This window comes from Pinus tabuliformis, chromosome 8, assembly GCF_031772625.1.
Source record: "Pinus tabuliformis cultivar Carrire ecotype Pingquan chromosome 8, CPIR1, whole genome shotgun sequence".
Lineage (NCBI taxonomy): Eukaryota > Viridiplantae > Streptophyta > Pinopsida > Pinales > Pinaceae > Pinus > Pinus tabuliformis.
In genome coordinates, this window is record NC_142294.1 from 1,900,936,677 (window position 1) to 1,901,008,765 (window position 72,089).

General features: G+C 36.4%; 2 protein-coding genes across 7 annotated transcripts; one reads left to right on the forward strand and one right to left on the reverse strand.

Moving 5' to 3' along the window:
* The first annotated feature begins 1,993 nt into the window (after positions 1 to 1,993).
* Positions 1,994 to 2,662, forward strand: LOC149244013 (putative inactive receptor kinase At1g27190). The gene has a single exon (XM_089371378.1). It carries the CDS (start codon positions 1,994 to 1,996, stop codon positions 2,660 to 2,662), a length of 669 nt encoding a protein of 222 aa, XP_089227504.1.
* Positions 2,663 to 8,749: 6,087 nt separating this feature from the next.
* On the reverse strand, positions 8,750 to 26,143 carry LOC149244014 (putative indole-3-pyruvate monooxygenase YUCCA9). Of its 6 annotated transcripts, none has more exons than XM_089374704.1 (7): positions 25,867 to 26,143; positions 25,624 to 25,671; positions 25,422 to 25,544; positions 11,367 to 12,151; positions 9,378 to 9,626; positions 9,185 to 9,307; positions 8,750 to 9,101 (listed from the first exon to the last, which is right to left on the reverse strand). In XM_089374704.1, exons 4-7 carry the CDS (start codon positions 12,048 to 12,050, stop codon positions 8,925 to 8,927), a joined length of 1,233 nt encoding a protein of 410 aa, XP_089230830.1. In that variant the 5' UTR covers positions 12,051 to 12,151; positions 25,422 to 25,544; positions 25,624 to 25,671; positions 25,867 to 26,143; the 3' UTR covers positions 8,750 to 8,924. The 6 variants fall into 6 exon arrangements, with proteins under 6 accessions (XP_089230830.1, XP_089230832.1, XP_089230833.1 ...); XM_089374706.1 differs by having other exon boundaries at positions 25,422 to 25,559; XM_089374707.1 differs by lacking the exon at positions 25,624 to 25,671 and having other exon boundaries at positions 25,422 to 25,559.
* Between the last annotated feature and the right edge of the window lie 45,946 nt (positions 26,144 to 72,089).

The following is a 72,089-nucleotide window of genomic DNA, read 5'->3' on the forward strand; positions in this document are numbered from 1 at the left end:
GGCTCCAACGCGGCTAATCCACAAATGGAAGACGTGGAAGTCAATGGAATGAGATTTCAAGAGCTTTCCGAATCAATTACAGAACTCGAAATGGAGGTCAGCGGTAATTTGATTGGCTTATCGTTGAAATCTATGCGGCATTCAGCAGGCACTCTCTCAAACAAGGTGGGAGAGGAGAAACGTGAAGGCCTCCGGGCAGCCGGTTGGCAGGTTCGAGAAATCCGCAGGATTCGCAACCCCAGAGCGGAGAAAGATTCTTACAACGAATGGAATTACAGCAAATTCAGGCTATGGCAGCTCACTGACTATGACAAGATCGTTTTCATCGATTCGGATCTTCTCATTCTCCGCAACTTGGATTTCCTGTTCGATCTCCCCGAGATCTCGGCAACGTGTAACAGCAGGTTCGTTTTCAACTCGGGAATGATGGTGATCGAGCCCTCCAATCGCACCTTCAGGTTCCTGCTGCGTCACAGGAGGGACATAATTTCCTACAATGGCGGAGACCAGGGGTACCTGAACGAGGTCTTCACATGGTGGCACAGGATCCCGAGGCGCATGAAATATCTGAAGCATTTCTGGTCCAACGATACCGAGGAATACGAGATGAAAACCAGCTTTTTCGGCGCAGACCCTCCGGAGCTCTACGTTCTGCATTACTTGGGAATCAAGCCATGGCTCTGTCAGGCCGCGGATTTGCGACACCTGGAAGAAAACATGCTGAGCAGAAGTTTCGATTCCTGCGAGATCGACTCGGGGTGAAGGACACGACTGCCTAGCAGTTGTCTTTTCTCTACTTTTGCATTATATTTTGAGGGGGGGTTTTCTTCCCACTGGGTTTTCCCTCTTTCCTCCTTTTTATGCATTGTATATGGGTACCTAAAATGGTCGTGTTGCCGGGACCCATTCATTATTGCATCACACTCACCTAAGTTATGCTTAAGGGGGGGTGTTGGTGTACATGCACTTAGACTAGCTGTAGACTAGCTGTGTTGGTGTACATGCACCTAGATTAGCTCCAGTTAACTTATTGCTTGCATGCATGTGGCACATGTACACATTAGCATAAGATAAAGCACACTTAGCTTTAGTTAGCTTTAGTTATTGCATGCACAACTAAGCTTAACTTAGTTGCTTTTGTGTATTTATTCTAAACCTCATATTGTAAAATTCACTTTCATTATTTTCTCAATTCTTGCTCGCTTCCTTCCTTCTATTGCAAGCTTGTTATTGTTTTGCAGATCTAGATCTATCTGTGTTTCTCAAAATCTTACAGAATCTCAATGACGACATTATCCGCGTGAGAATCAGAATTAATATTACCCATAATATCTAACTGAGGCCCAAGTGCCTGTTCTTCTGCACGGTTAATCTCCACTGAATTCTGAGGCTTTTCGGTCGATGGGTGTTGATCAACATTAATAATTTCAACACTGCCTCTGCAAATGGGGCAAGCGATTCATGCTTGCACTTGGATACCAGCAATCCTGTTTGAGCTGGGTGAGCAGCGGCCATTTGTTGAGATTAGGCAGGTACAGGATTGTGTTTGAAACGACAGGAGAGCACTGATTAAGCCATGACAATTTTTGGGTGTTTGGGCTTGCTACGGTTCATGCTACTCATTCTCCAACTCATATGCCTCAGTTCGTCCAAGACCATTTCTCCAGGAAACGATGTACAGTGTCTTTAGACTACTTACAAGGAATTGAAGGACCCTCAAGGGAACCTCCGCACCTGGAACTTCCAGAACACTAACAATGGGTTTATTTGCAATTTTCTGGGAATTACTTGTTGGCATGATGATGATAACAAAGTGAAGTCAATTTCGCTTCAAGAGTTGGGGCTTTAAGGTGAGTTTCCATCTGGAGTACAGAACTGCAAGAGTATGATGAGCTTGGATCTCTCTCAAAACAGTCTTACGGGTACCATTCCCAAGGAGCTCTGCTAATGGCTTCCTTTTTTGGTAACCATTGATCTCTCCCAGAACAAGTTTATGGAACCTATTCCTGCTGAGGTTCATAATTGCACATACCTCAATATCCTCCGCCTGAATGGAAATCAACTTACAGGGGAAATTCCCTGGCAATTGACACGGATCGACCGTCTCAAGGACTTCAATGTAGCAAACAACAAGCTTACTGGAAATATACCTTCATTCACTCACAACTTTTCTGCCTCTAATTTTCAGGGTAACCCTGGGCTATGTGGGCCTCCCCATTCAAAGACGTGCACAGCACCGAACAATCCCATGGTTGTTGCGGCTTTTCTTCTATTTGTCATAGTGTTAATTGTCTGGATTTTACTTGGTCTTCATTGGATGATTTCTGAAGCAAAAAGCAGAAGATCTGTCAAAATCCCACTGCCAAGTACCAATGAGCCCAACGATTGGCAGAAATATGTCCGAGCTCGGAGATCTGTTAAAGTTTGCTTGTTCGAGATGCCCATCAGGAAGATGAGATTGGCTGATCTTGTGGCGGTCACTGGCAACTTCAGCGAAGACAATATTGTTTTGCAGGGAAGGAAAGGTATAATCTACAAAGGCAAACTGCCAGATCAATCTTTGCTGGCAGTTAAAAGACTCCGGCCATGTTCAGCACAGACTGAAAAAGATTTCAAGTGCGAGATGAACGCATTGGCCCACATGGGTGTTGATCAACATTAATAATTTCAACACTGCCTCTGCAAATGGGGCATATGGAGCGCTGGGAGAGCCAAACATCTGCACAAGGAACATGGAAACAATGGCTACATTTTGGTAACACAAGGCATTTATCACCATCCTTGAATTGATCAAGACAAACCATGCATTCAAGATCGATGTTGATGCAAAAATTTTCGACATCATTCTTCTTATCATTGCTGCTCTGTTCGGCGTTGGTGGTGCAAAAGGAAATAGGCAATTTCTGGAAATCAGACTCAGAAAGACCAGTTCTTAGGGTGAACGGCGAGGGCGAAAATTCAAATTCATGAACCTTTTCAGTTTCATGAACCGTTTTAATTTTTAATCAACGATCAAGTTTTGTTTGATCGTCTTAACACCACAAATCTACGGTGAATAATAGGACACCGCGACGGCTAGGGTAATTCATTTCAAATGGAGACGCCTTACGACGTAATCATCAATAAAAGAATATATAAATTTTATTTAATTATTTTTTAATTATATATATATAATTTTATTTACGATTATTATATTATATTATATTATATTATGATAAATGTTGAATTTCTAGAAAATCCGTTTATGAACATAAACGGAATGCGCTCCTTACCTTGGGAAAAACAAATTCATGATAAAAAAAGAAACAACTGAAATGTGCACCTTGAATTAATTAATTACTTTATGTAGATCCCCTCAAAATGAATTTGTAAGTTTCATAATAAGGTAAAACCGTACACGACCGCTTAACAAATCTGCAACTGTGCACGTCGATTTAGAGATCTGGATTGTGTAGCAATTACAACAACCATTCCGTTAAAATATAATTCCGTTATTTTTGAGATATTGGGTAAGGAAATAATACCAAGAACCATATAATAATATGTTCAGGCTTACACAACTACGGTACTGGAAGATGAAAGTTATTTCTTAAGATTACAATTTTAAAATAAATTCGCTTATCAAATTGGATGGTTTTTATACATTTTCAAAAGAGGATCTCCACAATTTTGTATTTTTTTGAATTATACTTAATGTAACAAAACATTTACCCTCCAAGTTCCATCCCTGCTGCCCAGCCTTCTAACTTCAAAACAAGAAACACCAATTAATTGATTACGGAATTCTTTGAACCTTGAAAGCTGCTCTGCAATCTCAACTGCTAGATCACAATTGCAAACAGTGGATTGAATCGTAGCCTGTAGGATGATAGCAACAGTTAATACTTTTTATTTAGAAAAAAGAATATCACAATGACAAATAGCGGATTGAATCGTAGGATGGCAGCAACGGTTAATAGCTTTTATTTAAAAAAAAATGGAGAGGAGTACATTTCTTTTCGGAGATAAAAAACAACAAGCGTTATATTAAAAATATATGCTGTTACATTTTCCAGAAATCCACAGAACTGCCTCGATGTCTGATAGGGATAAAAAATAAATCACAGAAACACCTGTAGCGAAAAAAACAAAGCAATCCCTCTGCGAGAGTGGGGAGATCTCCAAACAGCTCGAAATAAGCCTGTGGACGAATGACAGGGATCGGAGATAAGGTCCAGCAACGCCTCCCAGGAAAATTGATCAAGGGAACATCATGCAAAGGGGAAAGCTCCTGAACCTATTATAGCACCCTTCTCCAGGCACTCAAAATGTATCAGCCCAGGCAGAGCAGAAACTCCACGATTAGAGAGCCAATTATATGGGGTATTATGTTCCCGATATACATAGTTGAAAGAAACAAAGTGGAAACAATCCTTCATGCAGGGGATCTGAGAATCACCAAACAGCGCACTCAGGGAGAACTTCCCCATCGCCTAATCAATAATCACCTTCGAATCACTTGAGACGACAATCTCATCCACTGCCAGCCACGAGGCACATCTGAGGGCGAAAACTCATGAACCGTTTCAGTTTCATGAACCGTTTTAATTTTTGATCAACGATCAAGTTTTGTTTGATCGTCTAACACCACAAATCTACGGTGAATAATAGGACACCGCGACGGCTAGGGTAATTCATTTCAAATGGAGACGCCTTACGGCGTAACTAGGGTAATTCATTTCAAATGGAGACGCCTTACGGCGTAATTAAGGTTAGCTTTTAATTTATTTTTATTTTTTTGGGATGAAAAGTACACTTTCTTTATTCATGGTTGTAATTTTATTCTTTTCGATGAGGAGTACACTTTCTTTCTGGCGGAAGCTGCGAACAAATTAAACAACAGGAAGCCGACGGAAAGAATCAGCAGGCCATCTCTGCTGAAGAGTAATTAAAAATGTCGATGTCGGCTACAAACAAAATGGAGCAAGCAAAAGATTCTTACGCGACAGAGCGCGGAAAAAGCCTCACAAGACACACACAGAGGCTCATCCCGCAAAATAAACCGTCAAACAGCTTCTTCTCCAAATACCGGAATACCACCATTCACGCACTCATCTCCACTCACACGCACACGTGGCACAATCGACTCCGTCGGATCCGGCGATGATGGGTTATGTATGTATGCGTGCCAGCTGTATATTGGTGAGAGAGAATGGGGATGGGATGCATGCTTGCCATGGCTCTCTGTCTGCAGGGCGGCACCAAATACCAAAATACCGCCATCACGCACCCATCTCCACTCACATAGACACGTGGCACAATCGAGTCCGTCCGATCCAGTGATGATTGGGTTATGTCTGTATGCGTGCCAGCTCTATATTGGTGAGAGAACATGGGGATGGGATGCATGCTTGCCATGGCTCTCTGTCTGGAAGGACGGCACGCATGTGGGCGTTTTCCCATTGGCTTTTTCTCATTTTATTTTTAGATGTTTTCTTCACGGCCTGAGTGATTGCATGCTTTTTCTAACTGTTATGCCAACTCGGCTTTTTGTAACTGGTTGGTGTGTTCCCAACTTGGGACGATGTCAAACTATCCGCGAGTATTGTCGATTTAGCGGAATTTATCGGTGTGAGTCGGATAGATGGTCTTAAAGGGAATTAGAAATTAAATTTATTTATTTATTTCATTCTTTTCGGTTATAAATCAGTTTTTTTAAATTATATATATATATATATATATATATATATATATATATATATATATATTTATTCAAAATTAAATTAAAGTTATTTTAAATTGTGATTTTTTGAAAAAATTTGATTTAAATTTTGAATCTGTGAAAAATTAATTTAAACAACACAAATCAAGATTTCATTCCAAATTTTTTCATAAATTAATAACAATCACCATAATACATTAATGGTTAAAGTCATTCTCATACTAAAAACAAATTATAATAAAAGTCCTCTCCCAACGCCCTCAAACCTGTTGTGATAAAGTATCCTATGATTTTCATAAACTAATAACAATCACCCTAGTGCGTTAATGGTTAAAGTCATTCCACACACTAAAAACAAATTATAACACTAAATTAATAACAATCACCCTAGTGTGTTAATGGTTAAAGTCATTCCTCACACTAAAAACAAATTATAATAAAGGTCCTCTCCCAAGGTCCTCAAACTCGTTGTGGTAAAGTATTATACGATACATTAAAGGAACATATAAAATTGCAAAGATTTTGGGGAAGAAAGACATATTCACTTTAAAACATTAGGACACAGGTGTCTCAACAATAATATGGATCAACAACAGGTTAAGGGAGTTTATAAAATTGATTGTTTTTGTGGCAAGAGTAAAGTGCTCGCTAAAGAAAACACTGTCAAAAGAGGAAAATCAAAAACACTCGGATCAACAACAGGTTAAGGGAGTTTATAAAATTGATTGTTCTTGTGGCAAGAGTAAAGTGCTCGCTAAAGAAAACACCGTCAAAAGAGGAAAATCAAAAACACTCTTGAAATTATGAAGCATCCACATAATCTCAATAGGGATAGGAGAGCCAAATGAATGGAAATTGACTTCTTCTAACTAAACATACTAGTCCTTCCAATTATAGTTCTCTCATATGTTTTACCCATTATACTACCTTGAGTATAATTTTCTATCCTGATCCTTATCTTAGATTTCTTATAAACTTAATTTAATTTCATTACACTAAAATTAAATTAAATTAAATTAAATTAATATTAAATAATATTTATAATTATTATATTTTTTACATTTCATCATTAACATTAATATTTTTTTTTTAAACTTTAGAATCTAAATAAATGAGTTAATTATTAATAATAATGATTTATTTGTAATAATAATGATTTATTTATGATAAATGAATAAATAATTATAAATTATTTATTTATTTATGATAAATGAATAAATAATTATAAATTATTTATTTATTTATTATTAACCATTAATTATTTATGTATTACATAGGAATGAATAATTAGTTATTATTAAATTAATTAATTATTTACAAATAATTGTTTTTTAATAATAATAATTTATTTATTACATTGAATAAATAAATAATTATTAATAAATAAATAAAATAAAGAGTTTTAATAATTAAAAATTATTTATTTTGAATGCATTTTGGCGAGGAACGGTGTCTATTTATGGAAAAAATGCATATCAAAGGATACTTAAAACTCTCTTTGTACTCAAGAAAGGAAGAGAGAAAATAATTATTTAGTTATAATAATTAATAATTATTTAGTTTTAATAATTAATAATTATTTAATTATTAATAGTGAGCTTGGGAGGCTTCTCTCCAAGCTTTTTGAGTATAGGAATAAAATCTTAAATCAAACTAAATAATTTGTTTCTTTAGGTCCGATAGACCAAAATTTGGTCTCATCGACGTTAACCATCATCATCATCATCATCATCATCGATAAGTTGTTGAATTGAGCCTTCTGTGATCCATATCAAGCTTATGAGAGATTTTAATCACATGATATTTCATTTGTTGACGTGTTTCGAACCAACCAGTGTGGTTTATCGAACCATCCAGTGTGGTTCATCGTCAAGATAAGTTGAAGAATTAGATTGCATGTTAAATAGTCAAAGCATTTTTGACCAGGCAACAACAATGTAGACTAACTAATGGCTAAATTTGATTAGGAAATGGCTAGTTGGACCAGACCAGGGAAAAGGTGGCATAACTATATTTAATTAAAAATTAAAAATTAAAATAAGTTAAAGTTTTGGATTTAAATAATTATTAAATTAATAGTTAGCTATACCATTATTAAATTAAAAGTTTGTAGGACATGTATTAACTATTTTATATTTATTTTAATTTTTATTCTAAATATATATATATATGTGTGTGTGTATTATATAGTAAGAATAAATCTTTCATATATTTTTAAATTTATTTAATTGTTAAACTTTATTTAATTATAAATTAATAAAAACATATTATCATAGATCCATTTCAATATTAAAGTCTTTTTTTTCTTTTATTAATTAAGTTAAAATTCTTAGCATAAACTAAATGCTATTAAATATCTCATACTACAAAGACAAACCATCAAAGAAAAAGGCAGAGAGAAGGTTACGGGATAAGAAAACTAGAACAAGTTATAAAAAGAGGGAGGGGAGGAAAAGAATAAAACGATTAGGAAGTGACGGACCAGCAACAACTACTGATCTTCCAGCCGTCCTCTCTATTGAGAGTGCTTGGCCTTTTTCAATTTCAAGGGCTTCCCTAAATTTACGGTGATGAAACTACAAAACTCTAGCAATAACACTGATCTCCTTGATGCAAACATGATTTGATTTTCTCTGCATGCTCTGCTAAAGCAGAAAATCTCTCATAAACTTTATAATAAATTATTTATTTTTATATCTCTCATAAACTTTATAATAAATTATTTATTTTTGTATATTTATTTATTTTTATAAATTTAATTTAAGTTTAAATTTTTATTTCAAAACTTTTAGTTAACTTTCTTTAAAAAAAGTCATTTATTATTTACTCACTCACTACCCTCATAACGGATTCCCTTTGGTATTAGAAATGTAGACAACGTTCATCTAATACAATGAAAAATCCGAACCAACTTTCTCTGAACAAATCAGAACCATCTCACCAAAAAAAACCTACAGGCATTTAAACCCTAACGAATTATAATAAAATTTATAAACTTCATTTTCTCTATCAAATTCATTTTGGACCAATAACATGATACGAACCATATAAAACATAAATATTAATTTAATAATAGTGTTTCAAATAATTGAAAATAGTTTACATCCATTTTATTTTATTTATCAAAGAAAAACCTCTACAAATCCCATTTAACATGTGGCTAAATCCAAACACGACAAAACCTCCCCCTCTCAGATTTCTCCGAATGGCGTAAGTTGCAGGATCATGATGCATTCTTGAGGGACTGAAATATATCCTGCGCGATCCGCTGAGCATCCTCCGAAACTCCGAACAGACCTCTTTTTCCGAAGCCAGCTACATACAGACCGTCGCTTCCCTTCCAGGCGCTGGGAGGCCGATTACCTGGACGTCCGTCCTCCGGGAAAAGCTCTCTGCCATTCTGCAAATTAAATGCCAATTTTCAGAACCAGACATATCCGGACAAACACAGTTCGAACTCAGAAAATCACTGTTCAGACATACCTTGAGCCAGCGCCGTACTTCATTCTTGTAACCAGTCGCAAAGATTAGGGCGTCGAAATCCTCTTCGACGCCATCTTCGAACACGACACCAGTAGGCGTTACGCGGATGAAATTTGGGACGACCTGCGAATAAGAATGTAATGAAGAACTTGAATTGACTTCGATTTCTGAGCGAAGAATTGAGTGTATTTACCTTAATCTTGCGTTGCCTTATTTTGTCAACAGTGCCGTTGTCAATCACCAGGGTTTTGCCGGTCTTAAATTTGAACTCTAAAGGCCCTTCCACGGGCCGTGGTAGGCCGTAAGAAGCAGTGTTGCCTAGGACTAGATAACTATGCATCAGAAGTAATTTGTCCACGATTCGGAGAGGCAGCAGTTTAAGCAGCTGCAATGCAAGAGAAATTGGGGATCTTCCGAAAAACTCTCGCGGCAGGACATGATTCTTACATGCAAATTAAAAACACGGACCAAATTATCGTTTGGACAAAATATACAAGAATTAATAATAGGCTAGAAACCGTGAAATTTCAAAGAACGAGTTTATTGGGACGAATTAGTTACCTGGATGCCGGTTAAGCAAAACATGAAAACACCAGAGAAAATTTATCAAAATATTTTATTTTATTTTCAAATTTTTATTTTTGTTATTTAAAATGGGTAAATATATATATATTTTATTTTTTGTGATTTAAAATATGTTTTTGATTACCTATATAATTTCATAGTTTTGAAAATGGAATTTTTTATAAAATATTAATGATAAATAGTTCACGATTCAATTCTAGCAAATTTCTATCCAATTACGTGATTCTGAATAATTTTAACCAGAAAATATGTCATAAACTCTCAAAAAAATCTAAGAAATATCTACTAGAAAAGTTTTCTCAACGGTTGAGGCCTCATGAAAATAAAAAGAATATTATGTCCCTTCCAAGCTTAAGAAGACCGTGAATCTGGTTCCTTTAGTGCGGCTGGATCACACAGGACGGTTTCTTTTTTTTTGGTGGGGTTTGTGCTGAACTTCTGGTCGTGCCCGATGAGTTCTGTATCCCTCCACAGATCAATTTTACAAGGGAAAATTAGGAGTTGGCTCTGGAACCAATACAGAAGCTGGACTTCTTGCTTAATGAAAGTTGCTCGCTTCACAGGCAGAAAAGTTTGCGTAATGAAAGTTGCTCTCTTCACAGGCAGAAAAGTGTGTATATTTTTGGGATTGAAAAGTGATTTTGGAATGGTTTTATTGTAGATTTAAGGTCAAGGTTCTTCGGCTGAAATCTTGGCACAACAAGATCAGGGCTTTTCAGGACGCTTTCCACCCAGGTCCAGCATGTTTTCCGAGAACACAACACTGTAGCTGATCTTCTATCTTAAAAGACGCCGATTCTTGAAGCAGGTTTATGTATTGTGATTGAATCTGGCCCTGACGATTTAAACTCTGTTTATACCTTCAAGGCTTTTTTTAGTTATAGCAGCTGTGTCTTTTCAGACTGTCAGCTCTCCTTTGGGGACTTTTTATTCATATTTTAGCAGTGTGTATTCTGTGTGTCTGTTGTAACGTTTTTTTTCACTTTCAGCTGAAGGTCAGTAGTTCTTAGGCACTCTTTTTGGTTTAAAACTGTATATGCTAGTGCTGTTTTTATTTCAGTGTGGTGAGGCTTCTTGGACTCTGCTCATTACATTCTTGGACTTGGAAAAATAATGAGTCGAAGAAAAGACATTATGAAAGTAAATTGGGACAGAAATAGCTTTCGGCCTCGAGTTTCCATCGCTGACAGGAAACTTGAAAGACAAAAAAATTCACCACGGCTTTGCAGAAAATCCCGATTTCCGACAAAAACCATCACAGTATAACGATTCCCGCATAATTATGTCAAAGATCCATAAATTGCTGTACGCAGATATAACTTCTTTCTTCTTTTTTTTTTCCCTGGATCCGGTTCCTGTCTGCATACTCACAGCTTTGCAGAATTTTTTTTATTTCCGAGGGAGATTTCGTGATTCAGGCATAAAGATTCATAAATCGCTTCATGCAATTGTAAACATTCTCTTCTAAAACGAATTTAATGTTCAATTTTGCATTTCTTTAAATTTTCCAGCGGTAGATGCAAAAGATGTAAACCCTAGCGAAAAAATTGAAATGGCTGTACAGAAGGAAGATTTAGGGGTTTTGACATATGATTACCGGACTACGAACTACGATAGACGGCCTCGGCCCTGCGTCGTTATTTAAAAGCTCCAGCGCTATGTCCATGCCAGAATTTCCCCATCCCACGACAAGAACCCTCTTGCCTTCGAAATCTTTTTCATTTTTGTAATCAATCGAATGGATAACAGTTCCTCGAAAGCGGTCCAGCCCGGGAACATCTGGAATGAACTTTTCATTGAATTCGCCTGTCGCCACAACTAGAAACCTTCCGTGGTACTCCCTCTCAGAATTATCCGAAGAACACCTTGCAATGACATGCCATCTTCCCGTCTCTTGACTGAAGCTCGCAGACTCCACGGACTGGCAGAACTGCGGCTGAATATTAAATCTTCTAGCGTATTTTTCCAAGTAGGCAACAAAATGATCCTTGGGGAGGAACATAGGGTATTCATCAGGAACGGGCATGAGAGGAAGGTGGGCGTGTTGCTTGCTGCCCTGCAGCGTCACCCGATCGTACGTCCGGTTTTTCCACAGGGACCCCACGCAAAAATCTCTCTCCAGGACGAGACTGGAAATTCCGAGGTCTGCAAGGCATGCAGCGACAGCCAAGCCAGACGCCCCAGCGCCGACTATTATAACATCTTCGTCCCTATTTTCATCGAATGATTTGTCGTGTTCCTTTTTCCCAATCTGTTCCGATGGTCGCGAAAAGTTTGGCATTCGGTGAACTTTGCACAATACTGCTTAAAAGACCAGCTTGCAGATCTTGTCACACACCAAAGACGAAAAGGCAGGCTATCCTGGTATTACTGATTTGGCATCTGTAACCAAAAAAAAAAATTCTATAATGTTTTGGAATATCATAAATGAGAAGAGCGTTTCCACAATATTAATGTAATTGTAAGCTATAAACAGAGAGGAAAAAGGTGAAAACTGTGTTGAAAAATGACACATTACATTATCACGATTATAATGGGCTTAGAGAATAACTCCCGTGGGAGCTAATTTAGTTTGAAGTCAACAACCTCGTAAAACAATGCGATAGCCGTGTTTACCTCACACAGTTATATGTGTATTTTTTATTTTGATAATAATTTTTATGAATAAATTTATATAACTAAATATTTTCAACCTTTTATTTATTCAGAAAAAAAGATATACATCTGATGTTTTCCAAAAAAAAAATGACCAAAGTCTCTAGAAGATGGCAAAAATACAAAAAAATACTAGTAGCAATGTCCACAAATGAGAGGGCCATAAACTCCAATAAGCATATAAAACATAAAGAAAAATAGAGGACCTACTAATGGTCTGAGGTGATAGAAGCTGGGTTATCTGGAGCATTTCCTAGAGGAGGCAGAGGCCGGAAGTTGCAATGAAAGTGTGCTTCGAAGTGTGTCATCCAGGTCTCCATCTTTTCCGCTTTCTCCGCTAGATGGTTTTGTCCCTGCCAGACTACCACCATTCGCTCCCTAACTTGGCATTGGAAGTAATGCATGTGTTCCAGAGTTGCCATTAGCTCCTCATGCTTTTCTCGATTAACTCGTTCTACCACATCTATCTGGTCCATCAAGGATTGAATTAGGCCACAACAATTTTCCAAGCAGCAATGCTGGAATCCCTATGGGTAAGGGGCTTCATCGCGTTCATCGCTTTGAACAACTTGATCTCTCCTACGCCCACCACCCTCCTGAGAGCGCAATATCCGAAATTTGTTTCACAAACAGGATGTCTTTGTGCCACCACTGCTACCACGCTAATTCACATGTCCTCGACCTCCGCCTCCTCCTTGAACAGTCAGACATTGACCTCCACGAGTTCCACTACCTCGCCCTCCACGCACTCTAGAACCTGCACCCTGAGCCTTGCCCACAAGATTGCTCTCGTTTCCATCCATCATGGTTGCCAATGCGAGGGCCTCATCCCTCCTCGCCCCTGGCTCCACCAGGAGGATAGCCCGCACGTGTCATGGAATGGGGCACAACTGTCATCGACCAAGTGCTCCCACAACAGTCGAGAGTGTGACCCCGTCCACTGGCCTGAATTGCTCCCCTCCTGTCCACCAGATCGACCTCCCAGAGCCCAACCTGCTCCAACACTCGTCGGAGGCATCTTCACTCCACTCGTTAGTCCACCCGAAAGCTAGGGTCGCGCGCTTGAAGCAAAGGGAGTCAGCACGATCGCCTTTGCTAGCACCACCTTCGTTATCCCCACCACACCAATCACTCCATTGTACAGAGCCGTCTATCAGGAAGACAACAGTTTGCCATAAGCTTGGCGCCTCCTGATCATCTCCCTCTCCATGGCATTGCCATCTTTTACAAAGACATTCCTTGCCCCAAAAAAACTAGAAATAACATTTATTTCCCCCTAGCACTTTCCAGCCCAGTCTTGCCCTACAAGGCCCGAGAAAAACAAGAAGTTGGAATCTGTGATATGCATCAAACCATAATTCCCCAAAGAAAATCCATAAACCACCAATTATATCGTGCCTCTAACATCGCTTCCGTCATCAAGCAGAAAACCAAGTGTAGCTCCACCACCAGACCTGAGCATCAAAACAAATTCTCAACTCCTCCCTCATCTCGCCTATCAATTCATCAACACTTCCCCTTCCCGAGGCGCCTTGATTACTCACACACTCCAGATTGAATGTCCATGTACGCCATTCCCTCCACCATATATGAAGAGGTGATCGAGAGGTACAACGCTCTCCCGCGACACATTTGTCACTCTTCATGAGGCTCGATGATCACGTTATTCTCAATATTCACCACCATCAGGGAAGCGGCCTCCTCCTCCACTATGGTTTGTAGCTCTTCCAGATAGTTATCTCCGTAGGAGAAAGGCCATTCTTGCTGAATTTCCTAGTCCTGTATCTCACAACCCTGATTTTCTAGGAGATCTGCTGCCTTGCTACCTTGCCGGTCAACATGCTCCGTGATCACATAATAAAAAAATGAGAGGTGGGATTGGATGCGTTCCCCTAACAATTCTAGGTGACAACTTTTAATTACCTTGTCCGGGGGTGAGCCATTGATAAGGCATTAAAGCATAGAGATGGCAATTTGCAAGTCCCTAGTGACCTATAGCTTTATGATTCTGAGATCTTTGGTCATCTGTAATACTCTATCCAGGGCCAGATACTCTACCACGTTGTTTGTTGTGTGTCCACGCATAGCTTCATATATTCTAATCGCCTTCCCTTTGTCACTCCGGATTATTCCCCCCAAGCTCGCTTTCCCAAGGTTTCCCTTAGATGCTCCATCGAAGCTCACTTTGTGGAATCCTTGTGGGGGGCATTTGAACCTGTTGGAGGACATCTGCTTTGCATGTAGGTGTCAGGTAGGAGGCGAGATAGAGGACTTTTGAGAAATATCTAATGCCAAGAGGATGGTGCACTCCTGTCCTTCTTCTTTCCAATCTTCGTCCTTCCACTAACCAATGGTGAGGGTTTCTTGGATGTTACGTATTACAATTTCTAGGCCATAAGGGGATGAAAGGGTTTCGAATGGAAGATTACTCTATTCCTTGCTTTCCAGATGTTCCATAGTACTAAGCCCTGTGAGAGGTACCAAGCTCTTTTGACAACAAGGTTTTTGAATAGGGACCATCTCCATGTTTCTATAGTTTCCCCAAGGCTATTATTTGATCTATCTGAGGCCTCAAAGAGCTCTAATGGATGCCCCAAGAATTCCAATGCTTGTGGGCATGAGATTGAGAGATGGTCTATTGTTTCCTCCTCCTTGTGACATAGAGGGTAGCATGATGACCCACTTAAGCCTTTCTTTCATATTTTGTCCCATGTTAGTAGTTTAACCAATCTTGCTAACCACAGGAAGAATGTTACTTTAAGCCATAGGCGAGAATACCATATTCGTTTCCATATGGAGTCTAGCTCCATATTTCCTTTTGTCGATAAAAGGGAGTAGGCTTCCTTCAAGTTGAACATTATGTGGGGTCTATATCCCCAACGCAGCTTATCTAGTTCCCGATTATTGAGGATGGGTCGTTGCCGAAGAGTTTCAAGGAAGACCTCCCATACCCTGTGGGGAACCTGTGGGGGCTAGTCCTTAGAAGTCTTCCATTCCCTTCATTTTGATTCTTGAATGGAGTCCTTTATAGAAGTCCTTGACGAATTCTTCTCTTAACTAAGAGGGAGAGTCCCTAGCCACTAAGAAGGCATGTTCTTGATCTAGTTTTGGATTATGCATCCAACGTTCACTCCAAAATATGGTTCTTCCACCATTCTTGGTTTCCCAAAATCAGTGTGTTCAGATGAAGGCTTGTTAGGTTTTAGCCTGGTTCCAGATCGAGAATCCGTTAGTGAGGTGCATATGATCTTGTAGGGGCTACAATCCACCCTCGATCCCATATTTTCCATTCCACAATTGTTTCCATATCTTGTGTCCCCCTTGTATCCACCAACACCACACCTTGGCACTCAGAGCGTGGAATATGATCTCTGGGTCTTTTAGGCCTAGGCCACCCTGGGATTTTGGTTTACACAGCTTGTTCCATGCCACCAATGCCCATTTTCATCCGATCAGAGTCCCAGATTAGAGAAATTTCCATAATTTTTCTGTCATTTCTCTGTAGATACTTTTGGGTGCCGGAAATGTCGAAAGCTGGTGTATTGGGATTGCCATCTAGATAGTTTCTTGTTGATACGAGACATCACCTCTTTCTAGATTGTAAGCTTGAGGGAATTGGATACTAGAGGAACCCCTATATAAGTGTTGGGAAGCTCTCCCACTCTAAATCCCAGGGTTCTAGCCAAGAGGTTTTGGACCCTTGGGTGAGTATTAAAGAAGAATACATATGACTTTTCTCCATTTATCTAAGTGCCTGAAACTTGTTGGAACGTCTTTGGAATCACATTGGTTTTCTTCAACTCTCTTAGTGATGGCTTCCCAAACAACATGTTGTCATCTACAAATCGTTGATGAGTTGTCGGTGGGGTTCCATGGGATATATTAAGGCCCATAAGGTTCTCAGAGACAACTTCAACTTTAATTAGGTGGCACAGGCCTTCCACAGCAATGATGAAGAGGAAAGGGGATAAAGGACCCCCTTGCTGAAGCCCTCACGATCCTTGAAAGGGTCAGGAGGGCGCCCCATTCACCAAGATTGAGAAGAATGGTGTTGCTATTAATGCCTTGACCCATCTGATCCATGTCGGGGAGAAGCCAAACCCAACAAGGATCGATAAAAATTCCTAATTTAATCTATCATTTGATTTAGAGAGATCTAGCTTTATGAGCATACCTAGAGTTCATGTTAATGATAAGGTATGGACTACCTCATGAGCCATGATGATTCCATCCAATATATTCCTGCCTTCCACAAAGTTCGTTTTCTCCAGTCCTATGATAGTCTTAAACGAGGGTTTGAGTCTTCTAACTAGGATCCTCGAAAGAATCTTGTAGATGACGTTGCAGAGAGAAATCGGGCAAAACCTGCTCGAATCTAGGGCTTCACCCTTCTTAGGGATAGGGGCAAGAAATGTGGCATGCAGGCCCGCCCATAACCACTGGTATCGACGAGAGTATTCCAAAATCTCCAGGATTTTGTTCCCTAAGAATTTCCATCCCACTTTGAAGAACTCAATTGTGAACCCATCTGGGCTTAGAGCCTTATTTGTCAGGAGGGCCTTGACCACCTCCTTGACTTCTTCGAGGGAGATTTCTAGCATAAGGGATTCATTTTGGTCTTTCGAGATGAGGGAGGGAATGTGATGTTGAATTTGCTGAATTGCTTCTTGTCTCTCTACTTTCAGTTCTGTGAAAAGGGTCTGGAAATGTAAGATCAGTTCTTCAGTAATCTCCTCATGGTGGACCAAGCAACACCACTCCTAGTTCTTAAGGGAGAATATGCGATTAAAGTGCTTATGCTTGATCACAGTTTGGTGGAAGAATTTCGTGTTGCGTTCCCCTTCTTGTAGCCATTTCACTCTCGGTTTTTTTTCCACAAAATCTCCTCTTGCTTCCTCCTCTATTCTAAAGTATTGAGGATTTCCCCCTCTTGAGCTATGTGGTCCTTTGTCTTGCCTTCCAATATTATCTGTCGTTGGAGGGATCACATGGCTTCCTCTAGATGGCGCTTCTCCCCGTGGATGTTCCCAAAGTCTGTCTTGTTCCAGACTTTGACTTTTCTTTTGAGCTCTTTGAGTTTTAATTGTAAAGTTTCCATCGGTATTTTCCCTCTTACCCTTGAGGCGTCCCACCAATCTTTCATTTTGGGTAAGAGGTCTGATTTGTCCAGCCAAAAGGATTCGAAGCTAAACGACCTATTCGGAGGGGGCATTTGCAAGTCGATATCAAGGGATATAGACAAGTGATCAGATCCCATACACTAGAGGATCTCAGGTTAAAAGAACAGATCCTAAAATAAAATGTTGTCAGAAAGGAGAAAGCGATCCAGTTTTGAGACTATTTATCTTTAATATTTTTTTTTTTGAGATTTTTATTACTTTCTAGTTTACTATAAGATTTTGAAAATGTTTGTATATTACAATTTTTCTTTTCTAGTATGATTTACTATTTGTATGGCATACAATTAGTATAAAGTTTTAACTTCCATATAAAAGAACTATTGTGACTACTTATATAATAATAATATTCCTTCATCTATACAGTCTATTCAACTTCTTGACAAACTCTTTCTAAATGTGTAAACAATTTCCAAAAACTTAACTATTGCAATTGGAGAACCTTGCTCTCTATTGAAATCTATTCCTTAAATCTTACATGATCTGATTTTGACACACTTTTTTCAAAATCACCACAGAGTCTACGTCCAAAAATGGCTCACCCAACAATGTTAACAACTCCTTATAGTGGTGAAAAACCTCCTGCTCAACGAAGCTCAGCAATGAACATCAAACATTTACACAATGAGACATAAACATTGTTAAATGTTGAATCATAACCAAACTATACATGTGTGATTATATATGGTTTACTACATTAAATTATGTAAATGTTAAACCTTGCCCCAAATACCATAGAGCCATCATATTTTCATTTGTTGATTTATTGTATTCCTTGAAATCATGCATATATTAGTTATCTCCATTTTTGTTGTCTCTAATATATAATATTTGGTGTGCCAAATTCAATATGGATGAATCATTACAATGTGAGGTTATCTGATTAAATGTTACTTCTCATCATACATCACTCCTAAGAGTTACAGAGCTTTGACCCTACTTTAAGCACTTCCCCTTACACTGTTTTTAACTACAATTTAGTCAAAACACATATAATAAGACATTGTACATTGTCCCTTCCTTAGCTGTATGTACTTCCCCTTACACTCTTTTTACCTACAATTTAGTCAAAACACATATAATAATACATTGTACATTGTCCCTTCCTTAGTTGATTTTCTATGGTTGAAATAAGCACGATCACATCATGCTCTATGAAAATTGTCTATCTTGCATGTGACCAACCACAACACAAAATAAACTTTCACTATAATATGGCTCTATTTTTTATAAGCTCTAAGTTACCTCATTCCATAAAATTGGTAAACTTTGACCTTAAGTGGAATCATGATGCTTTCCATACATGAGGACGTTCTTTACATACTTGATCAACTATACAATAGATCTACATTCAATGTATAATTTCTCTTTTGGTCATTGCCTCTAGCAATCACACTTGTTGAGACAAGAGGCTCATTCTACATCCTAGTATGAGGGGATGTGTAAGTTTGTCCGTCATGCCCTTTAAAATAAAAATAAAAATTATGTTTTAAATAGGAAAATAATGTTAAAATAATTAGAAGTAAAAGAACATTGTATTTTTCACTCTAAAAAAGTTTGCACGTGAAAAAATTTGATCCCACATGATTCATGTTAGATCCATACTTAAGATGGATCTATGCCGATAGTTATTCTATGAGATCTACAAAATTTATACTTAAAAATCTTAAATTTATAATAATAAGTATTCACTAGCCCATTAACACACTCTTAAACCAACCCATGGAAAAGCTAAAATAAAATACTGAAATTATAAAAATATTGACTTATGAATAACATATAATTTTATCTATTCAATTTGCTCAAAACTTCTAAGCAAGATATGAGAATGTTTATGAATAATGGTTAGAAGTATATCTAAGTACTTTTCCTATGTTCCATCAAATTTTAATAATAATAAAATTTAATTATCTTTTATTCTTACCATGTGAACTATTATATTTCAAGTTTTCATTTTTCATTCTTCATTTTGCATAAAGAAAATTAGAAAAATTCTCACACAATTTTAATGGTTTTAATATCACATTAGAATTAAGGAAATAGTATTTCTATAATAGTGATTGTTCTCATATCACTATAGTTGTAATAAGTAAATATATGAAGATTTTGTTTATATATAGAGAAACCATCTTATCACAATCATAACTAATTGAGAAAATATCTCAACTTCACACAAAAATAGAAAATAATTTAACTTTCATTTAACAACCTCCTAAAACCACTCAAAAAAATTATTATGTAAAAAATTCCCTATTTAACAACATCCCATAATATAAATATTAATACACAAAACGCATATATATTAACTACCTCCACATACATAAATATATTTTTTAATATTAAAAATACTATTATTATTTATTTAATTTTCTTTTAATAAAAACCTTTCATTTATTAAAAAAATAAATTAAACTTTACTTTCTTAAAACCTTAACTTTATTATCCTTATTATATAATTATTTTCTTTATTAATAAATTATTATCAACTATTTGTTGCAAAGTGTCGTGAACCATTCCAAAAAATTATAAAACGTAAATAGTAAAATTGGTTGAACTGTCAGATAATTGAAAATATTAAATCTATTTTTTAAAATTAATTAATTATAATTATTTTTAATAATAAAAAATTATATGTAAATTATCTTACTGTATATATTGTTTTCAAATAATTAAAATATATAATTATGGTAATGGTGAGTTTAAAACTATAATAAAACAACTTGAAATTAACATCAACATCCACGTAGTATATTATACAACTTGAAATTAACATCAACATCCACGTAGTAATTTTATAGTCATGTGAAATGTGATATGGCATGTGTAAAAGCCAGGTTATAAATTATAAATTATATATAGTGTGAACAGAAAGTTTTTTAGATAGATTTTTTAAGAGAATCCTTCTATGTTGCATGAGTTTTTGGAACGTGGGAACGTTGGGAACTTGGTATGGGTGTTGTGAACCGTTAGAAGTTTCCCTAAAATTTACAGAAAACTGCTAATTGAAAGCGGTGATATTATATAATAAAAAAATTAAAAATATTTTTTCTAATTATATAACTTATATAATAATAAAAATTAATATTGAATCAAAATATTCAAATATTAAAATCAATTTAAATATATAAATAATAAATATAAAATTGCTCTTATATATAAATATATTCTTTGGGTGTCTCTCTCCCTAAGTCTCTCACTTTTATATATAAAATATTAAAATGTCAAGTTCATTACGACACAAGATGAGTCTTTGAAACAATCTGGCTTAAAAACAAAAAGGAACAATTTTACATATGTTTCTCTAGCTATTCTTAAGAGAAAACTTAAAACAACTCTAATGTTTAAGCATTGACTGCCACATTATCAATATGCACACACAATCTTTTGTGATATATATACATAAACAACAAAAGAAATACTCATCAGCATGACATCTCCCCCACACACTTCCTTAAACCATCAGGACATTGCTCCATTTTCTCAATTAAGGATATCGGTGTAAAGGATGTCTTCGGCCTTTCTTCCTGCGAAGGTTTCAACTTAGGCTCATGTTTTGTGGGCAGTTCAACATATTTCTCTACAGGGTTTGTATTTCCCAACCCCAGGGAACGCCGGAACTAAAGAAAAACAACCTTCAAAGCTCCCGGAACTTTCCCAAGCTCCCATTGGAGCTCCCACTGAAAAGGGAACATTCCCATGCAGTTCCAAAGCTCCCAAGAGCACGTGAACCATTGAAACGAGTTTCCCAACTCTTGAGAGCTGTTCCCGTGTAACAAAACAAAAGTTATGATTATCAAATCCAAGGACACTTGCGCTAATTTTATGTATGACAATAATAACTTGGAGGAAGTGTATTCTTACAAGTACCTAGGAATTGATATCCATCACAAGCTCAACTGGAACCATAGCATTGGGAAAATGATCAATGGGGGATGGAAAGCTTATTTTGGTCTTGAAAATAATTGTAAACAGCAAACCTCGTAATGTGGGATAAAAAGAAGTTCCTGTTTGAAACTTTAGTCACTCCTGTTATCTTATATGGCTGTGAAGTTTGGGGCTGCAGCATCTCTAGAGAATCATGGAGAAAGATTGAGCAAATCCAGAAGCGTTTTATAATTTATAACCTGAAAATTAAAAGTAATACACCCTATCCTATTCTCCTTATAGAAGCAGGGCTTTCTCTTATTGAGAGCCTAGCTATGCTCAGGTTTCTGTTGTACAAGCACAAGCTCAATAACATAGACAATCATAGACTTCCTAAGCTAGCTTTAAATTCCAGCCAAAACCACCTAAGGCTTAACCGAGGATGGCATAAGGACACAAGAGCCTGGTTAAACTATTGGGAGATCAATGAGAATGATGCTTTGCAAAACATAAATAACATTAAAGATATTGTTACTTCTAAGTTCAAAGAAAAATTGTGGTGTGAGAAAGATTTAGCGTCTAAAAGAAAATTAAGTTATTATAAGAAGGTCATCAACCCCACCCTTGAAGATCAAAAGTATCTCTCTATTTTAACTAGCTCAAAGAAGAAAATTAATATAGCAAAGATTAGAACGAATTCTCATGAGCTCCATAGTGAAACTGGCCGTTGGGCAGTTCCTAAAACGCCATGGATGGAAAGGATCTGCCATATTTGTGAGAATAGGAGCATCGAGGATGAAAACTACTTCCTCTTAGAGTGCCCTGCATACAACCACATTAGATCTCAATTTCACAACCTTTGTTACAATACTGACCTTCCTAGCCTTTTACAATGCCAAAATTATAGTGAACTCGGGAGGCTTCTCTCCAAGCTTTTTGAGCATAGGAATAAAATCTTAAATCAAAATAAATAATTTGTCTTTTTAGGTCCGATAGATCATTATTTGGTCTCAACGGACGTTAACCATCATCATCATCATCATCAACAGAAGAATCCTCTGTGCCTAACAAAGATATTTCTATTAGCTAATTAACAATGATATCATTGTTAGTGGTGAGATCATTCTCTATCTAGCAACTTTGGTTTTTGATTCACGTGGTTTCCTCATATCTCAATGAAATTTTCATTCACATTTTCCGTTCATGCAATGTTTTTTTAAATTCTCTAGAATATGAGTTTAATTCTCCAACAAATATTCCAGATAAATATTCATATTTCTATCTACTATTATTATTGGTTGATTTCTTATAGATTGATCATCTACATAATTTAGATATAGTTAATTTTGGGATTTCCAACCCTTACGGCTAGATTTGGGACTTTTCCTTTTTGAGTGAGCTCGTACCATAGGGAAAGAGCTTTGAGGAATTCTAACATCAAAACACCATATTCTGATAACATAAGGTGTAAATTTAAAAAAATTCTTATTTTAGTTGTCTTATGCAGTACTAATCAATGTCAAAGATCAAACTAAACACATAGTTGGGCCTACATAGTTGGGCAAAAGTAAAGAGATTTGTTAGCATCCAGAGGAATTCTAACATCAAAACACCATATTCTGATATTCTGATAACGTAAGGTGTAAATCTAAAAAATTTCTTATTTTAATTGTCTTATGTAGTACTAATCAATGTCAAAGATCAAACTAAACACATAGTTGGGCAAAAGTAAAGAGATTTGTTAGCATCCAATTACTCAGTACTTCTATAATTCTATTTCAGGAATTCCCAATATCCTCAAACATCATTGGTACCACAAATCACTCGGAAAATTTTGTAGACAAAACCCACATGATCATGGCGATGACATTGATGGCAATAAAGTTGATTTTTTTTTGAAACAAGAGACTTATAGATATACCTTCTCTACCCAAAAGTAGGGTTGCATCCTCGCATAATCTTTTATATCGCCAAGATTTGAAAACTAAATAGAGAAAAATAATTTTGAGCGTACATATATATAAAAATATTGTATCAAAGTGTAATAAATCCATTGGAACAATTCAAATGTAGGGGGCCAAGTTCCATTATATCACAATATTACCACATTAAAGGCATAGAATGGGAGTACATCTAAGACCACCTTCTTCATTAAGAGGAAAGGCCTGTACACCCCTCTACTTACTCTGAACAGTCTTTGTGAATCCATCTCAATAGACTACATGTTTGGTCTTCCTTCAACCAAACAGGGTAATGAATATGTCTTTGTTGTTGTTGATTGATTATTTAAGATGGGAATTCTAATAGACTATATGAAGAATATCCTGAAAAGCAATCTGAGAGAACTCGGGTTGAGTCAGAGGATTCGGATCAATGCAGGGTTACCTTTGTGGGACCACTCCTTCCTGTATCGAGTGATCAAATAGCTGGGTTGACTGTTGGCTAGGGACTGGAGTGACTACGCCAGCATTTGTATCGAGTGATCAAATAGCTGGGTCGACTGTTGGCTAGGGACTGGAATGACTACGCCAGCATTTGCAAAAATGACAGGTTATATGTATGTATAATTTTGTACCTAGTAGAGCAGTGCATGAAACTGCTGCACTGCAAATTACCAATGTCAATGCTGCTGTCACCTGCATGGGAATGGTCCGAGATCTCTTATGACAAATAAGAAAGAATCTTATCCTACTTACTTTACCTTTTTGGTGGTGTTTCTTTTCTTCAAGCCCGCTCATGGCAGGGACTTGCTGCCATGCAGCTTCTCTGGTTATTCATTGGATTAACAAGGTTTGCTTCATATTAATATATGTCCAATAGAAATGGGCCGGATGTGGGACGAGAAAGCAGACTATGTCATTTGTTCGACATGCCCAGATTCAAATATCTGTTGAGACAATTTGTTTCAATTAACAAATATGCTATTGGTTAAACCTATTCTATGTAAATTACATTGTTTGACATGCTCAGATTCAAATATCTGTCAGGATATGCTCCAGTAATCAGATCCGTTATGGGTTCAACTTATGTTTTGAATTACAGTTACCCTAATATTTCTATTATTTTTGCAGCTCAATTTTAATTTGTTCCAAAACTTGGTACCATCATCCATGACCGAACTGCACAAATTGATATCAGCCTTCTTATAGTAAAAAATTCACCTCTTTTGAATGGAAAACAGCTAACCGATGCAATTGTGAATTGATAACTACTTCAATGTCTACAAACCCTACAAATATCCACTGTTGGCCAATCCAACCTACAAATCTATGGTGTTTGCAAAACAGGGCATGCAGTTAAAAGCACATGTCCAGTCTTTTGATGGGCAATGATATTGGAGAACCACCGCAATAAGAAAAACAAAATGGGAAAAAACATAAAATACAGTACCTCATGATATTTTAAGCAGAATTGAGAAAATCTCAATATCAATAAATACAAAATGGTATCATACAAATTGTTCCAATTTTGTTCCTGATTAATTGGAAGTAAAAAAAAATAAAAATTAAGATAATGGATAGTCTATGGAAGCTTTGGCAAAAAAATTTCAAAAAATCTTTTAGAGACTTTGTTTGAATCATGTTTTTGATGGTGGATGTAAATTCAGCACCATCAAGAACTTCAAGGGCACCTAAAATTATGAAATTTGACAGTTTTTACTTGGATTTACAAAATTCCTAAATTTTTTCAAAATATGACAGGAATTTCCATAATTTTCAAACTTGGAGAGCACCTAAAATTATGAAATTTTAAATTTTTTCTTGGATTTACAAAATTCCCTAAGATTTTTTTCAAAATATGACAGGAATTTCCATAATTTTCCATGAAAAAAACATAATTGTGTGCCAAATCATACAGATCCCTCTTTGGTACGAACTACAAGCAGTTGTAAAATTAATACAAGGGATATGCGAGAAAACGAGAGATGTCCCATAACACGCAAAAGTTGAACTTACAGATGGCCGATGTTTCAAGTCGTGCCGACGGTTCTGTTGCCCTAGGATCGTAGGAAGTGCACAGATTCGAACCAACGTATCCAGAAACTTCGTTTACCATCCGTCCAAGAGTTTGGAGGCGCGCTGGAGACCACGGCGCTAAAATCAAAAGAGAGGGTTGCTTAAGAAAACAAAACACCTAAAAAAGGGGAGCAATCCATACCTGTGATGCGTTCAATGCGAAATTGTAAAAAAAAACAGAGGCATGTGCCTGGTAAAAGCGAAGGTTACAATCTGTGCTCTCAATACGCAGAAATACAATTACAGAAATACAACTTACAAATCCAGGAAAATCCAAAGAAGAAATCCTTCCAAATCCATGGAAATCCAAAGACGACGAACAATAACATGATCCAACAAAAGGAAATATCAGATTCTGAATTCAGAAAAGGCATGCCCTGTTTACCGAACAGAAGCTCCAAACCCAGAAAAGACGGTCCACACAGCGCTGAGAAGGTAAATCGCAACAGAAGCTGGATGTATGGGTTCACAGTTTTCCGCTAACCCACAAAATGCATAAATATGCGTATGTATTGAATCAATATGCTTTGAAGAGCATGGAATCATAGGGTGGATGTCGAAAGAGGAGACGGAGAAGTGGGATTTGTAAACCTCTTGCTGCACTTATTTGATGGCCTCACTATATGGGCAACAAAAGCTACAATCCGAAGACCAAATCTCACCGCAAATTCGAGGCTTTTGTGATAATTTTATTAACTATTTTATAATTTTGTAATGAATATAATGTCAACCACAGCTGTCTGCATCTTCTAGATGAGGAAGGTGGATGTTAACATGGTTGAAATTTTGAAAACTAAATAATATATCAAATTTGAACGACGATGAAAATTTTATTAATTCTTTTAATATTTCAAATAAAGAAAGATGATTGTTATGGGTATGTTCACCAACTACCAACAGCAGGTTATAAGAGCGGGCCTACAGAAGGAAGATATGGCGATATTGTGGATACGAATTTGAATAGAAATGCAATGGGCTTTTAAAGAAGAATGAACTGACACGGAACATACAGCAGACTGGTGGGAGATAATGAGATCCTTATACTGTCCTTTTTACCTCTTTACCCCCATGAGAGTGCCCTTCATTCTTCCCTGTCATCATCCCTGTCATCAGCAAGTTTTGATTGAATAAGTAAATAGAAAAAGGTGGAAGATAAAAAACATTGGTTCAAAATCCCAGGTTAGGCAGCTCCCAATACGCCATGTGCTTTTAATATTTAATATTTATTAAATATTTTAATATTTAAAATAGAGAAATATGATTGTTTAATGGAATTTTGATTATTATGTCCTTGTTGTATGGTGACATATATTTTTAGCATTGTGGTATTATTTGAATTCGTATAAATAAAAATTACAATTGTTTCTGGGCTATTTGTATAGTCAAGCTTTAGGTTTTTAGTTTTTGATGGATGATGTCGGGGCCGGTTTCGAACCCCATGTTTGAGGTTATCCCTCATACTGTAAAGTTGGACTAATCAGGGTGACCGTCCATCCAAAATCATATTGGCAAAGCCTAGAGGAGGCGGCAATGAGCGTAGTCTAACAAGTCGACGATTTCAAACTTGATTTTTGCACCCTACCTTCACCGATAACCATCCTCTGGCTGACCCCCATCGACTCGCCATGGGCCCCATCTGTCCCCGTCTCCATCTCCGAAACAATCTTTGTCTCCACCATAGGCTTTGTGTGCCCCACGATGAGTACGATACGACATTTTTCCTACCACCGTCACCCAAATTATAACTTGTAGGTTCAACTTCCCGCATTCTCATTTCTCATCCCCTATTTCGGCATTGAACCTGCTCGACATCCCTGCACCCTTGTTAGAGTCAAATTTTGTAGCAACTGCAACCCAACGTGCTTGTAATCAGATCAGAAGGTCACTCACACTATAGTGTAACAATAAGTTTTGTCAATGGAATTATTTGTGATGTGTTGCTTGCTTGAGAGTTTAAGGAATTGTTTCTTATCTCTCTTTTTCAAGTTCCAATGACTTGGTCAAGTTTGAACATCAGACTGTGGGGAATGCAGAGAATACTATGCCCCTCATACAAAAAATATTTACACATGACCTTCTAGATTATTTTCTGGAGTTCTCTTGAATTTATTCCATAAGAAAATACAGATTCCAAGGCATGTAAGAACCTTTTTGGTACAAGAAGCCATCTGGTTCATGAAATAAATAGAGATTTTAAACTCTAGCACTCTAAGCATATGCATATGATAGTTCATTATGTGAAAATAATTAGGTCCTTGTGAGTACTATTTGACTTGAACGATATTAATTCTTTGTTGTTGTTCAAAAATAACTTGTTGAAACTTGACCATTCCCAACCATTTAGGTTTTGAAATAACGACTTGTTCCCTAGTAGAAAGAGGAGATCCTTACAAAATATTCAGTTTTCAAGCATTGAGAATTCACTAATAAAGAAACATGAAGTTTTAACAAAATGAATTTATTTATGCCTTCTATTGTGTCTTGAAGACTCAATCCATGAAAATAAGAATGAATTCAATAATTATGCCCTTATTTTGTAATGAAACACAACAATTTGAATTGCAAAAGCATGTTCAATACCTAATTATGTAGATACAAAAAGGTCATCTTTATTAAATGCCTACATTCTTTGTCATTTTTTAATATCATACTTAAAGTTGCAAACATAGATAAGTTATTTTAGCAAGGCTCGATGAAATGACTACTTATGATGTTATTGATGCTTGGATAAAATGATTGCTTATGGTGATTCCTCCACATATCTCGAACCTCCACCTACACTGGATAATACTTTAGATAGTATATCATCAACAATCCTTTGAATATCTGACTAATGCTTCTCTATGAAGAGGTTTTAGATTCTGGTTTCATATTTAATAAATGTCAATAATTTGATTGCATATCAATTCATAATTTGTGTAAATGATAATGTCATTTGCACCATAATTTGTAGTTGCTATTTGCCCATCAACTATTGCAATATAATAGGCTTCATTATTTGTTGCTCTATCAAGAAACTCTCTGCTGCTCTTAAATAGTTGACTTAGTGATCCATTGTGAAGCACACATCTTTTTTTCGCTTGTAAAGGGTTAGGATAACACCAAACTTGAATGTCGAAAATCCACTAGTTCATTGTTGCAGCAACAAATTGGTTCACTACTATGACAACTCATTTAATCACCATTGTGGCAACTCATTGGTTCCCTATTGCAACAACTCGTTGGTTCACTATTGTAGCAATTCACTGTTGCAGAAACTTTCTAGGTCATCGTTGTAGCAACTCCCTGGGTCACTGTTGCAACAACTCTATGGGTCACAAAATGGTAAAGCAAGGAAAATGGGAAATTATCACTGCCCTTCTGGTGCAAGTCAGTAAAGAGAAGATCGTATTTTCTAGAAAGTATTAGTTTGGTTTGAAGTACATGAAAATAACATGGAGATTGATTGAATTGCAAAAATCCATTCACATAGAACTCCTGACTTTATTAGAGGAGAGAAATGAACCGGGAAGCTCAATGTTCTTTCACTTGTGTACAAAATAAGTGCTCAGACTCAAGGCCTACTGCTTCCTTGTGATATAAAGTGTAAGTTTTTTAGAGATGCATTATTTAGATCTTGGTATTAACAACACTTTATCATTTGTCATATGTATTGACCTTTCATAATTATTTATGAAGTTATTGTTGGGTGTGTGTTATATTCTTTGCATGACTAGTCACATGCGTAGTAAGGGGGTCACAGGGGGGCAATAGGGCCTTTTACGGGGTTCGGGGCAGCGCCCTGAGAATTTTTTTTGGACCCTATATTAGGTGGGCGCACCTACCTATGGTTTTGTGCATGGATTTTGCACATGGTTTTGGGCATGATGGTTTTCTGTCAATGGTACTTTGTAGATCCGGTTGAGGGAAACACGGTTATGTTCTAATCCAGGATTAATGGATTAGGGTTTATGAATGCTTCGACGTGTATATATATGTATTGTAACGTTGAAAGGAAAATAATGAAAAATCAATCTGGTAATCGCGGTTTTGAGATCCAAGGGAAAATCTCTGTGTATATATGTTTTATGTTTTATGTTCTCGCCATTGTTTATTTTCTTTTTTTAGAATTTTTATGCAGGTAATTTCTATAAGGGGTTAAAACCTACATTTGGTATCAGAGTTGTTTTGGCTTCAAGGGGATGCCTTTTCTACTGAGAGGTTTTTCTCAGGCCTATGGTAGACCCTGTTTAGTGGGAGATCTGCAGGATTGATTCTTGTGGTGAAAGAAGATGGCAAGCAGTGGAAACATAGAGATCGAGAAATTTAATGGTCAGAGTTTTAAGTTGTGGAAACTCAATATGAAGGATCTGCTGGTGGATAAAGATCAACGGATCACGGTAGATCTAAGTACTAAACCAACGACAATGTCAGATGAACACTGGGAAAAGTTGGATCAGAAAGCAAAGAGTAGAATATGATTGTGTATCTCAGATTCAATATTGTTGAATATATCAAGGGAAGATACGATGCAGGCTTTGTGAGACAAGTTAGGGACTTTGTACCAATCTAAGTCTCTGGTGAAAAAACTGTTTCTATGGAAAAAGTTGTATAATCTTCGGATGAAGGATGGAGATTCGGTGATAGAGCATATGAATGCCTTTAATACTATGGTAAGCCAGTTGTTATACGTTGATATTAAAATTTCATATGAAGATAAGTGCATCAGTTTGCTATGTTCTCTACCAAATGCGTGGGATATTTTAGTTGTTGTAATAGGTAGCAACACAACTACCTTGAAGTTTGATGAAATAGTCTCATCCTTGTTGTTTGAGGAGATGAGACGGAAAAATATGGAGGGCCAGAATGGAGATTCCTTGTCTGTATGAGGACGGTCCAAGAAAACAAATAATTTTTTGTCCTCGAGTGGGAGATCTAAATCTAGAGGGAGATCTAAATCTCAGGAAAACTTGTAAAGGTGTGTTGGAAATGTGGAAGGGAAGGGCACTTCAAAAATGATTGTAGATCTAAATCTCCCGAGAAAGGAAAGGGATCTGATGATGCTCCTTCTGCAGAGGTGAAAACCACCTCAAATGAAAGTGGGGATGTGTATTTGGCTTCTTCTTCAAGTACACATGTAGATCATGAGGCATGGTTGATTGACTCAGGCGCAACCTTTCACTTCAGTCCCCTTAGGGAGTGGTTCTATGAGTATGAGAAATATGATGGTAGTGATGTCTTCTTAGGGTATGAAAGGAAGGCTAGAATAATCAGACACAAAAAGTCAAGCTGAAGTTCCAAGGTGGAAGGATTAGAACACTTCTGTTTGTTATGCATATTCCTGCATTGGCCATAAATTTGATTTTTGTAAGCAAGATGGATGATGTGGGTGTAAAAATAATGTTCGAAATATATACTTGCAGTATGGTTCGGGGAGCACTGGTATTGATGCGGGATGTTCGGATTGGAACTCTATACAAGATTCTAGGTAGCACTATTATTGATGGGTGCAATAGTTCTGTGGTTCTCGAAAGTGAAACAAAAAATTTAGTGGTCTTTGGAGAAAAGACCATGTTCTGGCATCAAAGTCTTGGACATATTGGAGAGAAGGGCCTTCAAATACTTCATGGTAAAGGTATAGTAGAAGGTATGTCTAATTTCTCTCTGGATTTCGATTTTTGTGAATATTTTGTATATGGGAGGCAGAATCAGGTGAGTTTCCCCTCTGGTGCTAAGAGGGCGAAAGGGATATTAGAGCTTGTGCACAGTGATGTGTTTGGACCGGTGTCGGTTCCATCACTCGGTAAGTATTTGTAATATGCATAATTTATAGATGACTTCTCGAGGAATACATGGATATATTTCCTCAAGAAAAAATATGAATTATTTGACACGTTTAAAGAATTTAAGGCTTTAGTGAAAAGCCAGATAGAGAAGAAGATAAAGGTGTTGAGGATAGATAATGGTGGAGAGTTTTGCAAGAAGGAATTTGAAGAGTTATTTAAGAAGTGTTGTATAGAACGACAAAAGACTACTCCATACACACCTCAGAAAAATGGATTTGCAGAAAGAATGAATAGGACGTTAATGGAAAAGGAAAGAAGCATGCTCAGTGGTGTCGTGTTAGGAAAATAATTCTGGGCAGAGGTAGTGGAGATTGCATGTTACCTAGTTAATAGATCACATTCATCATCGTTGGAGGATAGGACTTCACATGGATTGGTAAGAAAACCTATCTTTCACATCTGAGGGTATTTGGCTGTGATGCATATGTGCATGTTCCAAAGGATAAAAGAACCAAGTTGGATAGTAAATATGAAAGGTGCGTCTTTATCGGGTATAAGGATGGTTTAAAATGTTATAAGCTTTGGAACCTAGAAACAAGGAAGGTTGCGTAGAGCCGAGATGTGGTGTTTAGAGAGGTGAAATATTTTATTAAGGAGGAAGAATCAGACTCTACAACATAACATGAATCAAAAGATGAAGAGACACAAACTCGAGCTGTGAGAAGATTAGTTCGAGAAAGAAGGAGGCCATAAAGGTATAGTCCATCTATTTTATTTCAAATTTTGCTTTATCTATTACTGATGATGATCCCAAAACTATCAGGGAGGCAATAGATTCAGAGGATGGAAAACTACGGAAAGAGGCGATGGTTTATGAAATGGCATCTTTGGACAAAAATGAGGCTTGGGATTTGGTGGAGTTTCTGGCTGAAAGGAAACCCATTGGAAGAAAATGGGTGTTTAAGAAGATGATGAATGCAAAAGGCAAGGTGAAGAAATACAAATCTCGGTTGATAGAAAAAGGTTATTCCTAGGTGCTGGGAATTGATTTTGGTGACATTGTTTCTCCTGTTTCCAAGGTAGCTTCTATTAAATTACTTTTATCCGTTGTTGTTGCTTTTGATTTTAAGGTAGAAAAGATGGATTTCAAAGACAAAATTTCTTCACGAGGATTTGGAAGAAGAGATCAACATGAAGTAATCTGGAGGCTTTCTGGTGAAGGGTAAGAAAGAACTGGGATGCAGGATAAAAAATTCTTTGTATGGGTTAAAAAGGTCACCAAGGATGTGGTATCAAAAATTTGATACATATATACAGGGACTTGGCTTCACCAGAAGCAAAGCAGATCATTGTGTGTATTTTAAAGTAATTGGTGATCGTGTTATTTATTTGGTATTATAGGTGGATGATATGTTTATGGTTGGAAATAACAAAGAAATTATCTAGGATTTGAAGACCCAATTGTCCTCCAAATACAAAATGAAGGATATCGGTGCTACAAATTATATTTTGGGCATGTAAATTAAACGAGATTAGGAAAATAGGAAGCTCTATTAAAACCATAGGAAGTATGTTCAGACAATATTGTAGAGGTTTAATATGCAAGATAGTAAACTAGTGAAGGTTCTTATTATTGTAGGTGTAAAGTTATCTGTTGAATAGTTTCCAAAGACACAAGAAGAGGAAGAGGACATGTCCCCTGCTCCATATGAAAGTGCAGTCGGTAGCCTGGTGTATGCAATGGTCTGTACTAGTCCAGACATTGCACATGCAGTGGGAGTATTGAGCAGGTTTATGTCAAAACCAGGGAAAGAGCATTGGACAACAATGAAGTGGGTTTTCAGGTATTTGCATGGCACTAGCAATTATGGTCTATGCTACCAAGGAAGACCCAAATTGGACAAAGTTTTGGACATCCATGCCTTGTTGATGCAAATTAGGCTAGAGATTTGGATCAGAGAAGATCTACAAGTGGGCACATGTTTAACCTTTTTGGAGGTGCAGTTAGTTGAATGAGCAAGGGACAATCTGTAGTGGCACTTTCAGCTTCAGAGGCAATATACATGGCAACCACTCATGCAAGCAAGGAAGCATTTTGGTTGTAGAGATTGTGTTCAAGTATGAGGTTAGTACATCGAGCTATAAGGATAGACTGTGACAACCAAAGTGCAATTTTCTTGGTAAAGAACCCTTCTTATCATTCAAAGATAAAGCACATTGATGTTCAATATCACTTTGTGAGGGATATGTTTGAGGAAGAAAAGGTGTTGCTAGTAAAGGTGGAAACTTTGAACAATGTTGCAGATGCATTGACAAAGTCTATGAGAACTAAGAAGTTTTCTTGGTGTAGAGAAAACATGGACATTGCAGGGCTGGATTAGTGAATAAGCTCTCCTATGACCCCCTGTGTGGAAAAGAAAATAACAAGTGGGAGAATTTTGGGTGTGTGTTATATTCTTTGCACGACTAGTCACAACGTAGGGGGGTCACACAGGGGGCGATAACATCCCCTGTTTGTTGCATTGGGCATAGCATGGGGGTCACAGGGGCGATGCAGCTCCCCCTGTTAGGGGGTTTCAGGGCTCAAGGACTACTGCTTGCTTGTGATATGAAATGTAAGGTTTTTTAGAGATGCATTGTTTAGATCTTGGTGTTAACAACACTTTCTAATTTGTCATATGTATTAACCTTTTAGATTTTTTCATGAAGTTATTGTTGGGTGTGTGTTATATTATTTGCATGACTAGTCACACTCACAACAGGGGGGTCACATGGGGGTACAACCCCCCTGTTGGGGGATTTCAGGTGGCGGTAGCTCCCTTGTACGGAGTTTGGGGCAACACCCTCGGAATTTTTTTTGGACCCTATAATAGGTGGGTGGACCTACCTATGGTTTTGTGCATGGGTTTTGCACATGGTTTTGGGCATGATGGTTTTTTGCCCATAGTATTTTGTAGATCTGATCAAAGGAACTATGGTTATGTTCTAATCCAAGGTTGACGGATTGAGGTTTATGAATGCTTCAACATATATATATATATATATATATATATATATATATATATATATATATATATTGTAACATTGAAAGGAACATAATGGAAAATCAATTTGGTAGTCTTAGTTTTGGGATCTAGGGGAAAATCTCTGTATATATATGTTTTATGTTTTATGTTCTTGCCATTGTTTATTTTCTGCTTTTAGAATTCGTATGCAAGTAATTTCTATACGGGCTTAAAACCTACATTTATACATGTTCATATGGCCTAGAAGGCAAGCGAGGAGAAAATGAAATGAAACAAAGATCCTCATTTGTGAAAAAGAGGGGTTGCCAATCACATTTCATTGTAAAATGTATGGTTCAAAGCCCCGACATAGCAATAATAACATATAACATGTATGAACACGAAGATAGCCAAGGATGGATTTTCCATGGCCAATATGACACTTCGGGTGATGTTAGGTCCCTACATCAACCAAAGTTATCCAAGGACATGGTTCCCTATGTAGAGAGTTGTTTTTTCTTGGAAGTGTCAATTGACTTAGTTTTAAAAATGCGTGTGAAAAAATATGTTGACATGGATGCCATAGCTCGATATAGTCATTTCCCTTTGTGCAAGAGGGATGTTGTTAACATCTATAATCATTTAATGAAAGGAAAGTATCAGTTGCATAAGAATGATGAAATGGGTGTGAACCTTTGGTATAAAAAACACCAAAATGATTTTTTCTTTTATCAAAAGCCCAATGGTGTAGAGATCCCTTTTATATCTGGAATTTAAATGAAGTGGACACTGGAGACCATGGTCAAGCTATCAAATAATAGCTTAATATCCATGGATTCAACATTCAATACAAATAAATATGGGGTGAGTGTATTAAGAATGATTGATCTATTACACAAATTTGATTTGTAGTGATTGATCATGATAATGAACTAAAGTTGACTTTATATGTTTTTTGAATGTGACGATATCAGTAATACACACTCATGATGTTTGATGAACAATAGAGTGGGGTGCCAGTTGCATGGGTGGTGACATCACATAATACTTCACAGAACATTTCATTATGGTTGGAGCACCTTAGGCATATGTGTGACCAAGTTGATTATAATTAAAAAGTTAATGCCTTCATGGTTGATGATGCATTCAATGAAATCAACGCCTTAAAGTAACTTCAATATTCTTATTTTAGAGTACAAATTTTATTTATTCTAAAAAAGACACACTTGAAATTAATTGAATGTGACAAGAGAATCACAAGCTACAATGCTATCTTGCATATTTGGCACACACGTATGACATGGCTAAAAAATGTCAATCGATTGACCAGTAGTCTAGAGATAGAAAAATAGATGTTTAGTGATTTGGGTTTGATTCTAAGATATTGTTCCAATGATAAAGTGACCATTGCAATTAATGCATTCTTCAACAAATTTGCTAATGGGTAGAGGTTTGTATACTATTTCCAAAAGAATTGGGTTGTCGGTGACAAGATTTGTAAGTTAACATACTCTTTCTTACATTTATCTTTTTGGTAGTCATACGAATGAAATATCTACATTGACCCAACTTTTGTGCAATTAGGGATGTGGATAAAAGGTTTTCGAGATTTTCCCTATGCAAACCAAGAGACAAACAATGTTGTGGACTCATATCATTGTTATTTAAAGACAAACTCTCTATTTGATAAAAGAAAGAAATGTGCTCATAGGATGGATTGGTTGATATATATTCTTCTAACAAATGTTGAACCCTATTATTGGTTTAAGGAAATTCTTAAAAAGGAAGGATATTTTAATAATTACAAGAAAAATAAACGATTTGAATCATCAATGAAAAAATAAAATATAAAATCTAGATAGTGATTGTAGCCATCATGAGAGAATATCTCATGTTTATTAGATGAGGAGTCAATATAAACCTAATAAAAAATATATTGTCACTTGGCACAGAGTTCATAACTTGTGATTTCCGATGGTCTATTCGTGGTAAAATTTGAAAGCATGCCATAAAGGTGGGTTGGTTTCATTCTCATTCAATGGCTTCAAACCCATTACCAAATCATGAGACAAGAGTTGATTCATATTATGACCCTCCTGAGATAAATATAGAGCCATCAGATCTTAACGAAGGTTCCAACACAATTTCCATGTATCATAACAATGTTGATGTAAAAGTTGAAGGACTTGAGTTGGCTAGAGAGGAGTTATTTGGCTACTTAGACCTACTTCTAAACAATCATCTTGCTACTTTGACCATGACTGAACAATTGATTGCTTTGGTTAAAAAAATGTTGGATGATGCCAACAATCTTCATATTATGGATTATGAAATTTCATGTCTGGGTTGGGTGCTTTTGAGTCATCTTTGAAGAGGAAGAAGATTTTATTGAGCCCCAAAAAAGAGGAGGAATAAAAGAAAAGAAAATCCAAGATTGGAAATTGATTTGAATATCACAACAGATGAATATGAACAATTTCAGTTTGAAAAACTCAACAAGCAAGGTCGCCCTTGCTCCAACAATGCATTGTTTTCAAGGTTTGTTGTGGTATCTTTGTTTTCAATTTGTTTTTAATATTTATTATTGTATTACATGTATTTAATGAATTATTGTTGTGTTGAATATGTTCATGCTAGGCAATCTTATTATGATGGCATTTTATTCTACTATACATGAGGGTTGGAGCTCCAATAATCACTAGTAAAAAATGAGAAATTAGTGACTATGTGACTAACAAAGTTAGTCACCACAGTTATTTCAAGTGAATTACTACTAAATTTGAGCAATTTTAAGTGACCCAACTAAAACAAATAACTTAAACGACTAATTTAGTCTAGGGATAAAATATAAGACTAGATAATAAGTGACCCAACTAAAAGTGACTAACTTAAATGACTAATTTAGTCTAGGACTAAAATATATGACTAGATAATATGTGACAAAATTAAAAATTATTAGCATAAACTACTACTATAGTCCAAGAATAAAAATGTGACCAAATAACAAGTACAAAAAGTATATGAATTAGTCATGTATGCTAGTCATTTTTAATTGTATCACTTTGGAAATGGAAAATTACAATTTTATACCATAGTGTTACATTTCACTAAATTTTAACACTACAGATGCCCTGAATCCATCTGCAGTGTTAAAATTTAGAGACAAAGGGGTCACTAAATCCATATACAATGTTAAAATTTAGAGACTCCTTTAAGAGGGTCTGAAAATCCATCTGCAATGTTAAAATTTAGGTAGATGAATTTAATGACCCCCTTAAATGAGTTTATGAATCCATCTATAATGCTAAAATTCTAAACGTTTTATATAATATAGAGTATAAGTTTACAATATATAATAGTTTTATACCCCATTTGGAAGGAGGGTAAAGAAAGAGTGTTTGAAATTGATATAGAAGGGTTAATATGAATTTGTTTCTCACATCCTAGAGAGACGTCACATTATTTGTTGTGGGTTTCTGTGGTGTTGTTACATACCATGGTTGATTATTGCACCACATTCGTAGAGACAATGATTTTATTAATTTGAGTTCAAGATGTGTTTATTTAAACATGGTCAATTAATATAAATCTAGATTACACTAAAGCCATATTATTCTATAAATAATTCTACAGATACATGCAGGGTTGCATAGAAGATGTTAGTTGCCAATATCACACCTTGGTAAAAGTTGGATTATTCTCCACTTACAACAAATAGAGGAAACTCAATTAGTATATAGTTGAATTCTTTAAATTTAAATGTAAAAAATGTATGTGCTTATGTAATTTTAATTGATAATATTTATCATATTTTTATTTGCATTCCCTCATTTAAATTATACAATGTAAAGGAAAGGGTATTTCTAAATATTATGATCCAAAATATGAAGGTGGACATTCAACCTAGGTTTTATACCATGGTGGATAATGTTTTTCAAGAAAACAAGTATAAATTATGGAATACCAATTAGTTTTGAAATAATCCCATCCCAAGTCGTAATTGTATCTTTCCTTCTTATTTGTTTGTCCATCTACATTATCCCACCAAAGGGATACACGCCCTTTCAACATTATGAATATATATGCTCCACTCTCTTGGGTTCCTCAATTTCTCAAACTTGAGGGATTTCTCCATCTTCCCAATCTAATAAATCAACTAGTTTTATCTCCATGGGTCCTCTACTTTTCACTTCATTCCTCACGTCATGAATATCTACTGCAATCCCTCTTTTCTTAGCTTCCTCCATGGAATCTATTCTAGCTAACATGGTCCTCAACATTTAGGTGATTTTATTTATAGCTCCTTTATGCTTCCCTCTACCCTATGCTTGTATTCTTAATTCCCTTACGTGATATTTTGCAATTCTCCCTATTATAGATCCACAAAATGAATTCCTTTGCTGTCATTGTTCTTCAATTCATATGTATACCTTAAACCTACTTTTATACCAAACTAATGCAACCTAGATTAGTATTTACATAGGGAACAACAATCATTGTTACAAATCCACTTCAAACATAACACATGATAGACAATTGAAAGCACACACAAAGTTTCAGATCCTAAAAAAATATGAAATATGCCTTTGCTCTTAGAAAGGCAATATAGAACACATTTGAAGGGCCCCTTAATTATAATTTGGCTAAGCTAACTTATTTCACTCAACAACTCATTATAATTTACACTCTCAATGAATTGAAAAAAAATATGTTTCACAACATTTTAAGATTTAACAAACCAATTTTTAAGCAAAAAACTTACAACCTTTAATAATAATAAGTAAAAAATATATAAAAAGACTCTCCAAATTTTATAATAATAAAAGAATAATATAAAGTGTAATATAAAACTCCATATTTATCTATCATTTAATATCGGTCAATTAACCTTGATTACCATCCTTGATAAAAAATAAATTCTTATTGTCATAAACACTCTTACTCTAAATAATTTTAATCATCAAATTCAAATTTTCCTCAATAATTTCAGTCCACATCTGAAGAATAGAATGTTCCTAAAAAAATTCAAATTTTCCTCAATAATCTCAATCCACATCTGAACAATAGTTAGTTGATGACTTTAAATCGAGGAAATCATTTAATAAAGAATTCAAACCCTTAAGGAATTAGATAAACAAGACCCGAATAATAGGTCTCAAATGAAATCCTCTGATATGCTAATGTAAAATCCACCATTCCTCTATAACGACCTTGACATGGAGGCAATTAACAATAATGGTAAGGAGGGGGATAGGGATCTGACGAGTTTTTTTCCTCTGGTGATCAAGCTGAATTGCATGAATGATAGTAGAATCGAAAAAGAAACACTATGTGGCGTCGCCCTCATCCATCATTTGGAGCTCTCACAAATCACAGACGAGTGCATAGAATCATCCATGGTTGTGCTCCTTCATTCCCTTTCTTATATCCCTTGGTTTGCCCAGTGAATGCTTTAATCATGGCGTTGGGGAAAAATTAATTGCTTAATAAAAAACAACTAATCACTTAGACATTAGTTATCAACATGAGGAGCGTCCTTTTATTTCAAGGCAATCAATAAAATATATGCATAAAAATACCAACAGCTAACACTAGTTCTATATGATTGTGTTCTATACTATCAAGCTCATTCAACAAGAAATAAATTGTGAGACTTGAATAATAAAACTAAAATTAAAAATAAGAAAGTAAATGTCAGGAAAAACAATTATGCTAATCACACAACTTGAATCATTACTAAATTAAACCACACATTGCTGAATCAGAAATTTAATCTATTGCACCCAACATAATTCAAATGCTAATCTAGAGCAGTAAATTAAATGAAATCTAGAAATTGGATGAAACAACAAATCTGGAAAATGAAACAAAACAACAAATTAATTAGAATAAAGGAAATATACTTTAAGGAATGACAATTGAAATTCAAATAAACAAACACATAACTACAGTAATTTACATGTTCAAGGAAGCACCTCGTCCAAGGTAGTGGGCCCAACTGCCCAAGACTCAGTTCTGCCTTGAGAAATAATTTAGATCAGATTACAAGTAACATATGTAGAACTCAGTGGATAGCTTCCTTCATTAAAATATATGAGAGAAATAATTACAGCATAATGAAGCTCTTAGCTTTGCCTCAAATTCAACAGTTGTTCATCTCCCATCTCTCAACGATTATCTCTTCTCCTACATCCTATCCAATAATTGTCCATCTCCTATCTCCTAATTATCCCCCCTTCTTTGATCCCTGTTTTCATTTAAATACATAGAGAGAAAAGGAAAGTTACAACAAAGTTGATTACAAAATGAGTTCCATTACAATTTTGGATTGATTACATAATCTCAATAAACAAGACCAGAGCTGAAAGATCTTCCCATCATCATTCAACAAGAACAAGTCGAATCTGGTATTGCAATTGGAAGAATTTGGAAAATGGCTAGAACAAAAAATCTGAGAAAATCATCTTTGATGAACCTTGCATTTATCTTAATACATACCGAATTTGGAAAACTACACATTACAAATCTAATTTGGTCCATTCTTCACAAAACCCGTGTCTTGGATTTTCAAGATTCACCTTCATTTGTCTGAAAAGTCCAACGCAAAACTATCACTTCTTATCCTAGCGAATTTTTGAGTTGGAATATTTGATTATGAGCTAGAAATCAAATTTGCAATTTGGAAAAGATCTTGGAGTCTAAAATCGCGAGTGATAAAAATTCATTAATAAACCATCATTGGAAAATAATGCATAATAATCTTCAATATATTAAAAACAAAGGGGAAAAAATTAGTATTTATCCATAAGAACATAAATAATAATAAAATGGAGTTATATGATAAATTATGATAGATGACGTGATGAAGAATGGTAGAAATGGATGAAATAGATGTTAAAATGTGATAATAATAATGAAAAATTAGTGGCCCAACATACCCCCAAACTGAATATGTTGCATGTCCTCATGCAACCCAAAGCCTCTATATTAACCAAGCTATAAAAAAAGTTCATCCCAACTCATGAAATTGATGGAACAAATGACTTTTTCCTCAAATAATGAATATTCAATTTTAGAAATGTTGATGAAGGCGTAACAATTTTCACATTGACTTTCAACTATATGTATATGAAGTTGCAACAAAATATGATAAAAGTAATGACAAAATTCATTAACCATTTTCTCAAAAACTACAAACCAGATTTTGCTAAAATTTTGCAAGCAGATTTCTACTATATTAATGCTTCTCTAATCCAAAAATCAGATTGTTTTGATGCACGGATCATGATATATAAGAAAAATGGTTGTAGGTGATAGTGCATGATTTCTGAAATTTTACAAACTAATTTAACTTGAAATTTACTGGGTTTGGCTATTTTAAAGATACATTTTTGTTGTCCAAAAATCACAAGAATTCAGTTCAAAGTTTTAAAGATATACATAAACCAATTTCTGCACTGTATAATAATGTATGCCTTAAATGAGAAAGAAAGTAGAAAACATCCATCATGTGTAGCAATTTGTCCCCCAAACTCGAGAATTAGCATGCCCTCATGCAATACTAGAAAACAAATTGAGGTGGTTGCTACAATTGTTGTTGAAATATATGCTTGGTGTAAAACAACATGGAATAAGGGAGGTTTTGAGAATGAATAAGGAGATCGATGGATGATGGCATGGTCATAATAAATAAATGAATGAAAGTAACACTCCCCCAAACTAAAAGCTTCTATGTCTCTGAAAATGGGAAGTGGTAAAGATGTGAAGTGAATGATGATAAATAATGCTCAATGGATTTTCATGAAATTCTCCTAAATTTTTAATAAATTAGAAACTTATTCTATTTTACCTCAACTCTTACCTCTGAAAATAATGTGGAATGACATGTATGGACTGGGATTTTTGAAGCTAATGTAGGCTGAGTTGATGCTAAAGGTGATGCAAAAGGTGGAAGCCATGCAAGCACATCCTGTCTGAACAATTGTTCTCATTTGCGAGTTTCTCAAGCCTCTTCTGTTAGTTGCAATAGTGTTGGATTGCTGTGAATAGAGTTGCCCCCATACTTGTTGTTCTCTTGTAAACAATTCACTACTCTGCATGCAATTTTCTTGAATCCACAGTTTTAGTTTTGAATAGCAACATATAAGCCACATGTAAAGATTTCAATAAAAAAAAAAACTTTTGTATAAATGCAATAATAATATTTTTTCAAATCGGAAAGTTATGGCAGAGTTCGGTAATTATATCTTGTCATATCATCATAGTGCATGACCTTCCACCTCCAATGTGAAAAGGGCGACCTTGTCCTCAAAGCACGAGAAAATGAGAAGTACACACGACATCATTAATATGGCATGAAACAGTCAGAGGAGTCCGATAAGTGAAGTGAAGTGAAATAATTATCAGTTGTATGAGTGGTTAGAAATGATCATAAAAAGAATAAAGAATGTAAATAGACATTATGGGAAATTATTTACCTTTTGAGATTAATAGAGAAAAATCTGACAAGGCATGATTAAGAATAATGATTGCTGTCGTCAACTGATTGGACAATGCTAAAGTGATTCATTCAATGGATTTTCAACAACCATACCAGTTTTTAGAAGTATAAACACTACTCAATAATGGTTTATCCCTTTGGATTAATTGAATATGAAGTATTAGCATACTGAATAGTTGGCCATTTAAAGTAATACTCCAATACCATAGGCAAAGCCATTGCTACCAGCAGGCGTCTATAGCTTTGACAGGGTTGCCTCTTAAACCCAAAAATGAGCCAGTATCCTAAACTTATGACTTTTGATTATTTACACATTCCTGCAAAGAGGTTATTGTGCTGGCATGGTAACCAGATAATCACAGTGCCATTCACTGGGGCATAACAAAGTGAATAGGCTGGCTCATGATGAGACCTCATGTCCTTTGACATTTATAATGTTTGGGCAAAAAACCACCCACACATTCAAAACCAGTCACCAAAAATGTTGAAATACCTACTGAGCAAGAGTTGGATACTCATTGCCTTGCAAAGAAATGGGAAGCGGTTTGAATGGATGGGTTAATGTGTTGCAAGCTTCAATCAGCTAAACCAATTTTTAACCAATGCACTAGTGTTAAAAATAACTAATTTTGAGAATGATTTCTTTGTATACACATGCTTGCAAGGAGAGAATTTTTGGAGTCTTGATGTAGGAAGGTCAGGTGGTCTATTATGAATCTTGAAAATTAAATTAACACGAGAAAAAATATGTAACTCATGAATTAGAATTGGTTTCCATCACTCTTGCATTGAATATATGGAAACACTACCTCCTTAAGAGAAAATTTACTCTAATGACTGATCAAAGAGGGCTAAAGTAATTGTTTGATCAACCTAAATTAAATGAAAGGAAATCCAAATGGGTCGCCATGCTTAGTGAATTTGATTTTGAAATCAAACATATAAAAGAAAAAGAAAACAAAGTGGATGACACACTCAACAGGAGAGTGTGAATACACCATATAGAAGCTATGAGTTCCTATAGAAAAAATCTTGAATAAAAGATTACAAATGTTGGGTAGCAAGACAAAAAAATATCAAGATCTGAAAAAGAAATTGTAGCAAGGTTTTGAGAGCATGGAAAGTAGGGAATACAGCCTTACTGAAAGAAAGCTAGTTAAATTTAGAAATAGAATTTGTATGCCAAATAAAAAAAACTTGAAGAAACTCATATTAAAACATTTTCATATATAGTAATAATTTGATCATCCATGTTATCAAAAACACTTACAACCATCAATAAATTCCATTTTTGGCTTGATTTAAAAAGATAGGTGGCATATTTCATCTCCAATTGCATAGAGTGCCAACAAGTAAAGGTTGAGTGCAAGCACTCAGCTAGTTTAATGTATCCCATTCCCATTATGGAATGGAAGTGGGAAGAGATTTCTACGGACTTCATTATAGGGCTACCAAAGAATTCTAAGTAACATGATTCAATCATGGTATTGGTTTATGAGTTGAGAAAAGTGGCTCACTTTGTGGTTATTAAGTCTAGAAATTTAGTTAATGAGGTGGCTCAATTTTTTAGTAAGGATATTGTGAGGTTGCATGGAGTTCCCAAGAAGATTATCTCAAAGAGATGCCAAGTTCACTCCAAAGTTATGGAGATAACTGTTTAAATGTTTGGGAACTAAGTTGGTATTTAGCATGGCCCACCATTCATAGACCAAAGGACAAAAATAAAGGGAAAATGGAGTTCTTGAGGACAAACTAAGGATGTATGTAACGCACTAGCCCTAGAAGTGGGAAGAATATCTTCCACTTGTATAGTTTTCATGAAATAATGGGTATAAAAAATTGATAGGAATGAGCCCATTTGAAGCCCTTTATGTGATGAGGTGTAACACTCCTATCAGTTGGAGTGATATAGTGAGTAGGGTCCTTATTAGGCCTGATATGTTGAAGGACATGGAACAAGAAGTGCAAACCATTAGAAGAAATTCAAAAGTGGCACAAGATAGGTAGAAGAGCTACATAGACCAACATTAGGTTCACAAGGAGTTCTAAGTTAGGGAACATGTTTTATTGTGAGTTAGACCCAATAAACATTCGTTGAAATTTGGGTATATTCCCAGCTGACACCACAATATTACGATCAATTTGAAGTGCTCGAAAGGATAGGGTTGAATTCCTATATACTGGCCTTACCTCGATAAATTATATTTCATGATGTTTTCCATGTTTCATTGCTTAAAAGATATGTGTAGGATGTTAATCATGTAATTTATTTAACTGTGTTACAGGTAGAAACAAAGGGCGAGTTCCAACCAGAAGCTCTGTGCATCCAGGATTAAATGCAACTCACACTTTGAAATTAAGAAATAGAGCATGTCAAAGTGCGGTGGTGTTGGTGGGAAAAAAATTCCTAAGGTAAAGGTTGAAAACCTCAACAGATCGAAGGAAGATAGACAACAAGAAGCATACGTTCAAGTAAGAAAACTACACAAACCACCAAAATTGGGCTTGAGATGAGTACCCGTAGTTCCTATGTTTGATGTTGATCCCGTAGGGTCCAAACCCTCTGCTTCCTCCCAAGCTAGAAAACCTGCAAAACATTTCAGAGAAGCATATACATAGAAAGTAGTTCAAAGTGTGTGCATAATAAACACGTTATATCATCAAGCATAAACATATAAATAATGACATATTACACATGAACCTTAAATGCATGAGATCATAACATATCAGAAACTAGGCATAACTTCTTTATTAATATCAACAAAGAGTAGTGGAAAGATACAACATGATTCGAACATGGCACTAGAGAAACTTTCGTCCGATCCATCTAGCCGAAGACTCAAAGATCACCTCTCAAGCATGTGAAAAATGATGCCATATAATGTAGGATGAAAATCTGTGAAAGGAAACAAAGGTTTCCTATGACTGGGAGTGTAGGAGGCACAAGGAAAATAAGACTTGATCTAGGGATAATAAAGACTATAATGTATAAATACCACCAGAAATCAATTGATTCGGTTAGGCCATAAGCTCCTGTAGGTGGGATTTCGGTGAACCTGTAAAACCTGCCCAAAAAATAGCATATTATTTTATTTTTTCATATTTTAAATAATATACATGGGTTCTCTATTATGGTATCCATGTGTGTACGCACTTTTTAAAGGGCAGAGTTGCGTATGGAATTCAAAATTTTGTTTTTTAATAAATGATCAAGTCTGTATGGGAAAGGGTTGACCAAGGCCATGCAAGAGCATCAGAAATACACGAGTGTTGAATGATGCTATAATAGATGCCCCTTAATATATGAAGTCAAATGGGGTATATTTTGGCTGAAATGTATTAAGTATAAAGGGAGATCATCTGAAGACCTAAGAGGAGATCACCAGATTCCAGCCAACTGAATACCTGTGGAAGGAGTCAGAAAGAAGGCTCATGTCTGAGGTGGGCATACCCATGCTCAAAGATAGTAAAGCATGTTCACTGATCAAGTATAGAGAGGATCCAACATGTATACATAAGTATACTGAGAAGACTGAAGAATACATAGTGGATAATCTTATCATAGCCACAAAAGAACAAAACGGAGCTATGTCTCAATATCACATATACAAGAAAATTTTATCAATGATGCTCGAATAATGTGTGATCATTGATGTTGCGCAACTGATCCTCATAATAGTAACAAGTCATATAGGTGGAATAATGGTATTGCATAAACTAGGGTGTCAACATACATGATGCTGCTGTGATTAAATGCAACATATAAGGGTGGTTGGTAACACTAGAAGAAAACTGAAGGAGCTGACAAGTGAACCAAGATGATGACACAACCTGAGGTCTTCACCGACCACAGATGATAAATTTCTAAACTATGAGCTGAAGTCGACCGTGTGAGAAATCATTTGATTATCGGTCATTGATGTATACCATTAACAAATGCGAGACAACTCACTGATAATGATGATGAGAGTCAAGGCACCTATTGAAGCCTCGAAAATCATTGCTTACAACATGGGGTAAAACCACCCGGTCCGGAGCTTGGTTGGCAACTCCTTTTCCATTTGCTGTAGTGGCTCCGACTAGGAATAATGGGACCAGTTTTCCAATACAAATTATGATAGTGATGATGGGGTGGTTTATGATAGTTCGGAGGAATGTTTAAGATAAAAGTAATCTAATCTAAACTAATAATCACATGCATATATCCTAATTTAAACACTATCTATCTATGACTATACTCGGGAATAAAATTGAAATATGTGACCTACAATAATGTCCTAGAGCAATTGATAATAAAGATCATTCAACTGCAATAAGAAGTGAAATCATTTTAACAATAATCGTTTCGGATAAATAGTTAGCTGAAACGATTGTGAAAGATATATCTCATAATAAATTATTCATATATTCAGCATAATATTTAGGCCATCACCATACAAAAGTACAATAATGCTAACCGAGATTTAAACTTTCATACATAAAAAATTTGAAGAAGAATTTATTGCTTAATACATAAATAAAACAAAATCACAAGATAAAAGTACCATTTGTAATATGTTCTGCTTATGTGTTTCAACAATATTGACCTACTTCCAATCAATCTAAGACCATCTAGGAGTACAAAAGTGCAATTTCAGTAGAATATGCCAGATAAAATGAAAATAAATCCTGTTCCATTCATTTCACCAGAACTTCCTCAAAGGGACAAAAGTGCATGTTTTGAAGATTGTTTCTGATAAAATTTCTGGACAGTTTAAATACTAAATTATAAATCCTAAGAGTAGATTATTAAAAAAATAGCTGAGAAGGTTTAAACGAACTTCCTCAATTATGCGAAACAAGTCTAAAATAGAAATAAAACATGGTGACTAACTCCTTTGCATTTGATCTTTGAGATCACAGATGTCCGTCATTAGTTTGAGTTGTGTCAGTCGGCCAATTGCAAATTTCAACTGCCTAGTGAACACGATATCGGTCAGTGTTGGCACCATTTTCTACGTGGAGTCAGGTATGCTTCCTAGTTTAACCTGGTCATTTGCCTAATTGCTTCCTCTTTTTCCTCCGTTGCCTGCCCCAACTATTGTTCGAGTTGTTTGACATTTGGAAGAAAACATCGTACAGACTCTACCACGAGGATGGCGTTGTGTAAATTCTCATTGATGTTCTCAATAACACTGTTTGTTGCTGCTGCTACGACCATTGTTGCCTTTTCTACTTGTCTAAGCCGAGAATCCCAATCTGCAAATAGAATTTCTTTATGTGACTCCTCCAGTCTAGGAAAATCAGCCTTCCTCCCATCATCTGAATTCTACTAGGTGATGAAGTTGGAAACTCTTTTCAAGACTTCATCATATTCAAGTCTCATGTCAACGACTTGACTTGTTAACTTGTCACTAATCTCGCAATAAGGACTCAACTACGATATCTTCTGGCATAGAAGTTCTTTTTTGGTGCATTAGCTGGGAGTTAAGGCTGAGCGCTTCAATTATAAAATGATCAATTTTTGAAATGTACTTATACTTATCTGTTATTGCTTGTATTTTTGCTTCCTTTTTTGCAAAGTTGGCTTGATGTTTTATTTTCATTTGCTCGAATTCTTGTTGGAGGTTGGCTATTTGCAATTCCGCTTGTTGGTTAGATTTTTCTTTCTCTAACTGTTGTTCCAACAACAAAATTTTATTTTCCTTTTCTCTGAGCAACATTTGTACCTTCGTTTCTTTATCAATAGTCGTTGTATCATAGGCTCCTGCAAACTGCGACAGTATAGTAAGGTTATCAGATGAGTCAATGGGTGAATCTTTCTAGACAATATCCACTGATTCATTATTGGGAGTAGTAGCAACTATAGCATCCAACTTCCTCTTCTTTCTTTGCCTTTTGACGACAGCTTTGTGGGCTGGCCTATAGAACACATCTAAAGGAGGAATCTCCTCAATTCTCAAAAACATTTCAGAGGTAGGAGTGGCAGGAATGTGCTCTACCTCTTGAGTAATTACAGTTTTCTCTATTGTAATTTCTTGAGTTGCTTTGTGTTGTGGAGTCTGTAGCACAAGTACTTATAACTATATATGGAGCTTTTTATTAAAATGCTCCCATTCTTTCTCTAAATCAATCATTGGGGATTTTGTTAATTGGGTAGAGGTGGAGTGAATTTCAACCTATTTTTTAGCTGAGGTTTGCTGAGCTGCTTTTTTTGTAGATCCAGCTGTATCCTTCTCTGACTCCTTACCTTTACTTCCTGCATTTTTTGATTGATGCTCTGAGTGCTTTGACTCCCTAGTAGACTTCTCTTGGGACTCTGCTTCAAAATCATCTTTAGAAGTTTCTCTGGAGCTCTCTTCTAGGCTTACATAGTGAGTTGACTCCCTTATTGGCTCAATCTGTAATTGGTCCAATGGGACCTTTAACATTCTCCTTTCTCTGTAATCATGAAAGGCTTCAAGATTTTCTGGGTCAAAAAGAAGTGATGCAATGTGATTCACATCTGTGAATGTTTCTTTTTGTAGGAAGACATCATCAAATGCATCTTCCTCATGAGTGAATGCCTTCAATTTGAACAGGGTAGTGAAGGCATTGGCAGAGCCATTTGGGTCATACTGCGTTCTTGGGAATTTAGGTAATTCTAGAGATTTCATGTTCTTCGCTTCTTTGCATGCATACCCAAAATCGTGTAGTGCAAATGCTCCACACTGCAGCGGAAATGTAGGCCAAATGGTCTTTTTCTGCTCCTTCAATCCTTTGCTTAGCCCACCCTCACTCGCTGTTTGGTAGGCTATCTCTTTAGCCATCAATTTGTCAGGGACATAGTATGGGAGGACATGCGGTGAGGCAATGCTCCCAAATACTCTAATATATGTGAATGTTTCCTCCCCAAACCATCTGACCATTGGGAGGATATCTACTTCAACTTCCTTAGAAAGCCTAGGGGAATTTTGGTTGTAAATCTGTCTATGGATAGGCAGCATGACTCCATGACAGATTTTGTAAAAATGGGGGTGTAACTGAGACTCCCATATGTCCTTATGATATATATGAATGGGAAGTGGATTGCTCATAGTCCACTTCCATCCCATGATAGGAAATTTTGAACCAAAACATATTTCATCCATAACATAGGCACTCATAAAAAAATGAGGGTTAATCCTCGAAGAGATACTCCTTTTCCTCCTATAATCTATTATCACCTTTACTAAAATATCAGACGAAATTTGGGTCCAATTCATTATGGTTACGTTTACGACTGCATCTATTAATGACAACCATTCTGCGGAAAATTTAGTGCTATCAGGCTTGGCGAACATCCTACATAGCATGGTTGCCACAAAACTATGAGGGGGATAAATAGGTGCGGTAGAGTACATACCCGTTTTGTCCTTTTTGATCTTGCCTTCATTTTTTGACCAGGTCTGCGTGACATTTGTTGGGTCCTCGTTCTCTTTGGAAAACTTCTCGAGCAACTTTTTGTTGTAGAGAGTTTGTGGCTATGGTAGGTTGTACATAAGTCATAGGTTGTCTGGCGAAAAAAATATCCAATAACCTCTTGGCTACTATTCTTAAGTTCTTTGTCTGAGATATCGACCTGATCAATTATCCACTTGACCATATCTGTATAAGAGATTATCTTTGGTCGCGCGGCTATGCGATGTAGAAATGAGCATGTTGTCTCAAAAATGGAGGCATCTGAGGAAACATTACCATCAGTTGTGACCTTTGTTTCCAAAGGTCTTGGTTCCTCTTCTTCTAATAAATCATACATGGTTTCCCATGTAGAGGTTCCTCCTTCTCTGTTGCACATAGTATCTATGAATAAATGAGTCATTTCTAATTTCTTAGACATAACTTCATTGCCCTTCTTTTCCATTGCTCTCAAAGACTCCTTCTGTGGATTTTTCCTAAAAATGGAGAAAAACAACAACTATCGGATATACAGAGATAAGAATGAACATAAGATGAAATAATACAAATAACTTGAAAATGTGATAAGAAAGGAGTTTTATTTGAACGCAAGTGAGAAGATATCGTATCACATTGAACGACTTTTCACACATAAATGCCATTAACCTTTATTAAATGCCCACTAATGGTTCATTATCTCTTAGCTTTATTGCTCATTAATGTCCACATCGTAAGTTGGGAAGAAATATTTTAGGGTGGCGAGCCTTTAAATTGCGAAAATGCCAATTTTGCGATTGTGATGCAATATTGCAAATCGCATTATCGCATTATGTTTGTACACTTTCCTTATCGTTTCTTTTGTTTCTGTGAGATGCGAAATGCGGGCCACTTACTATCATTTCCAAAAAATAGCTTATTTGTCATATTTTCTTGTGTAAAGCCCTTTTTATTAAGCACTGAACCTAAATACTCGTTTGTAATGTATCTCGGGAGTGGGTCCAAGTCTCAATCACATTTCACAATCTCGACGGATGGTAAGTTTTCAGTGTTCTTTTTAATGTCAGAAATATGATGCGATAGGGGAGATGCTGTCATCGAAATTTCACATCTCGCACGTTTTAAGGTAACTCATTAAGGCGTGCCTTCTAAAAATAGCGATATGTGATGCGGGCCTTAGTTCTAATGAGAAATTCCTTAGGACTTAGTTTATACAAGAAACATAATAGTTTCGAAGTGTTTAGTGCAGAGCCATCTTTTGATCGCTTTTCGCTAGTTTTGGTGGATTAGCAAGGATTTCAATCACGCTTAATCGTGTGATATGCGAGAAAGGTAGATATTTACTAGTTTTTTGAAAAGGTGTTTTATTGATATCTTGTTTTATTCCAAAATTTAATAAGGAAGATGCCTAAATGCTAGACTTATTTTTGGAAGGATTTTTTTTAAAGGGTCCCCATTTATTAATGTAATATTAACTACTACTATTAAAAAATCGGGGGTTGTTGAATAGCAAAACTATTGGGGATTCACTTGGAAGGACCAGTTATCTCTAAGATTTTTTTGAAATTTCTAAAAACTTACAAAATAAAGATGGTTTAGAAAATAAAATTTACATGATATATAAGGTAAGTAATATTTCTCTTTGAATATTTAAACAACATCCACTTAACTATCATTCTTTTGATTATCCTCTTCACATAAGAAAGTTACTTTGTCTACACCATTCATTACTTGGTTTTAAAGATAAAAACAGGGAGGCGCTTCAAAGATCAGTTTCTTGGTATACTCAGTTGTCATAGGTAGAGCCTCTGATGCCAACAAGCGTTCAAAGCCTCGACAGGGTTACCTTTTAACCAGAATGATTCAGTATCCCACCTAGGTCAGAATAAATTTTTTAAAGATAAGCTCAGATTTATATACTTATTGCCTTTTTATTTTTTAGAAATAATTTTTTTTCTTCAAAATTTCATCTTTTATCCCTTAAAGGACAATGTCTTGGTTTGGTGACCAAAATTGACAATGTCATTCACTTGATTATAGCTTAACTGAACAAGCTAGCTCTTAATTGGACCCCTTGTCTTTTGAACAATACAATCTCAAGCCATTACCCTGTTTTGATATGAAGTATTAGTAATGTTAGCTAGTTATAACCTTATGGTCATGGTAAGCTGACTTTTGATGAGACCTCTTATGCTTTAAGGTTAAGTATATTTTAGAATTACACTCTAAAAATGATAACTGAATAAATGGGGAGAATCATTGGCTCCTTAAGAGCTTATGGATGACAATTGTAGAGTTTAAAGATGCTTTTTTGTAAAGATACTTTGCTTTGTTATTGATACTTTTCTTGACTGATGTAGAGGCAAGGTTCCTTTCTAAAGTTAAGTTTCATCAAAGATCAAATAATTTTGGTATAGAACAAATGATTTTGGAGCAATAGAACTCAACCATATGTTTTACGTGTGAAATTTATTTTAATAACAATCTTTACTTATACAAGCGAAAAGTAAAAAATAAAAAGAGACTATTATTTGCAAAGCCAAAAGTAAATATTCTTCAAATTGTATTATTATTTCTAAAAAAAAATAAAAACAAAGGAAATAATATACAGGGAATAGAAGAGATCATCTTCTATGGAAAATATTTCTTTAAGATCTGCCCATTAACAGGTAGAGATTCTCTCTTGCCTAATAAATCCCGCAATAAAAAGGTTGGTGGGCCTATTTGTTCCACAATCTGAAACGGGCCAAGCCACATTTGTTGGAACTTGGTATGCTTACCTTTTTTTTCGTGGGCTTTATCCCATTTCAATATTAGGTCTCCGAGTTGAAAATATTTTGAACTTATAGAATTTGAATCAAAGGAAGCTTTGACTAACTGTTGATGATGTGCATGTGTGATTCTGGCCTTTTCCCTTTCCTCTTCGAGCTTAAGGATTTGTAATTGTCTAACTTTCATAGAAGAGGAAGGAGTTTCTTCAATGATCTGAACTAGGGCTATAGAGGAATAGCTATATTTGTAGGTAGGAAAACTTCTTTCCCATAGACCAAATTAAAAGGAGAATTGCCAATGGAGGCCTTCTGAGTTATTTGATCTGCCCATAGAGCGAATAATAAAGACTTATGCCAGTTCTTCTGATTTTGGTCAACAGTTCATTTAATAATTATTATGATATTTTTGTTTGTAGATTCAGCTAACCCATTTCCTTGTGGATAATAGTTAGCAAAGTATTTAAGCTTAAAACCTCTTTTAAGAGCAAATTCTGTCATAGCATTGCCTAAAAAATAGGATGCATTATTAAACATCAGGGCAGATGGCAAACCAAATCTGGTAATGATAAATTGATCAATGAATTCAATGATGTTTTTAGAATTGGCTACCTTGAGTGGAATGGCTTCCACCCATTTTGTGAAGTAATAAGTTGTTGTAAGGATATATCTATGCTGCTTAGAAGAATGAGGAACAATCTCACCTATTATGTCCAATCCCCATTTCTCAAATGGTTGTTCAATATTGACTGGCTGTAATGGTAATGTAGGTTTTCTCTGTCTCCCAACAGTTGTTTGAAAAAATTTACATCTCCTTACATAACTGTGTGTATCCTTGAATAATGTTGGCTAGTAATAGCCAACATGCAGGATTTTATGTGTGGTGGTATCTCCGAAATGTCCACCAGCTGGTCCATCACAGAGTTTCTGAAACACCTTCTTTGCCTCAAATTTTTCAAGACATCTAAGTAAAACAGAATCATAATTTATTCTAAACAATACATCATTGACGTTTTGATATTATCTAGCTTTTAGCCTCAAGGACCTTCTCTTCTTATAATTTAATTGCATTGGGGCATATCCATTTCTTAAGTAAAATATGATATCAGAATAACTTGACTCAGTGTCATTAAGGCTTACCTCATAGACTTGTACATCATCACCTGAGTCTTGTAGTGTTGTTAAATTAGACGCTCCTGCTAACATCCTGCAAAAACCTTGACATTTTACAACTTTTGTTGGTCTGATTTCAATGTCATATTCTTGCAAAGATATCACCCAATTTGCTCTCTTCTCACCTACATCCCTTTGTATCAACAAATTTCTCATTACTGAGAATGACACTATTAGTTTAGTGTGGGTTTTGAGGATAAAAGTTCTGAAGTGTTTTATTGATTTGAAAACAACAGAATCTTGTTTTTCAACATCTAAGTAATTCAATTCAACCCCCTGCAATTTGGAGCCAAAGAAAGAGATTGGGGCTTCAACTTTTTCTTCATTGACTTGTGTCAATATGGCTGCATATGATTTCTCGGAAGCGAAAGTATATAGAATGAAATGATTTGAAAAATTCAGAGTTGCTAAAGAGGGAGCATTAATGATTGCTTGTTTAATCAAATTAAAAGCTTCATGTTCTATGTGTCCCCATTTAAAAGATAATCTTTCTTTATCATAGATTGAAGAGGTAAAACAATTCATGAGAATTCAGGGACAAATATCTTAACAAAATTTATGTGACCTAGGAAAGATTGCTTGGATTTTTTGTTATGAGGTAAAGGAATTTCAGAGATTTCTCTTATTCTATCAAGGTCAATGTGAATCCCTACTTTGGATATAATGAATCCAAGGAGTTTTACTTCACTTAACGTGAAGAAAGATTTCTTAGGATTAAGAGAAATTCCATACCTTTGACAATGCTCAAAGATTTGTTTTAAATCTCTCAGATGATTACTGCACTTTTTGGAATATATAGTTATATCGTCTAAGTAGATTACTACTGATTTGTTTACTAAATATTTGAAGGCTATGTCCATGGCTCTTTGGAAAGTAGCACCAGCATTAATTAGTCCAAATGGCATCTTCTGATAAGCATAAGTGCCCCATTTTGTCCTGAATGTAGTTTTCAGCTGGTCATCTAGATGTACTAGGATCTGATTATAACTTGAAAATCCATCCAGGAAAGACATTAGTTCTAAGCCTGCAACTGATTGCAATATCTATTCCATAGGAGGCAATGGAAAGTTTTCCTTCTGACAGGATTTGTTGAGATTGCGGAAGTCTATACATATTTGAATATCACTGTTCTTCTTTCTGACTGGGACAAGGTTGGAGACCCACCTGGAATGTTTGACAAGGAAAATAATCTTGGCTTTCAGCAGTTTTTTCAATTCAGATTTAATCTGATTTTCTAAATTAGGATGGATTTTTCTTAATTTTTGCTGAATAGGCTTTTCATCAGACGTCATGGGGATAGTATGTTGAATAATAGAAGTGTCATACGTTTTAATATCTTCATAGTTCCATGTGAAGACATTCTTATATTTCTTCAACAAATGTATAAAGGTTGATTTCTCATCTGACGTAAGTCCGAGGCCTAGATTAATATTTTGAGGTTTAAGGTCAGTTCCAAGGTTAATCAATTCAAATCTCAGAGTTGAACTCTGAAGTTTTGAATTGGTGGGTCATTTGAATATGTCCTTGAGGTCATATAAATCTTCTAACTTAACCATAGACTTTGGTATAGCATTCTTGGTTGTTTCTTGCTTAAGTTGGTTGTCATGTTGATCTTCGTCAATTATCTAGTCATCATAAGAGCCTTCTAATGTCAAAAAGCTTATGATATCTAGATCGTTATTAAAGACTCTCCAGTTGGTGATATGGTTGGGAATAGAAGGCCTAAAAATCAATTCAATAGAAAAGCGATCAAGACTATAATCTCCTGGTGGAATAAGCTTGGAAGCCACATTAGCTAAGAGATCGACGGTTGTGTTTTGGAGTCTCGGAATAGGGGAAATATTAAACGCTATAAAGTGGGAAGTCAGGTCTTGGACTGACAACTGATAATGTTTCAAATGTCTAGACAAATAGTGTATAGTATTTCTTACCTGCTTTATTGCAATTTTTGAATCTCCAAACACTTGGAGGTGTTTGATATTAAGGCCAATGGCTTTATAAAATTTTTGAACTAATGCTTCATATTCAACAGTGTTGTTTGTGCAATCAAATTCATGTCTGCATGCCAACATAGTCTTTTCCCCTTCTCGGCTAACTAGTATGCATCTTGCTCTTGCTCCATCATTGGATTTAGATCCATCAAAAAATAATTTCCAAAATAAAGAGCTAACTACAAGTTTATCTACAAAATTTACACATTTATAAGTATCTGTTCGGGAAAAGTTTTCAACTTGAGATACAACAGAGTTTTCCAAGAAAGGTGAAGTATAAGCATTAAAATTTCCTAGAAATGATTCTACTGAGTAGTTTCCGATGATATTGTTGCTATACGCAACTAGTTCATTTTCTCCTTCTAGCTTTGTGACTATGTACTTTTGATGTTTTTCACAATCAACCCTTATTTGATTTGCTTGCCATTATTGGGAAGCCACATGTGAAACCAGTCAGTCGTGAAATAACCATGAAGCTTTTCTGACCAGTCTCTACTAAGGATTAAGCCGTAGAATTCGGGAATATCAGCTACAAGAATGTCAATGACCTGAAAAACTTTTGGGTTTGAAGAGAGTCTGATAGTAACTTGATTAAGTTCTCCAACAATTTCGAATTGAGATCGATCTAACTGTACAATATGTACAACAGATTTTTGAGGCTCAACATTCAACTTTGCACAAACTATTCTAGGTAAAATGTTAGATGAAGCTCCTCAATCAACTAAACAGTTGTGTAAATTTCTATTAAAAATTTCAAAAGTAAGGAGAAATGGAGGAGTATGGGATTTAGATCTTCCTCCAATCAGAGCAATGTCAGTTGGATCAATTTTGTTTAAAGAGGTGCTAGGGGGTCTTCGCGTTTCTTGGGAAGCTTGTGAAATCACAACAGCAGGAAGAGGTGAAGTAGGTACAACTTTAAGTTCCTTAAGGAGTAGCTTCTGCTGATATTTCAACTTGCTAAGCTCATGAAAGGTGATGTTTTCCCTAGTCTTTTTCATATCATCAACAATATTATATTCCATTTCATCAGATACTACCAGGGTTTTAGTTGAAGGTGAAGAATTCAATTGAGAAGGAGTAGTTTGAATGGATTTTGGTGAAAATTTCTTACATGTTGTTTTGTCCCTGGGAGGTGGCGTTGAAGCCTTCTACTTTGGATTTGTTTGTGGCAAATGATCTGGGCTTTTACTTTGGGTGGAAACAGGCAGTGCTTCTTGTGTTTCTTCGTTGGGAAGTATAAAATCCCACATTCCTTGTAATTTTGCCACTTCTTCATCATCTGTTTGTTCTTCATTGTTGAAACTTCATCTTCCTCTTCATCTGATTCAACATTTGATATAGCATTTGGAGGTTTAGGATCAGCAGGGGAATTCCTTTTAAATGGTCTAAAATATTTCTTAGAGGAAGTCTCTACTACTTGTTTTTTAATATCAACCATTTCATTAGACATGGTTTTGAGGAATTTTTGCAAACCTTCAAGATCAAAAGGATCTTTTGGTGGTTTCTTCTTGGATTCATCCCTAAAAGTCACTTTCTTGGATTTTCATTCTTCTAATGTGTTTTTCTTATCTACATCTAGAATGCGTTTTTATATAGCTATTGCCTCTTTCATATTTTCTGCCAAAGTTGGTTTGGCAGCTCTATCGACGAAAATAACTATGTTTGAAGGGAGAGCAGAAATATACCACTCATTTTTGACCTCATCGCTGGGCTTAGATGACGTTGATATCTTATTCAATAATTTATTGAAGCGAGAGTTGAAGTCTTTTATTGGCTCTTTAGGTTCGGCTTTCAAATTGGAGAGATCATTGATTAGGGTAGCTGTGGATCTATCATCTCCAAATTTAATTAAGAACTTTTCTTGAAAACCATCCCAACTATTAATAGAACTTGATGGTAATGAGAAGTACCATGATCTTGCTGCTCCTTGTAAAGTATATGGAAATAATCTTGCAACTGCATCTTCTTCTACTACTTCATTCAAGTTAGTGCACAACGTAAAATTGTTTATGTGTTCCTCAACAAGTAGGCCATTTTCAGGATTGAACTTTGGTAACCATTTCTTTAGATGGGCTGGCAACGGATATAAAGGTGCAACCATCCTAATAGCTCCTGGATTTGTCCATGGCCTTTGAGGATTTTGATCCATTGTTGGTATCCGAGAAGTGGAAGATTTCGCAGTGGTTGAAGGTGATTGGGTAAAAGAAGATGGAGTTCTAGTACCCGTGTGAATCACGATCTGGAGTGGTGAGGTGGATGATTGGTCTTGTGATGACATGAATGGAATGAATGAAGATGATGGTTGTGTTGATGAAAGAACCTCACTGTTAGATTCAGATAGTTTCTCCTTAGCTTTCTTACGGCTTGGTAGGGGGAATTCAAATGGTGGGATTCCAAACTTTTCACTATGTGCTCTCGTTAACCATTGAGATGGGGTAAACTGAGAGGTAACACTATATTGGGGTAACTCAGATTCCTCTTGAGATATCGAAATCCCCTGTAGAATCAAAGATTCTACTTCAGGGGCTTTAGTAGAAGAACAATGATCTGGCTTCTTTGGGATTTCAGCAGTGGGCTTTGTAGTTGTCTTTACAACTTCTCTCTTAGGATTAGGAGATTTGGAATGCGATCGAGAAGTTGAAGGTGATGGCGAGGGAGTTTTACTCATAGAATGGCCTATTAATTTGGATTTAATTGCCATTCATAGTTAAGACCTCCTTATAGCACCAAAATGTTGAAGCCTTGAAAATCATTGCTTACAACATGGGGGAAAACCACCCTGTCCTGAGCTTGGTTGGAAGCTCCTTTTCAGTTTGGTGTAATGGCTCTGAGTGGGGATAATGGGACTAGTTTCCCAATATAAAATATGATAGTGTTGATGGGGTGGTATATGATAGTTAAGAGGAATGTTTAAGCTAAAAGTAATCTAATCTGAACTAATAATCACATGCATATATCCTAATTTAAACACTATCTAGCTATGACTATACCCAGGAATAAAATTGAAATATGAAATCTACAATAATTCCCTAGAGCAATTGGTAATAAAGATCATTCAATTGCAATAAGAAGTGAAATTGTTTTAACAATAATCGTTTCGGATAAATAGTTAGCCGAAACGATTGTGAAAGATATATCATATAAGAAATTATTCATATATTCAGCATAAAATTTAGGCCATCACCATACAAAAGTGTAATAATGCTAACCAAGATTTAAACTTTCATACAGAAACAATTTGAAGAAAAAATTATTGCTTAATAAATAAATAAAACAAAATCAAAAGATAAAAGTACCATTTGTAATAAGGTATGCTTATGTGTTTCAGCAATATCGACCTACTTCCAATCAATCCAACACCATCTAGGAGTACAAAAGTGCAATTTTAGTAGAATATGCCAGATAAAATGAAAATAAATCATGTTCCATTCATTTCACTAGAACTTCCTCAAAGGGACAGAAGTGCATGTTTTGAAGATTGTTTCTAACAAAATTTTTGGACCCCTATCTAAATGCATGAGAGGGGTTTAAATACTAAATTATAAATCCTAAGAATATATTATTACAAAAATAGTTGAGGAGGTTTAAACGAACTTCCCCAAATTATACGAAACAAAACTAAAATAGAAATAAAACATGGTGACTAACTCCTTTGCATTTGATCTTTGAGATCGTAGATGTCTGTCATTAGTTTGAGCCGTGTCGGTCGCCCGATTGTAGATTTCAACTGACTAGTGAACACGGCATTGGTTAGTGCTAGCACCATTTTCTGCACAGAAGTGGTTAGGCATCGGAGGGTCATCCTCTGGCTGTAAGGTTTTACTAAATATTTCCAGTATGCTTCCCAGTTTAACATGGTCATTTGCCTAATTGCTTCCTCTTTTTCCTTTGTTGCCTGCCCCCACTGTTGTTCGAGCTGTTTGACATTTGGAAGAAAACCTGGTACAGACTCTACTACCAGGTTGTCTCTATGTAAATTCTCATTGATGTTTTCAATAACACTGTTCTTTGCTGCTGCTACGACCGTTGTTGCTTTTTGTTCTTGTCTAACCCGAGAATCCCAGTCTATAAATAGAATTTCTTTAGGTGACTCCTCCAGTTTAGGAAAATCGGCCTTCCTCCCATCCTCTGAATTCTGCTAGGTGATGAAGTCGGAAACTCTTTCCAAGACTTCATCATATTCAAGTCTCATGTCAACGACTTGACTGGTTAACTTGTCACCAGTATCATAATAAGGACTCAACTGCGATATCTTCTGGCATAGAATTTATTTTTGGTGCATTAGCTAGGAGTTAAGGCTGAGCGCTTAAATTATAAACTGATCAATTTTCACACTGTCCTTATACTTATATGTTATTTCTTGTATCTACGCTTCCTTTTCTGCGAAGCTGGCTTGATGTTTTATTTACATCTGCTCAAATTTTTACAAAAGCTTGGCTATTTGAAATTCCACTTGTTGGTTAGATTTTTCTTTCTCTAACTGTTGTTCCAACAACAAAATTTATTTTCCTTTTCTCTAAGAAACATTTGTACCTCTATTGCTTTATCAATAGTCGTTGTAGCATAGGCTCCTGCAAACTTCGACATTCTGTAAGGTTCTGATCCGGATTTAGACAAGAACGCAACAAAATACAGAGATAACCATAAAGATAGATATGCAACGGAAATAATACTTCGTTTCATTACTGTAAAATACTGAAATATGCTTACAAACAGAAATGGAAATAAACCAGCTAGGGCGATGGTAGCTTATCTCTGAGAAGAGATGTGGCGGCTACATGCCTCTGAACTGTTCTGAACTGTGTTACAATGAGGCTCGAAGGCCTATTTATTGTTGAGAAACAATGGAAAACCCTTCACATCCCAAAACCTAACCCTAGAAGATGAAACGCCAAATTGTGGGCCCCGTTTGGGTAAATTGGTACATCAATTTCCCGGGGTCGTAACTTTGGCATACGATCTCCGTTTGACGCGTACGATAGCTCGTTAGAAATATCTATCCGAGTACTACCACTTTGGGAGGCAACATGGGTCCATGGGTCCACCCATGTTGTCCCAGATTTCCCAAAAAACGTCGTTTAGGGCCTCAAAACGGCTCCGGAAGTTCAGGACCCGAAAACTGCTAAAAAAAGTAAACTGTGCTACAATTTAGGAAACTGAAAAAGCTGAAAGAGACAGTTGTGGGGATCCAAATGGGATAGGTGGGTGGCCACCAACATCCACCTGGATCATTCCTCCCCCCTTAGGAAGCAATGGTCCCCATTGCATTGAGTTCCTCCCTGAGATGAGGAAGCTTCTGCTGAGCTGGGTCTCTGGTGAGTTGTTCTGCAATCTTTGATGTGTCCAGAAATGGTGGGAAGCATGGTCGACGATAGTCCTCATTGAACACTTGGCGCAAGCCAAGGAATGGAGGAATGTTGTGCTTCAAAGCATTGTTGCCCATAGCCTTGGTACTGGTGTAAGGACCATGTCGGAGTCGCCTGAGTTTCTGATGGGTTCTGGTAAGGCGTTCTCTCTGTAGATGTAACCAAACTTTGTCGCCCACCTGAAACTTGTGTGGTACCCCTGTGGGTGAGGAGAAGTTGTTCCTGTGTCTTGTCATGACTGTATCCCTTTGCTGTTGCTGCTGCATGGAGGAACCCTTCGCGGGGGTCATGGATGTGATGGAAATCTTCCCCTTACTTTGGGAGTGAACCAGACAGATGAATTTCCTGGTCTGGGAGATGAGCTTGCTGCCTTTCTTAGCGGTGATCAAAGATGTGGCGGTAGGTGGGGCTACCTCCGGTATCCTGTATAATGAATTATTCAAAGAAATAATGACAGCACGAGGCCTGGACTCATACACAGCATGTCGCCTCCACAAGTATGGCTGGCCTAATAATACATCACAAACATCCAGAGGTGTAACATCACACAATACCTCGTCTGTGAAGGGTTTGATGCTGTAGGGAAGGCGGCACTGCTGGCGAACTTTAAGCTCTCGTCCTTCATGAAGCCACCTGATACTGTATGGCTGCGGGTGTGGTGTAGTCGATAGGCCCAACCGCTTCACGACCTCTACTGAAATGAGGTTCTTTTGGCTGCCACTGTCGACAATGAATTGCAGCGTCGAACCCTTCACCCACATGTGTGAGTGGAAAAGACGCTCCCCCTCTTCTGGATCTGTAGGTTCATTCTTCTGGATCTTGGCAGTGGCAACAGTGGCGCTGGGATCCGCATCAATGATCTGCTTCCCTTTGCCAATCCCCTTGTCGGGTTCTGGGTCAGGGTCAGAACATGCATTTGATTTGGAAGCCTTCAACTTGGCCACCAGCGACTGCTTGGTCCGACACTCACTTGTGTTATGAGTGGGACTCTTGTGGAACTCACACCACTTTCCTGTGTCCTTCTTCGGCTTCGTGGTGTTGTTCTTTTCTTGCGGCTTCGACGGGTTGTCTTGGGTCACCCCGCCTTGGCTTTGTCCTTTGGGCTTCGAATTTGCAGTTCCAAAGTCTCGCTTCTTCTGTTTGAACTTTTGCTCGATTTTGACAGCATATCGGTATGTTGTGCCGAGTGAGGGGATGTTCAAGAACTCCATTTCTTCCTGGATGTGTCTGTGTAGGCAGCCGTGGTATTCGAGTACCAGATGTAGCTTAGAATCTTTGATACCCAACTGTGTGCGAAGGGTATGAGAAATGTTTGTGAACTCCGGCACATCTTGGTCTCGTCCCTACCACAGTGTGGTCCATTTGATGTATTTGTCCTCATAGCTTTTGACAGGGTAGTACTGCTCCTTGATGGCATCCCGGAAGTCATTCCAAGTGGGTGTGGCTGAAAATAGTGAGCCTATACTTTCATCCTTCTGCTTGCAGTAGGTTTCCCACCAGTCCTTGACGTGGGGGGCTGCTTTGAGAAGAGCAAAAACAATCTTTTCCCGACTCGAAAATTCATGAACAGAAAAATAACCCTCTAGCAGATTTAACCATTTATCTACAACATCTGCGTCTATCTGACCCTCGAATATGGGGATTTCAAAATTAACTTGTACCTTAAAGTGCGTGGCGTTTCCAGAGTAGCTGCTGGAAGTCGATGCGTCACTTTTGGGTAGCCGCTGAAGGATCTCGGCAAGGTTGTCCATCATCGCGTTCCATTGTCGCTCGAGGGCTTCTTCGAGCAAGATTTTGATAGGATCTCCTGCTCCCTCATCTTTCTTCTCATCCGCCATGGGAGGCCTTCGGGATTTGCGAGGCTGGTCTTGCAAAGGTTCGACCAGTTCAAGCCCTAACTCCTTATATCTCGACCTCATTGGGGACATGCAAAGAAAAACAGAGAAAAAGCAGATCGCTCTGATACCACTGGTCCGAACTTAGACAGGAACATAACAAAATACAGAGATAACCATAAAGATAGATATGCAGCGGAAATAATACTTCGTTTCATTACTGTAAAATACTGAAATATGCTTACAAACAGAAATGGAAATAAACCAGCTAGGGCGATGGTAGCTTATCTCTGAGAAGAGATGTGGTGGCTACATGCCTCTGAACTGTTCTGAACTGTGTTACAATGAGGCTCGAAGGCCTATTTATTGTTGAGAAACAATGGAAAACCCTTCACATCCCAAAACCTAACCCTAGAAGATGAAACGCCAAATTGTGGACCCCGTTTGGGTAAATTGGTACATCAATTTCCCGGGGTTGTAACTTTGGCATACGATCTCCATTTGACGCGTACGATAGCTCGTTAGAAAGATCTATCTGAGTACTACCACTTTGGGAGGCAACATGGGTCTTTTCCCAGATTTCCCAAAAAACGTCGTTTAGGGCCTCAAAACGGCTCCGGAAGTTCAGGACCCGAAAACTGCTAAAAATAGTAAACTGTGCTACTATTTAGGAAACTAAAAAAGCTGAAAGAGACAGTTGTGGGGGTCCAAATGGGATAGGTGGGTGGCCACCAACATCCACCTGGATCAGGTTCTCAGATGTGTCGATGGGTGAATATTTCCATACAATATCCATTGATTCATTATCGGGAGTAGTAGAAAGTGTAGCATCTAACTTCCTCTTCTCTCTTTTCCTTTTGACGACAAATTTGTGGGCTGGGCTGTAGAACACATCTAAAGGAGGAATCTCCTCAATTCTCGAAACAATTTTAGAGGTAGAAGTGGCAGGAATGTGCTCTACCTCTTGAGTACTTATAGTTTTTTCTATTGTAATTTCTTGTGTTTCTTTGTGTTGTGGAGTTTGTAGCTCACTTATTTGTCCCTCTGTGTGGATTTTTTTATTAAAATACTCCCATTATTTCTCTAAATAAATCACTGGGGATTTTGTTGACTGGGTGGAGGTGGGGTGAATTTCAGCCTGTGTTTTTAGCTGAGGTTTTCTCAACTGCTTTTTTTCTAGATCCAACTATATCCTTCTCTGACTCCTTACCTTTACTTCCCACATTTTGTGAATGTTTCTCTGAGTGCTCTAACTGCCTAGTAGACTTCTCTTGGGTCTCTGGTTCAGAATCATCTTTAGAAGTTTCTCTGGAGCTCTAGGTTTATGCTGGGAGTTGGCTCCCTTACTAGCTCAATCTGTAATTGGTCCAATGGGACCTTTAACAATCTCCTTTCTTTGTATTCATGAAAGGCTTCAATATTTTCTGGGTCAAAAAGTAGTGATGCCATGTGCTTCACATCTGCGAATGTTTCCTTCTGTAGGAAGACGTCATCAAATGCATCTTCCTCATGAGTGAATGCCTTCAATTTCACCAGGGTAGTGAAGGCATTGACAGTATCATTTGGGTCATATTACCTTCCTGGGAATTTAGGTAATTTTAGAGATTTCATGATCTCCGCTTCTTTGCATGCATGCCCAAAATCGTGCAGTGCAAATGCTCCACACTGCAATGGAAACGTAGGCAAAATGGCCTTTTTATGCTCCTTTAATCCTTTGCTCAGCGCATCCTCACTCACTGTTTGGTAGGCTATCTCTCTAGCCATCATTTTGTTAGGGACATAGTATGGGAGGACATGTGGTGAGGCAATGCTACCAAATACTCTAATATATGTGAATGTTTCCTCCTCAAACCATCTGGCCATTGGGATGATATCTACTTCAGCTTCCTTAGAAAACCTAGGGGAGTTTTGGTCGTAAACCTGTTTATGGATAGGTAGCATGACTCCATGACAAATTTTGTAAAAATGGGGGTGAAAATGAGACTCCCACATGTCCTTATGATATAAATGAATGGGAAGTGGATCTCTCATAGTCCACTTCCATCCCATGATAGGAAATTTTGAACCAAAACAGATTGCATCCATCACATAGGCACTCATAAAAAATGGAGGGTAAATCCTATAATCCATTATCGCCTTTTCTAAATTATCAGAAAAAATTTGGGCCCAATTCATTATGGTTGCGTTTACGACTGCATCTATTAATGGAATCCATTCTGGGAAAGGTTAGTGCTATCGGGCTTGCCAAACATCCTACATAGCATGGCTGTTGCAAAACTATGAGGGGGAGAAATAGATGCAGTAGAGTACATACCCGTTTTGTCTTTTTTGATCTTGCCTTCATTTTTTGACCAGCCTGCGTGACATTTTCTAGGTCCTCGTTCTCTTTGGAAAACTTCTTGAGGAACTATTTGTTGTAAAGAGTTTGTGGCTCTGGTAGGTTTTACATAAGCCGTAGGTTGTCTGGCGAAAAATATTCCATAACCTCTTTGCTTCTATTCTTAAATTCTCTATCTAAGATATCGACCTGATCAATTATCCACTTGGCCATATCTGTATAACGGATTATCTTTGATCGCACAACTATGCGATGCAGAAATGAGAATGTCGTCTAAAAAATGGAGGCATCTAAGGAAACATTACCATCAGCTGTGACCTTTGTTTCCAGAGGTCTTGGTTCCTCTTCTTCTAATAAATCATACATGGTTTCCCATGTAGAGTTTCCTCCTTCTTTGTTGCACGTAGTATCCGTGAATAAAGGAGTCATTTCTAATTTCTCAGAGACAACAACCTTTCCCTTATTTTCCATTGCTCTCAAAGACTCCTTGTGTGGATTTTTCTTGAAAATGGAGAAAAACAACATTTATCATATATACAGAGATAAGAATGAACGTAATATGGAATAATACAGATAACTTGAAAAGGTGATAAGAAAGGAGTTTTATTTTAACGCAAGTGAGAAGATATTGTCTCGACTTTTCACACATACATGCCATTAACCTTTATTAAATGCCCACTAATGGTTCATTATCTCTTAGCTTTATTGCTCATTAATGTCCGCATCGTAAGTCAGGAAGAAAGCTTTTAGGGTGGCGATCCTTTAAATTGTGAAAATGCCAATTTTGCGATTGAGAATTAATATCGCAAATCGCATTATGTTTGTACGCTTTCCTTATCATTTCTTTTGTTTCTGCGAGGTGCGAAATGTGGGCCACTTACTATCTTTTCCAAAACATAGCTTATTTGTCAGGTTTTCTTATGTAAATTCCTTTTTATTAGGCAACGAACCTAAATACTCGTTTGTAACGTATCTCAGGAGTGGGTCCGGGTCTTAATCGCATTTAGCAATATTGCTGGATGGTAATTTTGTGGTGTTATTTTTAATGTTGGAAATGCGATGTGATAAGGGAGATGTTGTCATCGGAATTTCGCATCTCACACGTTTTGAGGTAACTCATTAAGGTGTGCCCTATAAAAATAACGATATGTGATGCGGGCCTTAGTTCTAATGAGAAATGCCTTAGGACTTAGTTTATATAAGAAATGTAATAGTTCTGAAGTGTTTAGCATAGAGTCCTCTTTTGATCGCTTTTCGCTAGTTTTGGTGGATTAGCAAGGCTTTCAATCATGCTTGATCGTGCAATATGCGGGAAAGGCAGATATTTACTAGTTTTTTGAAAATGTGTTTGATTGATATCTTTTTTAATTCCAAAATTTAATAAGGAAGATGCATAAATGCTAAACTTATTTTTGGAAAGATTTTTTTTAAAGGGTCCCCATTTATTAATATAATATTGACTACTACTATTAACAAATGGGGGGTTGTTGAATAGAATAATAGTACCCCAGTACAATATAACAAGTGCGAATAAATGTGTTGAAGTTGAGCACTTGAGAGAATCTATCAATCAAGAGACATTGATGTATTCTCACTGTCAATAGTGAAGGAGTCTGCCACTAATCACTACAAACCCTAAGGTACTAAGAAAAGGACTCTAGATCTTGTTCCCAAAGCAATGAGTTGGAGTCGATAGGAAAATATCTACTGGAAAGAAGGCATTGAGGCATCCCACATCAACTAGCGTGAGTGTAACCTGCGGGCCAATAATTTTAAAGAAATCAGACGAAAAGAGATAAAGTAACCATTCTGAAGTACGTTTCTAACGTACAGAAGATGTGGCTAGCACAAAAAATAAACCCTCTGAACCAACCTATAATGAGAGCTGACATAGAGGAGAGGAATCCACCTATAGGGTCAAATGGAAACCAAGGTACTGCACAAATCCCAATGTGTGATCATTTAAGTTGATGTCGAACACAAGGGAAACCACTCAGTCAATGACCCATGATACTAATCAATGATGAGCTCAAGGTCACTTATCAATGTTGTAAATAGGGTCAGGGTGTATCTCTAGGCATACTCTCATAGAAATTTGTCAGAGTCGATAAGAGTAGACCTGCCAGCAAGAAGTCAATGGAGACCTTCTTAACTAGTATGAGCAAAGGACCAAATAACTGATGTGATACTAAATATAACTTGACAAACTAGGTATGGTCGATTGAAAAATGAGTCAAGAGACATTGTAGAATGATTGACACAAGTTGACTTCCCTTGAACAAAAGAACGATGTCTCAAATGTGACTCTATTGAAACATAAAATAACTTTGTATAAGTTTTCAATGTAGGATGCATTAAAAAACTCTCCATATGATTGGAAGAGACAACCAAAAAGAGGAGGGTTGACTCAAGATCAAGGTTATGACTCTCCTAAAGTCAAACTAAGTCCCATGCCAATGGAGGAAAGAATACTTTTGAGTGATTTATTCAAGGGCGACACAACTGACTCTTTCTGCCATCAAATACAGAAGTAGATGTCCTATTCCCACTCTTTTCATATTTAAATGCTGAAAAAGAATAAAATAATTTCCATAGTACAGTGGAAAGAAGGAGTGTTAAGGGAAGATGCACTAGTTCCTGGGATTGGAACATTCCTATGCTCAATGCAAGGTGGAAAATACTAGTCGTCAACACTCAAAGGAATTTTCTTTCCATGGATAAAACGTGTCAAGATGTAGAGGCTAATGAATGCATGGTTTGAACTTGCAGAAAGGTCATGGTCAAAAGTGGCTTATACAAGAGTCCAAGTGAAGTCGACTTAAGCCCAAAAGAGTACAAGTAGTCAATATGCAATGCAACAGTGAAACTTAACACATGGGATCCTCTAGGTTATGTTGTCCTTTGAGATAACCTAAGGTCAATTGGTTATGCCAAAGCATCTATAATGTTTTGTTTATTTTAACGATTGGATGACCAGTGAACTGTTTATAAATAGGTACTTTAAACTTAGAAAAAATCTTAATAAAATAAAAGGTTTTTATTTACATGCACATGGTTATTTTGATTTTAGCGGGATGGATAAGAATAATGTGTAGATGTATAATTGATTTAATATTGAAACTGCGTATTTAATCATTTATAACTAGAAAAAAAAACAGTGTTTCCTTGATCAACAAAATATAATTAAACTATTACATAAATCTAGTGTAATTTGCGTACAAAGGGGAATTTACAATAACAGATAGTTTTGCAAATTAATCTCTTATTTAAATTACAACTTCACAGCAGTTTCAAAATGAAACTAATATTCAATTAAATTTTAAATCGGATGACTGTAAAAGAATTAATTTATATGAAGAAGATATAATGAAAAACTAAGATGAAAACAACTCACTCAGAGACAAACCATATGAGGCAAATCCAGAATCTTTTATTATCTCAAGAATGCTCCAGCTTAGTACAAGGTTCAACCCTGAATACTTCGACATAATGAAGTATTTAAGCAAAAATACAAAATATTACAATTAAAGCCTAAGTGACACGACATTCTATTATTAACTTATAATTAATATAAAAGAAGTAATTCAATCAAAAGGAATGAATTTGAACATCTGGCCCTGCTTTGAAGGAGAGCAGTTGCTGAGTGGCCACTATTCGGGTGCTAAGCTGGTGAAGTTGATCTGTCCTTTAGTCCTAAAATTCACACAACTTATCCCATCGTTCTTCATTTGGAATGGCTATCTTGGTTACCTTGGGGTAGATTTCATCTACCTCAGTATACCGAGAAAAAGTGGGTTTTACTGTGAAATTGTGTTTTTATCTCATGTTAAATAAAGCTTATGTTGCTGATAGCTTCGTAGAAAGATCTGCCTGTCATAGAACCTTTGATGTTGGAATACTTAGCTATATCCTTGGCAATGTCCTAAAGCTTCTTCATGTAGTCTTCCCTTGTCATTAATTTGTCATTGATTACAAATAGTGAAGGCAGACGTTTCTTGTTCAATGCATCAATCCTAGTGAAAAATCCGTTAACTGCTACCTCTAGAGTGTGACACTTCTCTTTTAGTTGTACAACTAAGTTCTTCTTTGTTAGAACTTTCTTTATCTCGAGAATAGTTTCTGTTCTATCATCCACTCCTAGATCATCCAGCTCATATCTATTTTGGAATTGAGGAACTTTATGATGTTGTTGACTGTAGCAGGCATTTCTCCCAGTTGAGAATTGATAGTGGCAATGGTCTGCTTAGCATTCTCCATGAGTTCCTTCTGTTAAAAAATAATCTGGATACAAGGACAAATTTCATCTATTTCTTCAATGATATTATTCTAGATGATTTCTTTAACATGACCCAGGGTGTGGCCAATAGAAGATTCAGCTGCTGACTTCTTCCATGTCTCTATCTGATTTTGAGCTCTTTGAAGCTCTGCTGCATGAAAAATACTAGTTTTCTTTTGATGATCCTGTAGAAGCTTCACTTGATCTAGTAACTTTTTGATCTCTTTAGTCTGGAGAGACATGTTTTGTACTACATTTTCCAATTGATCTGCAACATCTCCTGTACCTATTGTAGTAGATATGGTTGTAGGAATGGCTGTGATAGGAAGTGCTTCCAAAGGGGAAATAGTCCTTTTAGCAGCTTTCTCCTTTTCTTTAATCAACTTCTCCATCTTTGTCTCCATTTTCTTTAGTTGTGCACTCTACTCCATGATGAGCTTCATCATATCTTCATTTTGTGTCTTTGTCTCTTCAATATCCTTAGATAGAGAATCTTCTGTAGATGGCAATTTTAACTGCTTCCTTAATGCTGCTATGTCTAAATTCTTTTTCTTTATAAGATATTCTGTAGCATCAATGTTTGAAGGGTCATAACCCACTTTGATCACCAAGTCCTCCAAAATTTTAATCCTGGTGTATTTGGCAAGCGCAGAGACCTTCTCCATTTTCAGTTGTGATTAGACATTTGCTAATGTAACCTGTAGTTTAGAAAAATTCATAGCAGTGTTAGTCACAGTTGAAAATATCATTTCCCTAGTCTGCTTATGCATCTCCATTTGGTCAATGGGATGGATATCTTTTGCATCCAATTAAAAAGTTTTCTTCTTGTAGTTTGATGCTACCTTGGGTTGGGGAACTTGTGCTTGGATGAATTCCATTTGCATTTTTCCTTTTTCTGAATCAAAGGCTGACAACAACCTGCTTGAGCACCAAAAGTCTTCTTCCAGAACTAGTTGTGGGTGTTGATCTTCAAGGAATCATTCCTGAATTTTATCTCCTTGAAGATGTCCATTATATTTTTCTTTGTCTCCCCTAAAGTAGATGCACTGGTCTGCATAATTTTCTGTTGCTCTTGTGAAGTCATGGAGGTGGTGGGAGACTATGTAGTTTGATCGCCCACTAATGAGGAAACAAGTGGATCATTAGCGGTGATAATGGTATCTTGGTTTGAATCTTTGCTAAGGCTTAGTTTAAAACTAAGCTTGGCCTTCTTTATGTACATGATCTTGAATCCTTCACTGAAAATGTCAGTCCCTAAAGGGGAATCTTCCTCTCTGCTTCTCTTAGCTGTTTTATCCTACATGGTAGGAGTTTGTACTGTATATGATGATACCAACTATTCTTTTGCCTCTTGTAGGGTATTCTCAATCCATTCTAATTGATTTTTGTACTTCTCTATCTCTGGCCTAGCTATGTGAAAATAAGGAGTAGATTTGTTTTCTTCTCTTAATTTAAAAATGATCCCTAATGGATCAATGACTAGGTAAACCTTAGGTTGAACTGCATTTCCTTGAGCATCTTCTCTACTTCTTCCCCTACTGCTCTTGTGTTGCAAATGAAATGTCCAATATATGTTTTGATTTTAAACTGGGACTTCTTCTTGGCAACAACAAAGTGGATTTCATCCATATTTAGCATCTACCTCATGTAATCCAAGGCAAAAATCCTCATTGGGAGGAATTTAGGTAGCTTGTAGGGTGCAAGCTCACATCCAAATATTCTCAATTTAGTATCGTTTTGGTAGATGTACCAATCCCTTTTCTGAACTTGGTCTGATAGTTGCAACACATTTCTAATTTCCTCACTAATCCTTGGTTCTATCCTGCTACTCAGAAGACTGATTGTTGGATGAACAAACATTTCTGTAAATTGTTTATATGTATATTCCTTCCGTTCCTTCATTACCAGAGTAGTCCAAAAGATGACTAACTGTTAGTTTCCTTTTTCATCCAGCTTTTGCAAAGAAGGGTTGATGTTGTCTCCCTGAAAGTATAAGAACATATAAACTAGTACAGAAGAACACTTGAATACCTCCCTAGTTGGGAATTTGATAAGCCGGTGATGAATTGAATCTGTAAGAAATTGGCTGAAGTTAAACACAATGGAGGGTTTAGAATCAACAGAGAAAATTGACCGAAATCCTATGATGGTCTCATCTACCCACTGATTAGAGTAGTAGCCAAGGAGGTAGGAGACAAT

Excerpts from the sequence above, each read along its gene's own strand:
- LOC149244014 (XM_089374707.1), bottom strand. The coding sequence starts at position 12,050 with ATGCCAAACTTTTCGCGACCATCGGAACAGATTGGGAAAAAGGAACAC. Across the intron at positions 9,308-9,377 it reads TAAGGCAACGCAAGATTAAG|GTCGTCCCAAATTTCATCCG; the intron begins GTAAATACACTC and ends TCTTATTCGCAG. Across the intron at positions 9,102-9,184 it reads AAGTACGGCGCTGGCTCAAG|AATGGCAGAGAGCTTTTCCC; the intron begins GTATGTCTGAAC and ends TTTAATTTGCAG.
- LOC149244013 (XM_089371378.1), top strand. The coding sequence starts at position 1,994 with ATGGAACCTATTCCTGCTGAGGTTCATAATTGCACATACCTCAATATC.